Source organism: Hemicordylus capensis, chromosome 6, assembly GCF_027244095.1.
Source record: "Hemicordylus capensis ecotype Gifberg chromosome 6, rHemCap1.1.pri, whole genome shotgun sequence".
Lineage (NCBI taxonomy): Eukaryota > Metazoa > Chordata > Lepidosauria > Squamata > Cordylidae > Hemicordylus > Hemicordylus capensis.
In genome coordinates, this window is record NC_069662.1 from 144,537,504 (window position 1) to 144,609,592 (window position 72,089).

The window sequence follows — 72,089 nt, forward strand, 5'->3', positions numbered from 1 at the left end:
GCTACTTCCCTGAGCCCACTTGCCTCCCAAATGACAGATTGGGCCATGTTCAGCCAATTTCAGGCCCCTGCACATGTGTGTGCGGCTTGCGCAGATTGCCCTTAAATGGGCCAAAAATAATTGTCAGCATTGCTATTCTGAGGGCTCCCAGAAGCCTCTCTGCTTATGCTTGGGACTACAGGCTTGTAGTTCCCACTCATAACATACTCAGGAGTTTCACAGGATTGCAGGCTCCCCATTTGTTGGCATATTGGGCACAGGTCACTTAGCTGGCAGTGGGATGGTTGCCCCCAGATTCAACCAGCTGCCAAGTGAAAGGTGATTAGCCTCACACCTTTCCCTATATTGGGGAATGTCTAGGTAGACCGAGTTATCTTTTGAGTTAACTCCACACTCAAGGTCTCTCTGCCCAAAGATTGGCCTTTTACTTTCCCTTTTCTGCAGTTGCCTCAACCAAGTTAATGCTAATCACCTCAGCAGGAAAACTCAACATAAGGCAAGGTGAACGCAACTCCCTTCCCCATCACAAAAGAGCTAAGTGAGCAATAGGAAAGAGGTGCGCTTATTAAAATTACTGATTGGCTTACTGGGTCCTTCCGACCTAACAGATATCGTCCTTGTAAATCCATTTAGTCCATCTACATACAGGTTGTTCTTGACCATTCATGCCATTGTGTTTTACTCAAGCACAGTAAACAAAGACAATGGATCCCCTTGAGATCCACCAAAATTTCCCTCCTCAGGAAGAAGGAGTGGCCGGTATTTTGCCTCAGGGCCCATTTGGGGCTATAACTGGCCCTGGTTTCTTGAACCAGTGTGCTTCCTTTGGTCTCTATACCTTGGAGTCACCAGTCCTTTGGGCGATAGTCTGGACACCCGCCATACCATCAGGCTGTGCCCTGCTCTTCATGCCATTTTTGCTCACAGTCTCCAGACCAACCTTTCTTGCTGGCCCAATCGACCCAGCTCGCCTCACTGCTACAAGAAACTGGCTGCATGGAAACAGACACCTTTTGGATTCACCCTGGCTGCCTAACCCACGAGCTGCTTTTGGTCCTTCGTCACCTGGCTCCATCCCTGAGCAAAGAGGCCCCTCCGTTGCACCTGAGCTACGTGGGTCAATCACCACTAAAGGAAGGATGAGGTTGTATGATAATCACTGCACCCCTCTGGGCTCTCCCTACCCTCTTGTCTTAAATCCAAAAACCTGTTTCTCTAAAGCCTTCTTTTCTCTAGCCAGCCTGGAAGTCATTTTATTTCAGACACTAAGCTAAGTTACCTCTTTGCAAGTACCTGGTTAATGTTTGAAACATTATTTTTAGTAGTAATATTGCTTTAATCAATTCTATTATTCTGCTGTACCCCGAACCCCAAATAAAACCTTTCTTTATTTTGAACTTCAACCTCTCTGTCAGTTCATTTCCCTGGGACCAGAACTTTGCACAAAAATTACTCTGACATGGGACTGCTTCACCCCAGCTTGCTAATTCCCCCCACAAAGCCTGGACGCATTTAGGAGTGTTTGCCAATCATCGCAGAGCAGTTCCATTAGCACGGCATACCACATGATCATGGACCAAGCCTCCGACCTTGTTTTCCCCTCACAGATGATCAAATACCAGGAGCAGGCAGAGCTAACAAACTAGGGTAGGATACATCTCCTACCTCAGGAATGGCTGTAAGAACGGCTCTACTGACCTCACAGTGGAACCAAGCTGGCAGAGATTTCTTTCTAATCATCACTTCTGACTCTCTGACTTTCTGTCAGTGCTCATCTTCCTGCTTCGCACTTGACTAGTGTCTTGTAGCAATACATACCAGGCAGTACTGTCTCACAAAAAAACAAAAAGCCTTTTGAATTTATTTTTGTCCAAGTGTAATATTTATTATTATTATTATTTTGTGTTTACACGGTCAGACAGGTATTCTTGACTGGTTTGTTTTATCCAGACATTGAGTCCTTCCCAAGGACCTGGGATGGCTGAATTTTATTATCAATATCGTTGTTGTTATTATTATAGATATTGTCATAGAATATAGGCTTCAACATAGAAAATGTTGAAGAAAATGAAGATGTAAAAATATTATGGGACCTCCGACTACAAACAGACAAACATCTGCCACACAATACACCAGATATAACTGTAGTCGAGAAGAAAGAAAAACAAGTTAAAATAATCATCATAGCAATACCAGGGATAGCAGAATAGAAGAAAAAGAAATAGAAAAAAATCACAAAATACAAAGATATATAAATTGAAATTGAAAGGCTGTGGCAGAAAAAGACTAAAATAATGCCAGTGGTAATTGGCACCCTGGGTGCAGTTCCAAAAGACATTGAAGAGCACCTCAACACCATAGGGGCCACAGAAATCACCAACAGCCAATTACAAAAAGCAGCTTTACTGGGAACAGCCTATATTCTGCTACGATATCTATAACAATTGACAATAAAATTCTGGCATCCCAGGTCCTTGGGAAGGACTCGATGTCTGGATAAAACAAACCAGTCAATAACACCTGTCTGACTGTTTACACAAGAAATAATAATAATAATAATAATAATAATAATAATAATAATAATAATAATAGCCACAGAAATCACCATCAGCCAATTACAAAAAGCAGCTTTACTGGGAACAGCCTATATTCTGCTACGATATCTATAACAATTGACAATAAAATTCTGGCATCCCAGGTCCTTGGGAAGGACTCGATGTCTGGATAAAACAAACCAGTCAATAACACCTGTCTGACTGTGTACACAAGAAATATTAAAAAAAAAAAACCACATAGCAGCAGCAGTAAAAACAATACTTTCATTCAAAAGCCTGAGTGAAGAGCCACTTCTTAACTTTTGTCCTAAAAACTGTCAAGGAGACTGAGGAACAGATACCATCCGGGAGAGCATACAGAGAAGCAGAGGTGCTCATACCCCTGGACTTCGGGGCCAAAGTCCAGGGCCTCCACAGCTCCTGGGGGCCCCAAATCCTCTTTAGTCTGTACTGGGTGGTGTAGACAATCAGCCAAACATGATGATTCTTAATTTGCAGGGGAGGGGGAGGCTCCACAGGCCTTTAGGCCCACCCCCCAAAATTACCTTGGTGCACCTCTGCAGAGAAGGTACAGATAGGAAATGTACCACTGAACATACACTAAATATAAGGTGTGTAAATAATGTATCTGTGTACATAGATTGTACATGCATTGAACATAGCAGACATCCTGACTAATGGCACGCTTGCAGAAGGACATTGCCCCAGTGCAAGGACATTGCAAAGGTTTGCTACATCGGGAGCTTGTGCTAAGGCAAGCCTGCTTGTGTTTGTGCAATAGTTGTGAAAACTGCAGCACAGACACACCATCTTTTGTGAAAGAGTATAGCACAAGAGAGCAGTTTCAAAAATTCCTGGGTTTTCGTGCAATGATGCACTTTTCTTGCAGTAGCATAGTCTTGTTCATTACAGTCAGGGCACTGATCGATGGGTGAACACGGAGCAAGTGAGGAAGACAGGAGGCAGAAGATAGAAATGGCATCAACAGCAAACTGAAGGATATCTGGAAAATACCCACCACTCAGCTGAAAGAGGGAGCTGCAGGTGGACTAGCCACACCAGCAAGGAACAGAGGCGCAACTATAGGGGGGCAGGGGGGGCACGTGCCCCGGGCGCCATCTTTTCTGGTCACGTGGGGGTCGCCGCCATGACAAATATATATATATATTTTTAATTTTTTGTTAATAGAAATGTTTCCTGCTCAGTGCAGCAGCGCTGCAGCAGTCAAGGGAGCGCGCCGGCGCCCCCTCCCCCACGAGCGGTCCCTTCCGTGCCGCCCGCGCCCCCCCCCCATTGCTTTGCTGGCGCCTGGCGGCCAGTCAGTGGCCTGGCTTGGCGGCGGCGGCGGGCGCTTGTGAGGAAAAACCTAAGTATAATGTAGTATGTTGGGGGGTGGGGGGGCGCCATTTCAGTGCTTGCCCCGGGCGCCGTTTTCCCTAGTTACGCCTCTGGCAAGGAAGCTTTGCAACAACAGTAAAACTGAGCAGGTCAGGCAATACTCCCTGACCCCTATAAAACCTTCCAGGTCAGGAGTGGTCACTGCTCTGAGCAATAAGAAGACCTGGCTCTTGTTTGCTAGAGGCCGATTGCTGCCTACTTGACAGGAGTGGAGGAGGCCCTCTGCTTCCTTTAACTGGGCTGCATAGGAGCTGCTGCAGGGGGACTCTTTCCTGCACTGCTTGGGAAAGATGAGTACAGATTCATAACAGTCTCCTCCCCCTGCCAATCCCTAATATGTTTTGGGAATGAGGACCTATCGGTATCCTTTGGCTTTTTGAGGTCACCAGCTCACATACCGTGCATGTGCAGCACGCTGCTCTTTAAAAAGGTATGTGCATGCATGGCCTCTGAGAGAAGAGCCTCTCTCCACTGCTAGCACCAGCAGGAGTTGCTGTGCGCATACACAGCTGTGTACAATTGCTGCTGCACAGTGCCAGATTTAGGCACAAGAGACATAAGTTATGAGAAGCCTCTAATTTTGAATTTTAAAAATGTCTAAATTTCAAGATCTCTCTCTCTCTATATTTCTCTTAAACGTACCCAGCGCTTATCCCCTGCGTGGCAGCTCTCACGAGAATTCGGGAGTGAGCTGCCAGGGGGAAAGCACACGGGCAGAAATGGACATATGGGCGAGAGAGCAGCACAGGGAAAAGCGAGAAGGTGGTGGCAGGGGGTGAAGAAAGTGGGGTTGGGGAAAGGGCGGGAAGAAAGCGGCAGGGTGTGTGTGAAGAAAGCAGCACCTGGGGAAAGTGACATTGTGTGTGTGAAGAAAGCCATGGTGTGTGTGTGTGTGTGTGTGTGTGTGTGTGTGTGTGTGTGTGTGAAGAAAGTGGCGGCAGCCGGCAGGGGAAGAAAGCGTGGGGGGGGGGCTAGTGGCCAGAAAAAGCGGTTGGCCAGGTGGCTGACCACAGAAAAAAACATTGGAGGGGGGAGGGCTGAGAATGAGGGGCCGAGAACTAGAGGCTAGGGATGTGCGGAACCGGTCCAGCAGTCCACGGTCGGATAGTTTGGTCCAACTGAACCCCCGAACTGAACCCCCCTTGGTTCCATTTGTACTGGAACCAGACCTGGTCCGGCAGGTCCGTGAACTTTTTTTTTTTTAAAAAAATTATAATTAAAAGTAACTACCTGAAGCCCCTTCGGTGGGGCTTGCAGTAGCCACGGGGTATGTGTGTGTGGTCCATGGGGGTTCCCTCTCCCCCCGCCGGCCTCCCTCATCACCACCATGGCTGGGTAAAGGTAGTATTTTTGGCCCTTTGGGGCTTCTGTAAAGTGAGCGGCAGCCATTTTGGCCATCCCTGTGCATGCGCAAATGCCCGCTGCGAGGCCCCAAATGGCTGCCGCTTGCTTTACGGAGGCCCGAAAGGGCCAAAAAGACTACCTTTACCCGGCCACAGTGATGATGAGGGCAGCTGGCGGGGGGAGAGGGAACCCTCACGGATCCTCCCGCGGCTACAGGAAGCCCCCCGAAGGGGCTACAGGTAGTTACTTTTATTTTTTTAATTTTAAAAAAAAGTTCGTGAACCTGTGCCGGACTGGATTGGGGTGTGTGTGTTCTATGGGGTCCAGATCGAACTGGCATGGTTCCATTCGAGGCCGGTCCGGCCTTGAACCGAACTGGGCCAGACAGTTCCGTGCACACCCCTGCTAGAGGCGCAGATGCTCTGCGCCCAGCCCGGCTAGTTTACATAATTGGTTGCAAAATAAAGGAGAAAGGGAGGAAGACTCTAATTGTTTTGAGAAAATGATCTGTCTGTCTGTCTGTCTGTCTGTCTGTTTATTTGGCTGCACAGTTATTTATCATATTGAGTTTCTAAATCTGTGCAGAAATAATGGTAAGTTATACTGAAATTGCATTAGACCAGGGACCTGGTTTTTCAAAATTTGATCCATGAGCAGTTTGATTCTGGTACTTCATGATCCTGAGATATATAAAATGCACAGTATGTGAGCCACTTCGTTATGTTTAAGCCGCTTATGTTTCTGGCAGCCTGATTGGTATTTATAGCTACCAGACCTGGCTGTCTTGCATGTATATATGCATGTTAATGATAAACAAGGGACAAATGCTCTTTTGATACTGTTTCTGCCCTATTCTTGGGATCTAGTGTCAATTCTTTGCAGTGGCGGCCCGTGAAAGCGCCTCCGGGGGGCAGCAGGAGGCACCTTTAAGAATAAATTAATTTGGTGCTCACCTCCACCGCAGTGGCACTTGAACAATGTTCGGAGCCGCAATGTGCCGCCCAGCAGCCCCTACGGCGGGGAAGCGCCTCCGCCACTCACCAAATTAATGTACTCTTAAAGGTGCCTCCCGTCGCCACCCCCAGAGGCACGTTCACGGGCCGCCACTGGCTCTTTGATCCCCCCTGGAAGCCAGAACTCACCTTTTTTGAGGCCTGCAGATCCTGAGATCTGCCAGCCCTCCAGGATTGTGCTGGAGTTTTCAGCATCCATCTCCAAGTGGTTATTAAAAGCAGCCTTGGAGATTTTAATGGCTTGATTTTGGGAAAAATATTGGACTGTGTGTGTGCAGGGGGGATTCCTGGTGTCGCCATTTTCACCATCCAGCATTACCATCGTTTCCCCCATTCACCACAATGGGAGAATCTTTGGTAGCGTTGGTTGCACAGCCAACATTCTCCCCAGTGGTGCCACTGCTTCCGTGTTCACAGAAGTGGTGTGGCAATACCCTCTCATTGTCTCAGCCAGTGAGTTCAGTGGAGCTGACCTCTTAGTATGCTTAGGACTGCAATCAACAAGGCATTCTTAATATCATTCGGAAAGGTATTTGAATTCACAGCCACAGAGAGAGCCAGGCTGCTTACAGAAGAAAACCAGTCATTTCAAGCAGATAGTGTTACAAAAGCACCCCCCCCACACACACACACCATTTTAGAGACCCATAAAAGGTTACAGACTACTTGTATTGACCCAGGAGCCCAAGATCACATGAGTGGGGAGATCACTGCTCCCAGAGCTGAACCTGCAATCGCTTACATGTGAGTCAACCTTCTGCTCAGAGCTCAAGTAACAAGAACCAAAGTAGCTAACTTCTTGAATTCTTCAGTACTGAATTTCTGCAAACCAAATAAGTCAACTTAATTGACCCCATATGACACTAATGGGGAGAATATCCTTTTCCAAAACATTAGATACAATGGGGAACATTAAAAACCATTGCTTTCTACCAAAGGCTCTTAGTTACAGGAAATCAAAGAATTCTGTGTTACAACTTCAGCTTGGGCCAGGCTACGAGCAGTGCCCTAGGGAAGAAAACAATTGAAGAGCACAGAAGATGAAAGTGTATGGAGTGCCCCCTTTCAACGCAGTAAAACTGGGACCTGTGAAGAAACCAACAGCACAATCCCTCAGGGTTCTGTGATCCCCGTTCAGTGCTAGATCTTAGATCTGTCAAGGTTACTTCCAAAAGAGAGATCACCAACATAGACTTTGATGCAATTTTTAGCAGAATTTAAGAAAAAAGCATATAGCACTTCTAGCATGGTTTGCATCCTAGGCCATTCATTTCACCAACATTATTAGCCATTATCCTCACCATGATGATTCCCATTATATATTGGGATATTCAAGCTGAACGATTATTACATGGAAAGCTGCCTTTAGTCTATTTTGGAAGGATGGTATATAAATGAGCCTTTTTGGAGGGTGGTATATAAAACAGTCAATCAAATAAATAAATATTTAGTTCAGTACTTTCTACACTGACTGGCATCAGCTCTCGTTGTTGTTGTTGTTGTTGTTGTTGTTATTGTATTACCAAGTTCCACCTGGTGATGCCATGGATTCTACCTGTGACCTTCTGCAGATGTTTAGATGCTCTTCCACTGACCTATAGTTCTTCCCATAACTCAGCAATAATAATGATTCCCTCTACTCAGTTCACTGGAACCCTGGGCACTGGAGTTAGCTATAACCGAGAGTCGTTCATTGGGTTGCAACCTACATTTTGGAAAAGATTTTTAATGAACAGATGGACTGAACTGATTATGAGTATACGGTATGGCACAATGGTGAAAGTGTCTAGTCTATCCATATAGATTGATTCAAGGGGTAGACCTGTGGATGCTCCATAAGAAATATTGGATCTGATCCAGCCCAACAGAGAAATTGCTGGAAGGACCGACATGCCCCCTGTAAAACTGCTGACTTGTTGGAAATGGGTCAAAATGCTGACATTTTCCTGACAGAATTTATTTATTTAATTATTATATTTAAAATATTTCTATACCACCCCAAACTTGTATCTCTGGGCAGTTTACAATTAAATTGCAATGTTGATGATTTTCAGGGACTTCAGCTTGGAAATAGTGGGTAGGGGGATAAAGGCACACAGGGGAGGAGGAACCCACAGGACCAGAGGGTCCCCAGTGGGGAGTTGTCATGGTCCCCCCTTCCCTCGATTTCCAAGCTGCAGTCCCTTTAAATCAGCCTGGGAGCTGGTTTGGAGAGAGAGTCTCTCCAAGTTGGCTCCTGAGCTGCTTTTTGTGGACTGCAGTCCTGAAATTGTTTTTTTTTTGGGGGGGGGGGGGAGTAAAGGCAACGCCGCCACAGGGCACCTGCAGGACAAGAGCATCCCAACAGGGGCTTGCCTTTGTTTCTTCTGCCCTGATTTTGAGAGTGCAGTTCTCAAAAAGCATCCCAGTCACTCTAAGCAAGCTTCTGGGATGATTTAAAGGCCCGAATTGGGGTAGGGGGCAAAGGCATCCCCTTGGGGGGACCCCCTGGGCCGAAGGGTTCCTTGGAGCTGCCTTTGCCCCTCACCTCCCAATTTCGAGACGGCAGTCCCTTTAAATCAGGCCTGTGGGCTGGCTTGGAGAGAAAGGGATAACAGCCATAGGATTGTGCTGCATGGCTATAATCCGATGGACACTTACTCCTGAGATACACTGCTGAGTAACTTCTGAGTAAGCCTACGATCAGGCTATGTGTCTTCTCTACTATGGAGTAAATGTATGAACTTTGAGCTTATATAATGTATGCTGTATGAGCCTGTGAACACAAAATAAACATGGTATCTCTCTTGTTGCCATATCTCACAAAATCATGATTGTTCCTTTGCTAAAAATCTGATGCTTTTGCAACATGGGCTTTTGATCTAAAATCCTTAGTCCAGATGTGAGAGACGCCAACAACCAGGAAATCTGATTTTAAAAAACCACCAAACTATTTACAAACCTCCCATTCACATTTTCTCCTCCCTTGCCAGTAGCCTGGCATGTCCAGCATTTGTTTTATTTCCATCGGACATGTAAAACTTTTTAGATGCCTCAGTTTCTATCTTTCTCTCCCCCCGCCCCATTCTCCTTTTCCCTGTGTTATACATTCCATTATGATACTCATGGGCCAGCAGGTAACCATTACCCACAGAAATATCCAAATTAAATGCAGGCATGTTTCAACATCGGAACACATTCTGATTCTAAAGGTGAAAGATCAGCTTTATTAGCTAAGCCACCCACCTCCCCAAGAATATTATATGAATTAAAACCAGACTTCCTGATGTTATATATGCAGATCCTGTCAGCAGCATAAATTATCCGCCAAGAGATTTCGCTTGACTCTTTGTAAAAAGCTGAAATCTTTAAAATATTTTGGGTCAACTTGTGCTCTAAACAGCCCTTAAAGTTCGTCTAATTAATGAGGACGTGTATCCCCTGGGCTGCATGTGGACTTAATCATTTTCAGTTGAAGCTGTCCCTTAAGGGCATACAGTAGATAGCCGGGGATATTTACTGTGTTTGCTGATGAAAGCAAATGCATTGCTGTTAAACAAGTCAGACCTCACCGCTTTAAAGTTTTAAAGTGAAAATGAGAAGATTCCCCCCAGCTATTGCCATCTCTTAAACTTGCTGATAACGATAACAATTTTATTTGTTAGAGGTAAAATGTAAATTACTGTCTCTTGAAGTTTATAGGGGTCAGGCAACCCAGATGGCTTACGTGTCCTCTCCATGTCATTTGCTCAGTCTATGCAAAAGCAAATCTCTGTTGGAGCAGAATGCCAGACTGGAAAAACTGACGGTTAATTTATGGTGAGGAAGGTTGTGTTCTGCCTTGCAGAGCAGGAAAATGTAGTCTTTAATACAATTTCTTAAATAAAACAGCATTGCTTATTTCATTGGCAATAACAATTCAAAAGGGTACTCATATCTTTTAATGTATTAATTGTTTACCCTACAAGACACAAAAGTAAGAAAAAAGAAGCAGAAATAGTTAGAACATAAGAACAACCATGCTGGATCAGGCCCAAGGCCCATATAGTCCAGCCCACCAGATGCCACTAGGAGCCTATAGGCAGAAGTTGAGTGCATGCCCTCTCTCCTGCTGTTCATTTTTAAGTCAGATGATGTTTAAAACTCGGAACACATATCATTCCCAAGAGCGACAACTTGTTTTTGCAAGTTGGCATTTGTAAGTCGGGGACCTTCTTAATGTAATCTGCTCTGCAGCTTTGTTTGTAAGTACAGGTGTTTGTCAGTTGACTGTTTGTAACTTGGGGAATGCTTGTGTCTGTACAAGTAACTGTACAATGAGTACACATGCATTTATTTTAACAGTGAATTTGAGTACCGGCCCACCTCAAATGCCAATTACCGAATGCGTGAATATCTGTAGTCCTATACACACACACTATGCTGTACAAGTGTAGAGATCTCTGTACAGGCATACATGTTTCTGTGCGAATGAATGGCTGTACCTATGTTCATTTTAAAAGTGAAGCTGGATACTGTTGCAGAGAAATTACTGAGCGGGAAGCAACTTTAACTGAGAAACATGAGTTTGATATTTATTACTAACTAAAACATAGGTTAAGGGGAAAAAATCAATGAACTAACAGTGTCTTATGCAGAGAGAGGGAGAACTTCTCAGTTTGAATTAAAGGCAGCAAATAAGAAGCTTAAAAGAAACTTAGGCAGATAACAGAAGCATTCACTCGTAACATAAAACTGCAGTTAAATGGGACAGAGGTTGGAACTCTGTTACATCTGAATGTATGCAACTGCAGTTTCGTGGCAAAAGTGACCTGTGGTTTGCCTTGCCAAACTCCAATTTGAACCTTTGGTTTGTAGTGAGTTTCGCCATCCCAACCTGAGGTTTAGCAGTGGCAGTGTCACATCCTAACAGAGACAGCACCATAATACTAACATATATTCTAATGCGGATGGCACCATAAAATGTGGTTTTGTTCACTTTCTGGAGCTTCTCGCTGTCCACCTCTCTGAGCATTTGACCCACCCCACCATCTCCAATACAAGAAAGCAGTTGCCTGGCAACAGGGATGCAGCCACATCCCCGCCCAAGCTTGACGGCCTGTCAAACAGCAAAATCACACAGGGGCATTCCCTCTTCCCACTGTTGGTCCTAAGTTTCCTAGCCCTCAGTTTCATGGGATGACCTCTGGTTCTAGTGTTGTGTGAGAAAGAGAAAAATGTGTCTCTGCCCACTCTCTCTATTCCATGCATAATTTTGTAAACCTCTACCATGTCTCCCTGTAGTTGCCTCTTTCCCAATAACTAAATAATAATCTAAAAAAGGACATTGTAGAACTGGAAAAGGTGCAGAAGAGGGCAACCAAGATGATCAGGGGCCTAGAGCACCTTCCTTATATGGCAAGGCTACAACACCTGGAGCAATTTAGTTTGGAAAAATACGACTGCGAGGAGACGTGATAGAGGTCTATAAAATCATGCATGGTGCAGAGAAAGTGGATAGAGAGAAATTCTTCTCCCTCTCACATAACACTAGAACCAGGGGTCATCCCATGAAATTGATTGCCGGGAAATCTAGAACCAACAAACGGAAGTACTTTTTTACACAATGTGGAATTCTCTGCCACAAGATGTGGTGACAACCAACAACCTGGATGGCTTTAAGAGGGGTTTGGATAACTTCATAGAGGAGAGGTCTATCAGCGGCTACTAGTTGGAGGGCTATAGGCCACCTGCAGCCTCAAAGGCAGGATGCCTCTGAGTACCAGTTGCAGGGGAGTAACAGCAGGAGAGAGGACATGCACTCAACTGCTGCCTATAGGCTTCCAGCAGCATCTGGTGGGCCACTGTGTGAAACAGGATGCTGGACTAGATGGGCCTTGGGCCTGATCCAGCAGGGCTATTCTTATGTTCTGTGTTCTTATGTTCTTATAACTGAGCCTGTGTACAAATTTTCTTGGAGAGGGAAAATAGTTGTCCCATCCTTGTTGTTAGCTGCTTTGAGCTTTCTCTTGGAAATAAAAGTGGAGTATAAATAAAGAAAAGAAAGGGAATGAGATTAAATGTTTTGTCCTTCCTCGAAATGCTACATTTCTCCCCCAGAATTGAAACAGGTGAACATTATGCCGGGTCCTGAATTTATTATGGCATCATTGAAACCACATGTCCCTCCCAAGGTTGTAGTCTAAACAACAAGTACTGACACTCCTGGCTCTTTGGTGCACCCGCTGTGTAAAACCGTTGAAAACGTGAACATAAAGGCACTGTTATGAGAACTCTGGCATTGTGTCCAAGTCAAGCCCTCAGGCTCTGTTTATGGTATAGCTGAAGTCGTCTTCCTGCCACCCACACAACTCGTACTGGCACCACACTGTCCCCCAAGAAGACGATGTCGGCTTTAATGAGGAATTCGGGGAGTTATCTGATAAGTGAGCAATTATTTGAGACAATATCATCATTTGTGGGAAAGGCAGCCGTCCTCCTTCATATCCGCCATGTGAACAAATAAAGCTCTTGTTTGACTTGAGTCCCAGTGTTTCTCTTTCTTCTTGACTGCGGCTGGCTTCTTTTTACAATCATGCCATTTTCAACTCTTTCATAACCTGACTTTTTATTTGATTTTCTAAGAAAATATATCTCTTCAAAGTTCATGCTAGGTCAGCAACTGGCAGCAGGTCTTGCATTCATGCATAAGAGAGGTGCTTGTTCATAGTTGACTTTAGCAGGAGCTACTCAGGTTTCATCCCCCTGCAAGACATGCAGGACACCAGTCAGAGGCAGTGGGGTTGCCCTAGAGTCCCATTCAAGCCAACAAGATTCTTAGGGATCAGAGTGAAATGTTTGGTTTTGTCACCTGCTTTTTGTTACACTGGCCACCTTTGGACGTAATGTGGAATCGTGGGTCCAATGAACCCGAAGTTCCACACTCTCCTCCCCGCTCTCCTGTCCACATCTGGACGATCTGAAGAGCATCCTCTCTGGAGTGGGTCCCTGGCCCAGAAGGACCCCCTCACCCCTGAGTCTCCAAGCCGAGCTCCAGCTTCAGAGATGGGGCACATGTTCAACCACTGGAGGTTTTTGCTGTGATTTTCCGGAGGACTTCCCCATGATTTTCTCCTTGCGAAGAGAGGGAAGCCAACTTGGAGGTCTCCTTGGGGCTTCCCTAGGAAAAGCAGGAAAGGCAAGGTCCCTGCAAGTTACAAAACTCAGCTTGTCTGTCGCTGGTTCTTCAGCAGCTCCTCCTTTGAGCATATGCCCCAACTGCCTTAGGGCTGCCTTGCTGTAATTGAGCCAAGCATGCCGGTCATTCACCAGGGAGATGGGAAGCCCCCAACCCTTGTCACTCACTCATTTGGGGATTTTTCTGTCTGTCTGGACCAATAGTCAGCCTACACAGCTCAATGAGAGCTGGGGCAAGGCCGGAAGAATGAGAGAATAGCTGCTGTGGATCATTTTCCACACTCCAGCTCATTCGCATGGCTCCTACTGACTGGAACATGTCGTTCTGGTTCCAATGAATCCAGGGTGCCAGTGGAAGTTGGGGCTGCCATTTTGGTGGCACCCTGTATTCACTGGGAACATGTAGGTCAGCCTTCAGAGTGGTTCAGTCAGTGGTTCAGTCAGCAGGGTGGAGAGAAAATATGGGCCAAACAGTGCCACAGGCTGTATAAATGCAAGTGCCAGACCCACGAGCAAGGAGACCAATTGTTCCATGTCACTAGCCTAAAGGCTCATGTGCCAAATTCTATGAGCCTTTGTTTGAGTTCTGAGTGGGCCACAAGATCAAAAGATCCCAGACCTCTCATTGTTCTTAACGTGCCAAAGTCCTCTGACATCCTTTAACTCAAAGCAGGCTTTACTAACTACTATACTCACATCTTTACAAGCTGCTGCGATGTTGGGATTTTCAAAATCAAAGCGATACACTGAACTGAATTAAGAGAAGAAAAATATTGCTCTCTGTATTAAATAAGCATAGGATCACTGTTGTGAATCCTGAACACACACTAGAGCTTTGACAGAGATTTTTTTGAATTATGTATACAGAGAGAACCCGTTTATGTTTCATTTTATTGGGGTAGAAAAGCTTTCTGCATTTAGGAAAGCAACCACTGCATAAAATCTGAATGGGGATGCCTGAGATGGTTAGCTGTCAACCCAGAAAGGTGAAAATGTTCCTCTCAGATTTGAATGTTTATTTATTAAGGAAACTTCAATGCAATGGCTTGACGTTGGTCCCTTTTGAAGTCTGGGTCATTTAGTTTTTCCCCCAAACAGCTACTCCATATTAGCATTTCTTACTTTGAACTCGAGTTTGATGGATAAAGTGCTGTCCAGCTTCAACTTCCAGCCCTTTGCTGGATCTACATCAACTTGAATTCTCCTTAAAGTGCATAACTATGGGTAACTGCACCACCTCACCTAGCATAATAGTGGCACAGAAAGAGTTGTAGGTGTTTTATTATTAAAACAAAAAGGGCAATCATGCATGTTATATGTACAGAAGGAAATATTGCTTTATTTATATGTATTTCATGTATTTGGATTTTGTGTGTGTGTGTGTGTGTGCAACTTTATCACAAATACTTTGGCTCATGGCAGGTTCTACTAATTCAAAACAAACTGAGCAAGAAAATGTTCACTGATGAAAGAACTCTTTGTACATCTCTGTTTTTGCAGAATGTTTGCCTGAGTACAAATACACTTACATTGCCTTCTCAACATATGACATTTTCTGGGCACAATCCAAGATGCTGGTCTTGACCTTTAAGGTCCTAAATGGTTTAGGACCAGGGATCTTAAAAGATGACCCATATGAACCTGCACAAACACTAAGATCTCCAGGAGGGTCCCTGCTCTAGGGCCCCCTGCCGTCAGAATTGCAATTGGTAGGAACCTGTGACAGGGCCTTTTTTGTTGTGGCACCTAGACTGTGGAACTTGCTTCCCCAAGAAGATCACCCGGCTCTCTCGTTAGTTATCTTCCACTGACTTGGAAATATGCATCTTTTAAGACAAGCTTTTGGTGGTGGTGGATTCCCATGGTCTGCTGCTGCATTATTTTAACAGTGCCTGCTCTGTGATTGGTCTGCTGTTTTAGTTTTGATGCTTTTATCTTTTTGTTGGTGTCATTTTATCATTTTATAAATGCTTCTTACTGTAGGCTTGTTCCCACGATCAAAAGCCTCCAGCCAGGGTTTCATACCATGTACACTCCCGAGAGTTTATATGCGCCAGCAAATTTCAAGATAGGAGGACAGGAATGTGATTGAGACCATTAACACAACCACCTGCTTTCCCCCACATGTTTGGAGCCCAATCAGGGCTCTGCCACTTATATGCCCACATGAGTGGCACTGTGGCAAGCCAAGTGGTGACTGGAACGGGGGCGGGGGGGGGGAGCTGTGCTGCCAGGTATCCCACAATGCCGCTTTTCATTAAAATAACCCCAAAGCCAGCAGCACAGTGCATTGGGGAAGCTATGTGCTGCCCGACTGCCCTTTATGACCACCTTTATGACTGCCCCTCTATGACCAAGATGGCTGCCAGCAGTGCAACAGCACGCATATTCAGAGAGCGAGGAGGAAGGCATGCGCTAGTCCTCTTACCACTCTTTAAGCCTGGATTGGGAGCAGCGGGACCAGGAATGACCCTAGGGCTCAGGGGAGTAGCAAGGTTGGAGTGGGCCTAGGGACTAAAAATGAAGATGGCCCCCTGGCTCCCCATCTTCTTTGTTTCCCTCCTCCCCCATATATTTTTTTGCAGAACAACTGTAAGGCCATGATGAAAACAAGATTCTCAGCATGCCCTTTCTTTCCCTCCTATGCATATAATATCACACCCTCTTCATATATGCATACACTTTCACACACATATTCCCCTAGCTCAGAAACATTTTAACATATATGCCTACTACTGTGACCTGATATATGCATGCATACGACGCCTAGCGATATTCTTAACCCTGTTTGCTCATTTGTGTGCTCTCTCGCTCTCTTTCACACACAAACACACCAGATTAAGGCTACAAGCAGTCTTCAAGCCCAACAACCAGCACTTAATAAACCAAAAGGCAGGGGAAAAACAGAAAAAGATCGATGTTGTTAAAGCATTTTTCTTCCCTCTCATTATTTTCAAAGCTTGTAATGCTTTTCGTAGTGACTAATTTCCTCACAAGAAGGTATACTATTGGGGTGGGGAGGGTTTATTACAAGTTTGTATTAGAATAATTTTGGCTTACATTTGACACCTTGTTGTGCTGCTTTGAGGGGGAAAATTAAAGTATGAAAATCTCTCTCTCTCTGCTATGTGTACCATTCTGAGAACTTGTTTGGTTGAAAAACAATTGAATATGTATTTAACAACCACCACCACCACAGACCAGCCAATCAACTCCACCCTCCTCGCTCTCTCTCTTGCTTTCTGCTTTCCTTTCCACAAAGAGGAAACAATTCATTGCAAGTTCCAAGGGGAAGAGCACATGGGTCAGGACTTATTGGGAAGAACTCAATCATTTTTTAAAAGTTAAAAATCTCTCACTCAAGCACAAACAAGGGCTTAGGGATAAGGAAGAGACACACTAAGGGAGTCTTTCAGTTGGTGATGGGATCTCTCTCTCTCTCTCTCTCTCTCTTTCTCACACACATGGTTCATGAATGTGGGAAGGAGAAAAACACACATTGGCTTCTGAGGGAAGAAATCACATTCACAGAAAAAACAGATAAGGGTTGCTTGTTTGTGGGACTTTCCTTTCCAGCTCTCCATGTGGCGATCAAGCTTCCTTCCTGCTCTCTCGCCAACTCTGCATTGAATTGCTGAGTGTGGGAGCAGCGTAATTAAAGGAAGAGGGACCAATCCCTGGGCTGGTTTAACCCTTTCCTTTCTCAGCAGCCATCATCATCCTGCCTGAAAAAAGAGAAATAGCTTGCTGGCTATGATTGGGAGTCACGCAGCTTGAGCGGGGGGAAGAGAAATGTTTGGGGGGCAATTTCGCACCCTGGCAATGGGTCTGTAGAGCCTTGTGGGACCCCTTTGACCCTCTGGGCCTGGGTGCATATGCACCCCCTTGTCCAACAGACCCTACGCCCCTGCCAGGGCTTCACACGACCAGCCCTACATGGGCTAGCCCTGTCCTGCCCAGGTAGGACTGGTCATGAGAACACCCTTACTGTTTGCTAGCCGTGATGGCTAGTCCCACCCACATTAGATAAAATGCTGGGTAAACCATGTCAGTTGGTTGTGTCATCCTACCCAGATTGTGGCTAGCAGCCTGTCACACAATCTCTTTCCCATCCTCCTACCTGGGTTCTTGCCAACACATGACCAGTTCATGGGAGGAGATCTGCTCTTGTGGTAGTAAGCATGAACGGTCCCCTTTGCTAAGCAGGGTCCACCCTGTTGTGAATTTGAATGGGAGACAACATATGTGAGCACTGTGAGCCATTCCCTTCTGGGAAGAGCACCTGCATGTCTGCATGCAGAAGATTCCAAGTTCCCTCCCTGGCATCTCCAAGATAGGGCTGAGAGATAGACTCCTGCCTGAAACCTTGGGGAGCTGTTGCCAGTCTGTGTAGACAGTACTGAGCTAGATAGACCAAGGGTCTGACTCAGTATATGGCAGCTTCGTATGGGAGTGCTTGTAGGCCTTGGAGCCGTCAACCAAAGTTCTCAAAGTAGTTTACATAGAAAAATAAATAATATATAAATAAGATGGTCCCCTGTCCCCAAAGGGCTCACAATCTAAAAAGAAACATAAGGTTGACACCAGCAACACCGCTGGAGAGATGCTGTGCTGGGGTTGGAAAATCTAGTTCATTATACTCTAGTTGACAATAAGGGTCCATCAGTGTGAGCCAATCTCTCCCCTACACAGCCTTCACATACACCTAGAACCACACAGGAGCTGCTTCCTTGTGGTGAAGCCCAACACAGCAGAGTTTCATTGCGAATACCACTATGGTGTAGTGGGTCTTTCCCGTTGGATCATTACCCCGACCCCATGGAGTGCAATGATAGAGTGGGAGTCCCATGTGATGAGCTCTGACAGGCTAGTTGTTCACACTCATTCTGGTGCCACCACTGAGTATATGTGCCAAAATGTCCCCAGTCTGTGCACATTCCAGTTGGTAGTATGAGAACAAGAGAGATGTGTTCAGATGACCAATCGCTGTCAGTGGTGGAGAGTAATGATAGATGGGTATATTTACATATTTCCAGTTACATGCTGGGGAAAGGTATAGAATCCTCCGGACAGAAGAGAATGATTGAGGATGGGGCTGCAGCTCAGTGACAGAACATCTGCTTTGCAGGCAGAAAATCCCAGCAGGTTCAGCCCTGCCTGAAACCCTGAAGAGATTCTGCCAGTCAGTGAAGATGTTGCTAAGCTAGATGAACCAATGACCTGATTCAGTATAAAGCAGACTTCAGTATGGAACCTATTAGCAATGTGGCTAGAGTGGTCATCCTGGATCATAGATATTACAAGCTAGAGTGTCTGTTTTTGACTTTTTCTCATGCTTTCCACAGTGACAACATGTAAAACATTCAACATCCTGTGAATCTCAGCTTTAATTTGGAAGAAAGCAATCCTCTAGGGATGTGCACGAACCGGTTCGGAGCCTCCTTAGGGAAGCAGCAAACTGGTTCAGGCACTGGCATTCGAACTGGTTCAGTGGGGCAGGAATCAGGTCCTTTAAAAAGCAGGTAAGCAGGACCTTAACTGCTCCTCTGCTGCCCCACCTCTTTTCTGGGTGTTCACCCGCTGTTCAAAAGGCTGCATGTGGCTGCAGTGTTGCTCCCAGCAGGCTGTGCGTAGAGTTGGCATGCAGATGGCTGCCGTGCATGTACAGTGGCCATTTGTGGGGTCAGCAACGCCATGGCTGCCTGAGCCATTCGTGCACATCCATCCAATCCTCTAGCCCTTATGGTTGCAAAGCTAGACTTGAAAACAGTATCTATGAAATTCCCAGTGCAAGAGAAGAAGCCAGTTGGACCTCCATTGGGCTGGGAGACCAAGACTGAACATCCACCCTAGTTCCTTGTGCCTCCTCATGACCAGCTGAACCAGGGACAGTTGTGCAACATAAGCCAATATATGAAAAAATCTCTTATTTTGCCTACTTTCTACTAGTGACAGAATTAAGCTTTTCAGCATTCGAGAATCAAGCTAAGAATCTAGAGAAAGTCATTACATAATTGCAATAACAGTGAATCAAAAACTGACAACCAGCATTAAGAACAGTACTTAGCCCCTCTTCAAATTGGTGGGATGAGGAATGGAATAAACAATGTCAGAGTAATCTAATTTGGAAGGAGAAATTAAATTAGAATCCTTTCTTGTACACAATGTCAATTTCTTTTTTTAAAAAAATCCACCAGAAGAAAGAAGCCCATATGGTAAAGAGATGTTTCCAACAAAATCCATTTCATACCAAGCTCTTTTACAAATGCATCTGCTGTGGTCCTTTAGACAGAACTGCTGCTTTTCTAACAAAGGTCCTTGGAGGCTTCCTGTGATACCTTCTTTGTGTGTTTGCAATAATATCTTGAGATGAAGCAGTCCCCTTCAGTCAAGTGCCAGCGATCTAATTATGCTCTTGAGAATTAGTGTGGGAGACACGGATAAATGAATAATCCCTTTTGTATCATCATGCTCCCTAAAGATGAGGGCATGTACTATTTCACTTTTTAGAGTGATGTTGGCCGATGTGAACATCTACAGAAATGCATGTCCTAAATCAGAGGTGTTGTTAGAGTGTCACATTTTCTGGATTTTCTGGATGGGCAAATGTGGTCTGACAGGTACCCCGGCCCCAAGCTGTGTAGGGTTTTAAAAATTAAGACCATCACCTTGAATCTAGCCTGCAAGCAGACTGGTAACCAGCTTCACTGGCTACCAGTCTGCTTGTAAGATGCACGAGGGTAAGAAGAGGCTATTGGCAGGGTCAGTACTGGCAATGACCAGTTTTGAAAGGGGACTAGTCTTCACTAGGGATGAGAGACAAAGAGCATTTGGCCCCTTGCCTCAGGTGCCACAATACACTGGGTTCCCCCTGCTCCCCATAAAAGTCCCCCCAGGGCTTCTCAAACCTGGGTCCCCAGATGTTGTTGGACTGCAGCTCCCAAGGCTATGGTGGCTGGGGATGATGTGAGTTGGCTCTGGGGACCCAGGTTTGAGAACCTGTTCTTCTAGCCACTATCCTTGTTTCACTCACTACACTGCAATTCCACCACTATTTTCTCTTTATCCTTAAGTCAATGATTTGGAGCGTGTCCTAGACACTAGCTTCCAGCATCAGTGAGGTCGTCAGGGGATTTGGTGCTGGGTGTTATCAATATGTTGATGACACCCAAATCTATTTCTCCTTGTCTTCAATGTCAGGAAATAGCATTAGCCCCTTAAATGTCTGCTTACAGGGAGTAATGGGCTGGATAGGGATAATAAACTAAAGCTCAACCCAAACAAGATGGAAGTGCTCGTTGTTGGGCATCATAACCTGCAAGACAGGATAGAACCTCCTGTTCTGGATGCCTTTCTATCCAGAAAGGATAGGTTCGTAGCTTGGGAGTACTCTTGTACCTGGGTATCACCCTAGTGCCTCAGGTTGAGGCTGTGGCCAGGAGTGCTTTTTACTAGTTGCAATTGATTCGACAACTCTGCCCATTCCTTGAGGAGAATGACCTGAAAACAGTGGTACATCCAAATTTGGAACTGCAGGCTACGTCCCCTGGAACCAGAGTTGAGGGAGGAAGTTCCTCCCTTAACACCAGTGTGATTGGCTGTGTGTGCACACAAGTCACGTTGCACACAAAAAATGAATGAACATCTGGGGAGAAGGTACGTTCAACCCTGCCTTCCCCCACCCCACCGTAGTAATGGTCGTGAAAATGACCTTAGAGTCCTGTTAGATTAAGCCAAAGCTTTCAGTCTGCTTTCCACGCTAGTTTTCTCTTCCTGTCCAATAATATATGGAAGGAAAGACTGGAGTGGGGAGAGAGGTCTGAAAAATGACCTCCCACTCCCCGCTGCACACATGGTCTCACTCAGCCCAGTTCCTGGCCAGGAAGGAAGTGAAGGGGTTGGTCTGGCTCCTGGGAGGCTGAAGGAATCTCCTACCTACCTGACTGCACTAGCTTCTGATGCTTGTTCTGGAGTAGAGGAGTCAGTGAATGAGACTTATTTCAACAACAGAGGCCTTTGAAAATAATTCAAGGAATAGGGCCATAATATAGGCGGACTGTATTGTCTGACACTTTGCTGTAGAGTTGCAGTCTGGTGGATGGGGAAGTGAGAAATGTTTTGGGGGGAGTGCCTGCTTCCCCTTGGAGTCATCACTGTTAGCAGTCTACATTCAAACAGATCACATAAGAATTGACCAATGTGGACATAACCCTTGTACCCGCCCACCCCTCCCAAGATGGCAATACATTCTCTGTTGTCATACAGATTTTAATGCAGTCCAATCCACAGGCACACAACACTCCCCAAGACAGCCCCAGTGTTGCTAATGGACTGCCCTTTGTTTTTCTATTTCCCTAATATCTTAAGTACGCAGTCCCAGGCTGCATTACATTCTTGGTGAACCCTGTGGTTACAAGCCAAAGGAAGCCCACATGATATTTAGTGCTCTTGTCTGGAAGCTGATAAGAGAGTCTGGATTGTCTAAACTCTTTAAGTGCTAAATGTCAGATTGGAATTTGGGTAACCATAGCTGAACAATGTGTGTGATTTAAAAATGCCTACTTAGCCCACTTAGGAGCCTCTTAGATCTAATGCTGGGGTATTTGAACAGGGTAATAGGTTGCTTTTAGAAATCATCTCTTGCCGTTTCATAATCTCCATCCTATTCAAAGTCTATTTGCATTAGATTATATCTACTAGGTGGAGAGATAAAATGGTACAGGGTCTGAGAACAAACTTAAAATAAGGCTTTCCCATGTTACCTCTCTTGAAATTCCAAAACAGAACAAAACTGTATTTTTGTACAGTGCCTGTCTTCTGAACTCATATCCAAGAATGTCATTGAAAGGCACTACTTTGCATCTAACAGGGAAATGCCCCATGCCATTTAGCAGACCCAGGACTGGCCATAGGATAAACAGGGCCCTGGATGAGGAGTGTGCTCACTGTCCCTCCATGGCTTACTCAACAAATAGTGAGCCACCAAACTCATCAAGCTTGCCCAGACCTAAGTAGTCTCCAGGCATTGTGGCTGGAGATGATGGGAGTCGTTGTCCAACAAACATCTGGGGACTCTAGGTTGGGAACCCCTGTGCAATCTGATCCGGGGGAAATTTCTTTCTGATTCTATGAAAACCCAGTTCAACATCAGTTGGCCAGTATGCACACATGGCAAACCGTCCTCTTGTCTTTGACGTTGGTTGGGACTTCCAGTGGACTCAAGGAATGGAACCATCCGAACTTGTAGGGAAAAAAATATATTGCCCAGCTTTTCTCTGTAATAAATTCTAGATTCAAAATTCACATGTGAAAGAAACAATCAGTGGCACTCTACCGTGCCTCTGTCATTTGTGTTGAAGATACAGCTCCAGGAGCATTGACTCTTTACACCTTCTGCCTATTGACCACTAGGAATAGAAACAGTAAACAAGGGTCTTCCTCATTGTTTCCTACTCGTTGAGGCTGTTCTCACACTCGTTGAGGATGCACCAGGCAGGATTAGGCTGGTCACGAGAAGTGCCTAACCTGCTTAACGAACCCGGCTTTCAGCTGAGGTCAGCTAAACCTTAACCTAGCTACCAGGTATTGTGTGACTCCTTGGGCTGTGTGCAGCCCAAGGAGTCACAGAGATGGGTGCATAGAGCACCCATCTGAGGGGAGAATCCCCAATACAACACCACATTGCATTGAGGGATGGCCAGGGGCCAGAACAACAGGTTCTGGGCCTGGATCTCTCCACCTTACTCCATGCTTCACAGAGCTGCGTGGAGCAGGGTTGCCTGTGTGGGTGTGTGGGAGGCACACCGAAGAGGACCTGCTTGGTCATCGGGGTGGGGGGGGAAGGCAAGCTGAAAACAGCCTTCCCTCCATGTCCTCCCCACCCGCCTGGGGCAATCGTGTGAATCACCCTATTGTCTCTCTCTTTCTGCTCTGGCTTCAGATCGGTGGATTGATACTCTCAGGTCTCCCCCTCCTTGTCATACCTGCGTGTTGCATTTTACCATCCTTCTTCCTTGTTCTGCTCTCGCACTATGAAGACATAAAGCTCAGGGACACAGGCTTTCTATCCAGGTATGCAACTTCCTTAATCAACCTGTGCAGGTTTTTGGATCTTAAATTTGTCTCAAAATTTTCTTAGTGGGCTTGGTTCTTCTCACACACACTTACTCTGTTATAACTGGGATCACGGAAATCCCTTCCCTACAATTTTCATAGCCATACTTTTAAAAACGGAGAAGGAGTAATACACACCAGCTGTAAAGCCTGGAAAGATAAATGGCTGCAGAGTATTGGCCAAAACGGCCATCAACAATTCCAGGAGAGTGAGCTAATTATCCTGGCATTGATGGCACATTCATTAACACGATTGTCAGAAAGAAAGAAAAAACACTCAACACATTCAGATTAAAACCTGAACAACTGCAGCATTATATAAATTATTTCCGTTTTCTTTCTCTCATATGAGCACAAATGATTCATTTGAGAGCATGACCCAGAAGACAGTGTGTCAGATTTGGACCTGTATTTGAGTACAGGTTAGGCTTGGACAAATCATGTACTCACCACACCACTTGTATTGTAGATAACTGCTAAATAATTATAGTGAGATGCCCACCAGAGGATGGGGATGTGCAATTGGCTCCCAGCATGGTAAGGTTTTCCCTCCTTGTAATATGTGACCTGCCTCCAGTTGTCCCTTCGGCAACAATTGTGCTTACTAGGCATGGATTTGAAACCCTGGCCCAGCTTACCACTGTGATCTCAGAATGTTCAAGCATGCAAATAGGAGAGAGGATTGGCCAACTGGCTGCTGATGTCACAGCAACTTTGAGTAAGCATTGAGAGAACCATTTCCTTACTTGTTGTTCCTTGAGGGGAAGGGCATTTGGTGTGCTTGCTCCCAGATGAAAGTTCACAGACCCCTCGAACACAGTCGATTACCTTCCCATCTCTTTCAGCCTGTGTTGGTGAGGTGGTTCACAGAAGGAGGACAGGTTCACTCCCACATATGTTCACATCTGGGAACATAGAGAGGAGAGCTGGTTGTGTGGTAGCAAGCATGATTTGTCCCCTTAGCTAAGCAGGGTCCACCCTGGTTGCATATGAATGGGAGACTTCAAGTGTGAACACTGTAAGATATTCCCCTTAGAGGATGGAGCCGCTCTGTGAAGAGCATCTGCATGGTTCCAAGTTCCCTCCCTGGCTTCTCCAAGATAGGGCTGAGAGAGATTCCTGCCTACAACCTTGGAGAAGCCGCTGACAGTCTGTGTAGACAATACTGAGCTAGATGGACCAAAGGTCTGACTCAGTATATGGCAGCTTCCTGTGTCCCTATGTTCCATCTGGAACATGTTTATATGTGGTAATAAGGTTTTAGCTAGTAATTCAGAGTGGCGGGATGGTCTGGGAGCTGGACTACCCTGGCCAAGTCAATTGGGGGCCAACCCAGCCATGGGTGTGACATCATCATTGTAGCAACTGGGAAAGAGCCGCATAAAAGGCCTCAGGGTGGAAGGATCAGAGTCCTTGGTGTAGAGGAGGCAAATGCTGCCTGCAATGTCCTCTTCTGCCGTTTCCCCCTAGTTCAGGCTGAGTGGCTTGTAAGCATACTGGGGAGCATTCTCTTGCTTCGTGGTGCCTTGAAATTCACAGTGGCACTGCTCCTGACTGGTGCATATATTGAGCATATGGTCGGTACATATATTGATGACCTCACTGCATATATTAGTGCAGTCAGTAATGGGGTTTATAATACCCTGCCTTCCAGGAAGGAAAAGAGATTTCATTTGGGATTCTGTTGAGTCAAGTAACTAACAGCCCTCTTTGGCTTACTGTTGGTGTACCATCTTAGCTTTGGTCTACCATATTAGCAAGGATTAAACTCAGACCAAAACCCATTAAGAGTTAAGGATGTAGAATTGCTTATTGGTTGACTTATGTTATGATATGAATGTCATTTTGATGCAGCATGTTGTTATAAACGTGACATTCTTACATTTGGAAGTCTTCTTTCCTTTTTGAGCTATCCTAATACTTCAAGAATCTCTCTCTCTCTAATCATAGAGACGTATCTTGTATTTTGTGTGTGTGTCTAAAATCATGTATACATATTTTAGATATAGATATCCAAAATATATTATTGTCTTCCAGTTTTATTTTTCTGGTCTTAAACTGGCTGGTTTTTTTGACCATCAGATATGATTGTCTTCCAGTTTTATTGGGAAATGCTATTGCTGTTGGCCAAACAGACTAGAGTTCATTTTCTGAATTGTCACAAGAGCTGATCAGTAACACAGCCCTGGCTCACATTTATCTATCGACTGACTCCAATAGCCACAACACTGTTTATCAGAAACGACAGTGGTTTATAGTCTTCTATTCCCCCAAATCAAGAAACATCCATAAAACCAGCAGAGTTTAGACTCAGGTCAATGAGAATCCAGAGCATCTTTGACCTCTGTCTCAGATGTATTTGAAAGGGCATGCTCTTGGCTTATTTACTGCAATGAAGTCATTCATATTGATACATAAGCTAAAACGTGGCAGCTATTTATTATAGGGGATGTAATTGAAAGGAATGGCCAGTTGGGTGTTACTTGCTTCTCTAAATCACACTGACATTCTGGCAGGGGTGTGGGTGGGTGGATATGTATGTGTGCGTTTGAGAACTAGAAAAGAGGTTATGAAGCAAAACATATTCTACATGGCAGCTTTTGTCTCCCAGAAGAGAAGGGATAATATTTTTTGGCATCGAAATAACAGATAAAAATTCCATTTCATCAACAGCATTTTTACATTGTTAATATAACCAAACTTGGGGCCCTGATTCTAATTGTATTATAAATGGTCAGAATGAAGGCATTTGATAGTCCCCCTCTGGTCTCTCTCTATACCACCCTGTAGATTTTGCAGTCATTCTATGGAGCTTAAGTATGATGCTTGTGTAATATAATATCATTCATATATATATATATATATATATATATATATATATATATATATATATATATATAATATCACACATAAATAGCATATATATATATATAGAGAGAGAGAGAGAATCACACATACATAGCTAAACATACATAGCTAAAGGAGAGGAGCTAAAGGACATACATAACTAAAGGACATAGCTATAGGACATACACACACACACAAACACACACACACTAACATAAACACACACACATATACACACATAGCTAAAGGAGAGGAGAGCTGGTCTTGTGGTAGCAAGCATGACTTGCCCCCCTTAGCTAAGCAGGGTCTGCCCTGGTTGCATATGAAAGGGAGACTAGAAGTGTGAGCACTGGAAGTTATTCCCCTCAGGGGGTTGAGCCGCTCTGGGAAGAGCAGAAGGTTTCAAGTTTCCTCCCTGGCAGCATCTCCAAGATAGGGCAGCGAGAGATTCCTGCCTGCAACCTTGGAGAAGCTGCTGCCAGTCTGTGAAGACAATACTGAGCTAGATAGACCACTGGCCTGATTCAGTATATGGCAGTTTCCTATGTTCCTAAACAGCAGGGCCATGCTATCCTGGTGAATTTGCTACACACCTGTCTCCCGACCCTGGTGCCACTTCTTCCAGTGCAGCCACTTCTGCATGGTTCCATATGTTTGGCACCAGGCAGGGCCTCTTCTATGGGAACCGGAGCACACATGGCCAGTTGGAAAAGTGGGTGGGGACATCTGAGAAGTGTATCTCCTCCCAGCATTTCCTCCTGGGAAACTGCTCTGTACATATGTATAGATTTCTGTACATATGCTTGCAGGTGTTTGTGTGTGAATGATTTTGATTTTAAATGGAAAGCTGGCAACAGGCCCCTTCAAATGCAGAGTACAAACAGGAAGTGCCCTGAACATACTGTATTTACCCAAACAGAAGACAGCTCTGAATTTAAGATGACTCCCCAAACTGTACAGGTTAAATAAGGTGGTGTCTGTATTTACCCCAAAGGAAGAAGACTCTGGCTTTAAGACCACACCTCCCCACCCCCAATTCCTTAACATCAAAAATTTGGGTGGGGGGGACTAGTCATGTATTCAGGTAAATATGGTAATGTGTGAATAACCAAACTTGCATTCAGATCTGCACATGCATACAGATTACACAGATTATACACTGAGCATGATGTGCAAACAGGGCTTATGTTGTTTGAAGGACATTTATCTTGATTTTCCTCCTCTACATTCATTTTAACTGGCAGACATGTGTTTAGGAAACCCATGGTATTTGGTATAATGTGTACGTCTGCTCTGAACGTCTCCTCTCCATGTTTCTCCCTCAGGGTTCTGTATTTTCTCTGAAGTTGTTTAACATCCACATGAAACCACGGGGAGAGATCATCAAGAGATTTGGTGCAGGGTGTTATCAATATGCTGACAACACCCAAATCTATTTCTTCATGTCAGCATCATCAGGAGAAGGAATAACTGCCCTAAAGAGAGAACTGGTCTTGTGAGCAAGCATGACTTCTCCCCTTGGCTAAGCAGGGTCCTCCCTGGTTGCATATGAATGGGAGACTAGAAGTGTGAGCACTGTAAGATATTCCCCTCAGAGGATGGAGCCGCTCTGGGAAGAGCAGAAGGTTCCAAGTTCCCTCTCTGGCCTCTCCAAGATGGGGCTGAGACTGAGAGATTCCTGCCTGCGGCTTTGTAGGAGCAGCTGAAATCTGTGAAGACAATATTGAGCTAGATAGACCAATGGTCTGACTCACTATATGGCAGCTTCCTATGTTCCTAAATGCCTGTCTGGAGGAAGTAATGGGATGGATGAGAGATAACAAACTGAGGCTGAATCCAGATAATATGGAGGTACTTATTGTGCGGGGTCGGAACTTGGGAGACGAGTTTGATCAGCTGGTTCTGGATGAGGTCACGCTCCCCCGGAAGGAACTGGTATGCAGTCTGGGGGTGCTTCTGGATCTGAACCTCTCCATGGTGTCCCAGGTTAAGGCAGTGGCCAGAGGTGCTTTCTGTCAGCTTCGGTTGATATGACAGTTGTGTCCATTTCTTGAGATGAATGACCTCAAAACGGTGGAACATCTGCTGGTAACCTCTAGGCTAGATTACTGCAATGTGCTCTAGGTGGGGCTGCCTTTGTAAGTAGTCTGGAAACTGCAATTGGTCCAGAATGCGGCAGCCAGGTTGGTCTCTGGGTCATCTAGGAGAGACCATATTACCCCTGTGTTGAAAGAAAACTACACTGGCTGCTGATATGTTTCCGGGCAAAATACAAGGTGCTGGTTATTACCTATAAAGCCCTAAACAGCTTAGGCCCTGGGTATTTGAGAACATCTTCTTCACCATGATCCCCACAGCCTGTTAAGAATATCCAGAGAGGTTTGTCTACGGTTACCACCATCTGGCGGCTACTCGGGACGGGCCTTCTCCGTTGCTGCCCCTGGACTTTGGAATGCGCTCCCTGTTGAAATAAGAGCCTCCCCATCTCTGGCAACATTTAAAAAGGCACTGAAGACACATTTATTCACCCAGCATTTCAATTAGATTTACAGTTTTAATATTTTTAATGTTGGGTTTAAACTGATTTTAAAGTTAATGATTTAAATTGTTTAATTGACTTAATGTTTAAATGATTTTAATTGTAAACCACCCAGAGATGCAAGTTCTGAGCGGTATAGAAATATGTTAAATGAATGAATGAACGAACGAATGAATGAATAAATGTCCTGACACATGGAATTCCTCCATCAGAGACAGCTTGTACCTAAAACTGACAATGCATACAATATATAGGGACCCAAATATTGACAGAGTACTATAGAGTGGGCTTATTCTCATGATCGACAGCTGGGTAGGAGGCGTGCCTAGCCAGGCTCCAAATCCCATGTGGACTCCCTTGATATGGTTGTGTGGCAGTGAAAATCAAGGGAGAAGAAGGGGAACATGATTGTGTGCTAGCCCTGATCTGGGTAGGAAGGCTCAGGTCATGCTTCCCCCCCCATCCCCCAGTACAGCCCTAGGAACAGGAGGTGGGTTGGCCACTGACATGCTGCCCAGATTGGAGCTAGCGCATGAGCACTCCCCTCTCCTCCTACCTCAATTTTTGCTGACACATGACCATTTTTCAGGAGCGCACATGGGCTAGGGGAGTGCACACCACTTCAAACTGAACCGGTACCTGAACTGGGTGGCTCAGTTCATGTCCAGTTCAGACTTGAACCGAACCGCCTGGAGTGGTTCATTGCATGTCCCTAACATGGGCCCTGGAGCCTGGCTGGATACTCCTTCTACCTCGCTGTCAGGCATGAGAACAAGCCTGGTATTAAACATTTTAACAGCAATTGTACAGAATTAGGTGCACACTCTAGTTTTTCAATGGGATTAAGTGCATCCATGTGCTGGATGGAAGCCATAGATTTCCACATGCTATTTTCAATTTGTTCCCCATTATTTGCTGTTATTCCATTATTTAAATGGCAGAAACTTGGAGAAGAAGATGTTCCTCCTCTAACCTCAATGGCTCTCCAAGTACCGCAAGGTTTTGCTGTTCCCACTGTTCCCAAACTCTTAACCTTCCTGCCCCACCCCCCGCCTTTGAAACACGCACCTTGAATACAGACAGCATGTCAATAATAATTTGTAGTAATCCTACTAATAGTACACATGGCTGGAGAGAGAGAGCATTTAAAGGGAAGGCTTATCAGGACTTTCGATCAGGCCTGCTTGAAAGAGAGTGGCATTGGCCTGGGGGTGCTGCAGGAAACGGAAGCTTTATAGCTCTTGCTGTTTTTAATGAATCAAGACAATGACCAGCCTCGATGGCATCTGTTTATAGGCCTGGGATTTGGGTGCAGCTTTTACGACAGGTAAGTGTAAATTAATCACAGATCACATGAGGCCTCATAAGTCTTCTTGGATGGAGTTGTTTCTTTATCTTTAAATGGTAGTGAAAATTCTGTCTGCATTTGTCTATTTGTGTGAATTTGAAGGAGAGCTGGTCTTGCGATAGCTAGCAGAAGTTGTCCCCCTTGCTAAGCAAGCTCTGCCCTGGTTTGTATTTGGATGGGTGACTACATGTGGGCACTGTCTGTTGTAAGCTATTCCCCTTAGGGGACAGGGCCATAGCTCACTGGCAGAGTATCTGCTTTGCATGCAGAAGGTCCCAGGTTCAATCTCTGGCATCTCCAGGGAGAGACTCCTGCCTGAAACTTTGGAAAGTCATGGCTAGTCAGGGTCAACAATTCTGAGCTAGATGGACCAATGGTCTGACATGACATAAGGCAGCTTACTATGTTCATGCGAAGCCTCTAGAGCACTGGTTCCCAACTTGGGTTCCTCCAGATGTTGCTGAACTACAACTCCCAGCATCCCCAGCCACAATAAATTATAGCTGGGGATGATGGGAGTTGTAGTTCAGCAACATCTCGAGGAACCCAAGTTGGGGACCACTGCTCTAGAGGCTTCCGACCGAACATACCAGATCAGAGTTAAGGAACCCAACAAGAGTTTAGTGGATGTCTTTGGGCTGGTGGCAGACTGGACTCAAGCCCCAGTGCATGGCAGGGACATTTGCCACCTATCTACAGAGTATCTAAGAGCTATGTAGAACTGCCAGACTCTCCAGAGTACATGAGACAGATAAGAGGAGGCAGAATCAGTGACTGACATCCAAAGCAATGGAGTGCTTGTGGACAGACACTGAGCAAGTGCAAAACTATTGCGCTAGCTAATTGCAACCTGTGCGCTTGTGCTGCGCTCCTGCAAGCCTGCTTCTGGTTGTGCAACATTTGTGGCGTGATTCATTTGTTTCAAAGGAATCTTTTGTGCAAGAACACTACAGTGGTCCCTCGACTTACGAAGTTAATCCGTTCCGAATGCACGTTCGGAGGTCGAAAATTTCGTAAGTCGAAAAGCGCACCCACGGAGGTTTAAAAAAATTCGTAAGTCGAGTAAGCCGCATCTAAAAATTCGTAAGTCGAGGAAACTGCATCTAAACCGCCAATGGTTTCCGTTCGTAGCTCGAAAAATTCGTAAGCGTGCGGCCATTTTTGTCGTTCGTAAGTCGAAAACATCGGATGTCGAGTAGTTCATAAATCGAGGGTCCACTGTATAGCAGAAGATTGCAAAGGTGTGATTCCCTGGTTTTTAGCACAACTACTCAGTCTTCTTGCACTCGTGCAACGTTGCTTTTTCTGCACATACTCCATTGCTTCGGGTGTCAGCTGTAGACTTCCATAGACATATACATGAATATAGTAACCAACATACATCTTCTGCTACTTCCACAAGGTTGGATTCGGCATAACGTATCCTTGGACAACCACTGGAGAAACTGTATTGTGACATCTTAGAGGGCTGCCATTCCTTCACCATGTTTTTAATCAAAATACTTCTTACAGCGATGTAAAGCAGTAACACCACCGGATGACTTTTAACAAAAATAGCAACACAGTGCATCTCTATGCACTTTTATGACAAACTGTTGACTCTAGTGCACTTACTTTGAATAAAGTCTCTTTAACTTCATTGATGAGTTAAAGGCTCTGGAGCAGGACTGTCCTTAGAGAGCCGTGGTGGAGTGTGAGGCCCAAGACAAATCAGCCAATGTGGAACCCCCTTCCTGTTAACTTCAGTGGTGGCCTTCATAGCTGCTACTCAGAGATCAGAATGTCAGGACTAGAAAGCCATCCTCCTTTGGAAGTTGAGTATGCATTGTGAGGAATCATTTACATATGAGGTTTGTACTAGATAGACTGTAGAATACAATCTCCCCTCTTTACACTTCAAGGTCATAAGAACAGCCCTGCTGGATCAGGCCCAAGGCCTATCTAGTCCAGCATCCTGTTTCCCACTGTGGCCCACCAGATGCCTCTGTGAAGCCCACAGGCAAGAGGTTTATGCGGCTTCTCTCATGCTGCAAATGGTATTTAGAGGCATCTTGGAGGCATCTATAACCACCAGACTAGTAGCCTTTGATAGACCTGTCCTATCAAGTCTAAGTCACACACTGATTTTCAAACCGGTAACATCACCATAAACCAATAATTGGTCTTTACTATATGAGTCCTTCCAGACCACCCAGAGATGAAAATTTGGGGTGGTATACAAATTTGAGAAACAAGCAAGCAAACAAACTGTGTGATGTTGAAAGCTTCTGTCTAAGTTCAAAGTTCAAACTTACTGATTGTACATACGCTTCTGTAGGCTTTTGTGCTCTTTTCTATCAGGATCTTTTTTTGTGGTCACACAGTGACCAGAGACCTTGTGCAAGTTTTACTGCGCCACCTGCTGGCCTTTGCTTGTATTCTGAGAAGAACCAGCTGTCACCACACAAGTAGTATTGAGTAGGCAATGGGCTCTTCTCAGATTGCAATTGCTGGCCAGCAGGCAACACTATGAAAATCATGCAAAGTCTCTGATCAGTGTGTAGACAGAGAGTAAGCTCTTGATAGGATCTAACAGCCTATCAGGATCATATGTACGTAAAGTCATTAAAAGAGCACTTTTACCTTGTGCAATGTATTGTCATCTGGAAGGACCAGATGTCCTGGAGAACTCAGTTACTTTCTAGGATGTGGGAAACACCAGATCTCACTGCTGATATTTGGACTGAGTATACCCAGAGAACACCACATTGTACAAATGACAAGAAAATGTCATTTCATGATAAAAACGAGGTGCAGCTTTGATTTTTAGACTTATTCTGGATATCTACGTAGCCATCAATTTTAGCACAAAACAGGAAAATGGGGGCGGGCAGGGGGGAGATATTTCTAGGCAGGGGCATCCGCAGGACTTTTTTCTAGTGGTGGCCAAGCCTGCAGTCCTCTACCCAATTACTGGGAATAAATCTCATTAAATTCAATGCCCCCCTTGGATGCCCATGTTTTCATTAACACTTACTTTTTTGTGTGGTTGGCCTTATTGCCAGGGGGTGGGCACAGTTTGTGGGGATGGGCAAATCTGTGGACTAGCTAGATCCTGTCCATTAAAAGCACCCCTCTTCTAAAGCACCTCTAGAGGGAATGACATACAGAAGGTCCCCCTTATAGCCAAGCACGCCTTCCCCCTCATGTTCTTTCTGACAACCATGCCAATAGCAATTCTTATGGGGGAAACGGACAAGGAGTTTCTAATGGCGGCCTCCAGCTCTGGAATCCATTTCCACTGGAAATGCATCAGAGTCCAAGTCTAGCCCTGATTGGAGCCAGATGTCAGAAGCATCTCTCTGCTCAGCCCTCTTTATTAACTGCACATTTAACCATCCCTTGGCATTTAATTTATTGGGAGGTATAGGCCATGCTGAGCCTGTGGCCTGCATGTTTCCTGTTTAGAACCAGGTGTCGGCTGGTGCTGTCTTAACCAAGTATGGCAGAGCCGGAGTCATTCGGGCTGCATCTAAATTTGGAATTCCAGCAGGGAAAGTCACACCGGAGTATCAAAGCATTGTTTCCTGTCTTTTGAATCCTCGCGACAACAAAACGAAACCAAACCCTCAAGCCCCACTAAAATGGAACTGGGAATGATTGTGAGCCCATTTAGGGAGTTGATCTCATTTACAGACCTGGAATTGCTAAATGCTTTTGAAAAGACACACTTTGGTCCAGCCTTGTTTAGTGTGCCTGGGATCTCCCACTGTGTGTGAGGAGCTCCCATCTGTGTATGAAGCTCTCTTGTGTGTCACAACTGGCCTATTAATTTGAATGGAGGGAAGCAGCTTCATTCATGGAGCTCCCCTGAGCTTGTGAAGTTGTCCTTTCTCTAAAATGAATGAGACAGCCACAGGCACTGCTGCTGCTCCTGAATACAAGGCACCACATTTGGTACCACCATTATAACTACAGTTTAAACAATGCAATCCACTCTGTAATCCAATGCATATTTACTTAGGAGTAAGCATCACTGAACACAGTAGGACTAGCTTCCAAATAAATATGCACAGGATTGGGCTGTCAATAAATGTCACATTTCCATAAATTGTCATGAGTGCCAACATTTGCATTTTCTCAGTGCTGATTTTTTTAAAAAAAATTATAATTTATATTTAATTTCATGTATATACTAGTATAAAAATCCCAAGGAGGTGTACAGAATTAAAACACAATTAAACAGAATTAAAGCATAATATAATATAAAATATTTAAAGTTAAAAAAATCATAATAGATAAAAAACACATTAAAATTTAAGAGTTTAGTCCCAGTTGAAGAATTTTGATCTTTATTGGGGCTGCAAAGTACACCAAATTATGAGCAGCTGCTTTCTATATGAAATAACTGAAGAATACTATGAGGCGCTTCACATGATTGCTGTGAAGCACCTCAGTGTGGTCTGCAGGGCGAGTGGGCTTAGCCGTGACGGAGCTGGCAGCCGTGTGGATGGCCGATTCAGCTGCGCAGCTAAGAGTGGCTGCTCATCTGCGGACTTAGCCTGCTCTCCCTGCAGACAAGCAGCCGCTCGTAGCTGGGCAGCTGGATTGGCCGCCCACACAGCTGCCAGCTCCGTCACGGAGCCGGCGGGGGCTGAGGGGATCGAAGGCCACATGACCCCTGGAAGGGTTCCAGGATGCCCCACTCGAGTGCATGGGGACTTGAACTGGCAACGTCTGGCTTGGTAGTCAAGTCATTCCCTGCTGTGACATAATTTGGAGTGCAAATGCCAGATGTAGCACAACCAGCTAGGCCAACAGTTTTGCACTGGCACCATATCCTTCTGCAAGCGGTTCATCGCTCTGGATGTCAGCCAGTGTGTTTCACATTAATGCTCCCATCCTAAACATGGAACTGAGCCCATGGGGAACGGTGCTTTACATATAAAGAAAAGGACTCTGAATGGTTTCCATTAATCAAAAGATCTCAACAGTGTTGGGAAAGACCTCTGCTTAAAAGCAATGGACCTTTGCTGAGTTACCCCTGCTAACTGAGCAAAGAGGCGCCTTTCAAAAGTGGCAATTCTCTTCTGTTTAGCAGGGGGAAAGTGACTGGCCCTGTCTCAGTGATCTGACTCAGCAGATAATGCACATTTATATGTAATGTTCCCAGGCTCCTTCAAATACACCAGTGACTTAAAAGGATTTGTCACTGTCCATCGAAAGGATGCCCACTCATTCCACCCAGTGCTGGCAATGGCTTAAGAATGGTTACTTGAAGAAAGAAACAGAGGGTTTAATACTGGCTGCACAAGAACAGGCACTAAGAACAAATGCAATAAGAGCAAAAGTCGAAAAATCCACAACAAACAGCAAGTGTCGCCTTTGTAAAGAAGCAGATGAAACAGTGGACCACCTCATCAGCTGTTGTAAAATGATCACACAGACTGACTACAAACAAAGGCATGACAAGGTAGCAGGGATGATACACTGGAACATCTGCAAAAAATACAAGCTACCTGTAGCCAAAAATTGGTGGGACCATAAAATTGAAAAAGTTGTCGAAAATGAAGATGTAAAAATATTATGGGACTTCCGACTACAAACAGACAAACATCTGCCACACAATACACCAGATATAACTGTAGTCGAGAAGAAAGAAAAAGAAGTCAAAATAATCGACATAGCAATACCAGGGGATAGCAGAATAGAAGAAAAAGAAATAGAAAAAATCACCAAATACAAAGATCTACAAATGGAAATTGAAAGGCTGTGGCAGAAAAAGACCCAAATAATCCCAGTGGTCATTGGCGCCCTGGGTGCAGTTCCAAAAGACCTTGAAGAGCACCTCAACACCATAGGGGCCACAGAAATCACCATCAGCCAATTACAAAAAGCAGCTTTACTGGGAACAGCCTATATTCTGCGATGATATCTATAACAGCAGCAACAACATTGACAATAAAATTCTGGCATCCCAGGTCCTTGGGAAGGACTCGATGTCTGGATAAAACAAACCAGTCAATAACACCTGTCTGACTGTGTAAAAAAATAATATAATAATAATAATAATCCCCGCACCTTCCCCACTGAAAGCCTCACTGAAAGGCATTTTTATCTGCCAGAAGTGATGAGTCGGTTAGCAGGAGTCTGTCAGTCTACTTACATTTGATAAATGAACAATTAGCAACTTGCCAGATGTAAATAAAACCAGGCAACTGCTCCTGCAAGTTTGCAAAGCAGCTAGGGCTTATTTTGTGAACTTTGTTGTTTCTTTTACATTATAATATGGACTTCACCCAGACTTCAAAGGGCTCAATGCAAAGGAATTGAGGGATGAGGGAGAGCCCCAGGTTCTGCCAATAATAATGGGGAAAACAGCATCCCGTTTGGGACAAGAGATTTTTGCCTCCGATATGGGACTTCCCATATAATACGGGGCTGTTACATAGGAACATAGGAAGCTGCCATATACCGAGTCAGACCATAGGTGCATCTAGCTCAATATTGTCTACACAGACTGGCAGTGACGTCTCCAATTTGCAGGCAGGAATCTCTCTCAGTTGGAAAAACAGACTTGGGAAGAACTAACCTTGGGTTTGAGCGATAGAACCTCTTTTTGAGGTCCCAGAAAGAAACCTTCAAGGAAACGGGATGGAACGGGTGCCCTCATACGAGGGAACTGGAACGTTCCCCTTCTCATAATCAGGTTATTAAACCTGTATGTCATTTATGCAATGCTCTTGCATAGAAATAGGGAGGGAAGACGCGACCAAGAGGTTCACTTGGATGAGACAATAAATCTCTTCTAGAAAAGTGTGTATGATTATGTGCAAAAAGACAAGAGTATCTCTTCTAAACAGCAATGGGACAAATTATGGAAATTGATGTTGGACGTAATCCCCGCGCCCCCCCCCCATTTACCTGATGTGCCTTGTAATTCCCCATCCCTGAGTTACAGTACTGCCTGCATATACTTTATAACCCTGTGGATTTCCAAATCCTTGTGTGTAAATCTTTGTAGATATATGATGTACAAACAACCACTTTGTATATAATTGTGCTTTGGCAACATACTGTATGCTTTGGTTGTTTGTTGGTTCCCAGAGTGGCTCCATCCCCTCAGGGAAATATCTTCCAGTGCTTACACTTCTAGTCTCCCATTCATATGCAACCAGGGTGAACCCTGCTTAGCTGAGGGGACAAGTCATGCTTGCTACCACAAGACCAGCTCTCCTCTGTTGGGAATGCTAACTGGATACCCACAATGCACCTGAAGAATGGAGGCATTTGGGTGGGGTGGTGCTGGTGGATAGTATCTGCCAGTAACCAGATCCAACTCTTCCATGCAGAACCTGGGCAAGCATTGTGATGAGCCATGCTGGGGCACAGGGGCCCTAGCCATTGTCCAAGGATAACACGTGTTGATGCCCGGCCTGAAAGAAGCATTGAAAAGTGGATGTGCAAGTGATTTTCTACTGTTCTGGAGCATGAACCGGATGGCCAGGATCACTGCCACTGGGGTTTCCCCTGATGTTGCTCTCGAAAGTTCACCAATAGGAAACAGAAATGAATGCAAGTTCTGAAAACGTCTTTGCAGTTGAGGGGACTTGACTTTGTCTCCTCCACTTGACTCCGCATGTGAGGAGATGCCTGCCTTGCCCATTTGCACGTTACACCGAAAGCACAAACAGCAGAACTGCAAGGAGGCACGTCCTGTAACGTGTTAAGCGGCGCTGAGAAATGAGCCTTTTGTTATTGCTCTGCTGAAGCCGGCAAGTACACCTCTGGAAAATCCCTTCAGTCTCTTCCTGGTTAGACACACCTTGGAAATTATAGGCTTTCAGCTGCGAGCGTAATTGTGTACATGAAATTAATGTTCATTATCTTTTATAACATGTTCCCCGTAGCCCCTGGCCATTTCTCTTCTCGCTTCCCATCTCTGCTTGCTGTGTCAAGAAAGAAACCCGCCCCCAAAGAACGGCCGGTGACAAGCTTTCTTACTGCCAGTGCACGTGACTTGTTACAGCAGGTTCTCCAGCCTCCCTGGCAGTCTGGATCTTGTTACACTACACTGCATTTGTCACTTGGGATTGAATGACAGCATTGTAAGAGATGTTCCGAAGAGAAAAGAGAGCGAGATCCCTAGATGCTTCCTCTTGTCTCCCAGTCTGCAAGAGTGATGCTTTGACATCGCAAATCCTTCTGCACTATAGTGGGGAGGAAACAGAATCCCTCTCTGAAATTAAAAAGAAAGAGTGTGCATACTCGGAAGGAATCAAAGGAGTGCCTATCAAACGGACTATTCCTCCTCCTCCATCATCAGCTTCTGCTGTCTCTGTAATCCCCCAACACTGGAATGGCCTTGAAATTTTGCGGACCTTTCATGAGATTTTCGGTATCGTCCTCCAGCTTTTGAAGTGCAGGTTGCTGGCATCTTATTACTGACAAAGATCAAAACCCCGAGATTAAGATGGTCTGGGGGTCTGCTCATCTCCCAGACTTGTGGCCTAGGCGGGCTGTTATCTGAGTCCAGAACAGTGCTTGCGTGTTGCTTTCCCAGGCCTCAGTTCTGCTGGCTGAGTTTATCTTGCCGTACTCCTCCCCACCAAACACACGTACGCATTGGTTATTTGGTGGCTTCTTTCACAGGCTTCAATTATCTCTGGGAAATGTAGGGTGAAACTTGACTTCGCTTAGAAAACTGTGGTTTGATCCTAGAAACTTATTTTGGCTGCAAAAAAAAAAAAAAAGGAAAGAAAGAAAAAGTGATGCAACCCATTGCTAAGTGTGTTTTTCAGAGAGTTTCCAAGTGGCATCCAACAGCAGTTTCCAACATAGAGTGCGCGTGCGTGCGCGCGCGCACACACACACACAGCTGAACCACAGTGGGAGTGCAGAGGGACATTTGAGTGTGCTGCCTCTGCTTGTGATATCTATTGTTTTGGAGAGGCAACAGTAGTGGAGTTAGACCAGGAAGACACAGACTCTCATCCCTACTCAGTCACAAAGTGCACTTTGGCCTGGTTCAAACCATCCAGTGAGTCTGTGGGCATCTTCCTCCCCTTCATCTAACCCCCACCCCCCGCTTGTATACCCAGCTAAATAGGAACATAGGAACATGCCATATATTGAGTGAGACCATTGGTCCACCTAGCTCAGTATTGTCTACCCAGACTGGCAGTGGCTTCTCCGAGGTTGCAGGCAGGAGTCTCTCTCAGCCCTATCTTGGAGATGCCAGGGAAGGGGTTTCAAATCCAAGCTCTGGGAAGAGTATCTGCATGCTTGGATATCTTCTTCATAACTAGGATATCTTCCCAGAGCAGCCACATCCATCCCCTGAGGAGAATATCTTACAGTGCTCACACATGTCTCCCATTCAAATGCAACCAGGGTGGACCCTTCTTTGCAAAGGGGACAAGTTATGCTTGCTACCACAAGACCAACTCTCCTGACAATGCAAAAGCTTACTACTACTACTACTACTACTACTACTACTACTATTATTATTATTATTATTAGCAGGAACATCCTGCTCCTCAACAAAAGTTCTTAAAGCAGTTTACACAGAAAAATAATTAATAAATAAGATGGCCCCTTGTCCCCAAAGGGCTCACAATCTAAAAGGAAATATAAGGTAGACACCAGCAACCACCACTGGAAGGATGTAAGGATGTGCCCAGAACTGGTTTCATGCACGCCCAGGAGGGTGTGTGTGTGTGCGGGGGGGGGGTTCTTTAAGGGGCAGGAGAGGCACTGCCTACCCGCCAGCCCACCCTGCTGCTTCCTCCCCACCAGCGCTCACACAAAAAGTGGGCACATGGGGCTGCAGCATACCTCCCTGCAGCCCTGGTCAGCATCACCACATAAATGGCCGATAGGTCTGTGCACGACACACACATGCGTTGGCCATTTGCATGGCAAAGCTGACCAGGGCTGCAGGAAGGCATGCTGCAGCCCAGCGCGCCCACTTTTTGTGAGAGTGCTGGTGGGGGGAAAGCGGTGGGGTAGGGGCTGGCAGTGGCAGGTATGCAGTGCCTCCCCTGCCTCTTAAAGAAACTCCTGCCCTCCAAACTGGCTTGAACACCAGCTGACGGAACCAGTTTGGCGCTTCTAGAATGGAATGCCAAATGGTTCCGTGCACATTCCTAGAGGGATGCTGTGCTGGGGCTGGATAAGGTCAGTTGCTCTCCGCTTGCTAAACATAAGAGAACTGCCACTTTAAGAAGTGCCCCTTTGCTCAATCAGCAGGGATACGTTTGTTCAGGACCCATAACAAATACAAGTGATCTGGACATTGCTTCCTGCAATGTCCAGATTGGGAAACTGGTGTAAGTGATCCCAACAAACTAGGATATCAAGCAGGGCCGGCCCTACTGTGAAGCAGGGTGATGTGGGTTGTTTCAGGTGGCAGATTGTGGGTGAGTTCTCAGGGGTGGCACGGCAGCTCACCCAACAGCCTGCCCAAGGGTGCCCTGCAGGAAGGTGAAATGGCAGCATATTGCTTTTTCTCTTCACTTCCTAATAGGATGGGAAAGGAAGGGGAGAGATTTGAAAGATGAAAGGAACTGGGAGTGTGATTTAACCGGGAGGGGGGAGGAAGAGGAGGGAAGAGGGGGTGTTTTCTAGTGCTCTGCTTCAGGTCGTAATATCTCCTGGGACAGCAGTAATATCAGAGATCCTGTTTTGTTTGAATCACTGGTTCACAGGGGCGACTGCTTCATGAGGTAAGAGGAGCCAATTGCCTCAGGTGGCAGATTATCGAGATTACAGATGGCAGGTTACAGCGGCACCAGCAGGGCGTTTTTCACACAGGGCTTTTAGCTTGCATCTCCTCTGGAAAGGAAGGTGTGCGTTCACATATCGGCCAGATTTACCCCACAATCCCTGCAAGCGATCGGGGAGCACTTCACACACAACTTGGGTTTTTCATTGCACATTAAAGTGTAGCCTGGTTTATATCTGGGGTTAAAAAAAAAATCCCTTTTTTTGCATTGTTTTTTGGGGGGGCAACTTGAAACTCGCAGTAAAGCCTTGCGGTAAAGCCTTCTGTGTGAAAAACATCCAGGACAGGGAAATACACCACCATCACCACCACTGCCACTGCCACAGCTCTTTGAGACCTACTTGATCATTGGAAGCATTGCAAGGAGCACCTCTCCTCACACGCCTTGCAAAGCATGCAAGAAGCACAAGGAGAGCTGAGGGGGCTGCTGGCAACCTTCCCTCCTCCCTCTCCTGTGCACCACTCCCAGGTTGGTTCTGAAAGGCGCCTGACCCCCAGTTCATGGGCCACAGCAATGTTTTGTGCCTCGCCTCAGGTGTCACTGTGGCTTAACAAATCAGGAGGCTTTAGAGAGAGCTGGACACAAGAGCAGAGAAGGAAGGAGGAGGGGGAGGCCTGGGCCAGTCCAAGAACCTCTGATTTGTTGGGTTGTCTGAACTAGGTCCCGATCTCCTGCCGCTCTGAGCTCACAGGGCTATTGTGAGAGTGAAAGAGCAGAGAGGCTGTGCACGTCACCCTGAGCTCCTTGGAGGAGAGGCGGGATTTAAGAAGAAAAGCAAATCAACAGATTGACAGACTGATGCTCATTTCAATATTGCATAATGCACCATCCATTATGTGCTTGCATAGAGTTGGTGTGGTATGCATTTGCAATGGCCTATGGCTAGAACAATAAATCTAAATATAAACTATTCTGCCTGGAAGCCCTGGCAGCTTGGCTAAAAGGGTCAACCGAGAATATTTTTCATGATTCCCTGATCTTTGAACAACAGGCATGTGACAGGGGATATCTGGTCAAGACCAGCCATGCAGATGAATCTTTGGGGAATCTCAGACTTTGCACTGCCCAGACCAGGGCCGGCACGTCCATTAAGGCGAACTAGGCAGTTGCCTAGAGCGCCAAAATGGAGGGGGCGCTGGCGCCAAAAAGTCCCCCCGCCGGGACAAAGCCTCCTTCCCACGCTCCGAAATGCTCGTTGCCCCTTCAGCGGCGCACGCCCTCCCCCATACCCCTGGGCCCTCTGCACGTGCTCAGAGGCACCCCTTCGCCCCGAAGGAGCCTTGCCCTCGGGATCTGGATCCGGGCACAAGAAGAGGCTGGCTGGGCCTCCCGTCCCGTCAGCCCAGCGCTGGGCGGGGGTGTGTCCTGTCGGGCGGGACGGGGAGGGCGCCACCTCTCCGCCTTGAAAAGCCCCTCCCAGTCCCTGGCCCCGCCGCTGCCAGAGCAGCTGCCGCGCGATGAAGCCGGGCCCGAGGAGCAAGGGGGTGCGCGGAGGCGGCGGCGGCAGGAGACGCCTGGGACAGCCCCGCCAAGAGCGCCCCGCGGCGCAGTGAGCGGCAAGCCGAGGTGAGCGGGCTGGGAGGAGGCTGCTTGGCGAGAAGAGGGCGCGCCGGGGGAGCCCCATCGCGGAGCCCCCGGCCCACCGTGGTCCGCTCCCGGTCCAGGAGGCGGATCCGCCGCCGCGCGCTCTAAACTTCTTGGCATTGGGGAGTCGTTCCGACTTCCCAGCGTGTGCAGAGGGCCTTCCCCGGCTCGGCTCGGCTCGGCTCGGCTCAGCTCCACTGCAGGCAGGCAGCCCTGCGCAGATAATAATAATTTTTAATTATTTTTAAAGCAGATAATAACCAAGCACTTCTGATATGAGAGCTGTGTTGCACTAGAAAAGCTTTAAAGAAAAATTAATAATATGGTACTAAAATCAGTCCACTTGGATATAATTCATGACCTTTATTTAGTGTTTGATAGTCATTGATTGATGACTCTCTCCCTCACTTCCTATCATCTATCTATCTCTTTCCTTCCTTCCTTCTCTCTCTCTCTCACTCGCTCTCCCTTACTCCTTCACTTCTTGTCTAGCTATCTGTCTATGTGTCTATCTCTTTCCTTCCCCCTTCCTTCCTTCCTTCCTTTCTCTCTCTCTCTCCCTCACTCTCCCTCACTCCTTCTCTCTCTTTCCTTCCCTCTTCTCTGCCTTTCTTTTTCTCTCTCTCTCTCCCTCACTTCCTATCTATCTATCTATCTATCTATCTATCTATCTATCTATCTATCTATCTATCTATCTCTTTCCTTCCTTCCCTCTTTCCTTCCTTCTCTCTCTCTCTCAAGCACTCGCTCTCCCTTACTTGTCGTCTATTTATCTGTCTATGTATCTATCTCTTTCCTTCCCCCTTCCTTCCTTCCTTCCTGGCTATAAATGTTTGCTTTAAGTGAAATGCAATTTGATGTTTCTTTACCTGACTTGGCTGCTGGCTTGTTGGAACACTGAGAAGGGGGTACAGAGGCTTATTGGAAAGTTGGTAGCCCTGGTGTGGTTTCTTGTGCTATCAAGTTGGTTTTGACTCCTGGCAACCACAGAACCCTGTGGTTTTCTTTGGTAGAATACAGGAGCGGTTTACCATTGCCTCCTTCCACGTAGTAAGAAATGTTGCCTTTCAGCATCTTCCTATATCACTGCTGCCCGATATAGGTGTTTCCATTCGAACCAGCAACCTTTTGCTCCCTAGGCAAGTTACTTCCCTGCTGTGCCATTAGGTGTGGCTTGTATTCCTTGTCAATCTAGGAGTAGGCAGTTGTGGGTGTGTGTGTAGGATCTTGATTATGGAAGTTGGCTGAGTGTCAGGATGGGACAGGTGTCTTGTGTGTGTGCTGCAGTAGTATTTAGGAACATAGGAAGCTGCCATATACTGAGTCACACCATTGGTCCATCTAGCTCAGTATTGTCTACCCAGTCTGGCAGCGGCTTCTCCAAGGTTGCAGGCAGGAGTCTCTTGCAGCCCTATCTTGGAGATGCTGCCATGGAGGGAACTTGGGACCTAGATGCTCTTCCCAGAGTGGCTCCATCTCCTGAGGGGAATATCTTCCAATGCTCACACTTCTAGTCTCCCATTCAAATGCAAACCAGGGTGGACCCTGCTTAGCTAAGGGGACCAGTCATGCTTGCTACCACAAGACCAGCTCTCCTCCTCCACAACATAGGAGTATATACTGCATGTTGGCATCTGATGTAGGAATCTGCTTATAGTGGGCAAACATGTGTTATGTATGCACAGTATGTTGGGGGTGTGGCGGGGGGGGGGGCGCCAGAAGGTGATCTCGCCTAGGGCGCAAAAAACCCTAGCACCGGCCCTGGCCCAGACTCACCAGATCGCAAGCCTTTGGGCTTTTCCCATCAGATCATGTCAAATTTCATTTTCAAGAGCATGTCCCAGAGGCCCAAACCAAAATCTTTATGTGTGCACTTTAAATATATGCAATTAACATAACTACACCATGTGTTAAGCTTCCCAAAGATAGAAACAAAAGTGACTTAGAGAGGTTTGAGAGAGGCCTAATTCTTGTGTGCCACGGAGGAAAAGACAAAGGCAAGCTGTGTCCAGAGAGACAAGGGGAAAGGAGAAGCCAAATCAGAAGCTACCCAGCTCCAACAACCACAGAGACGGTCTCTGAAGGGTTGCCAGTGAAGTCGAGTGAGGAATTTGCCGGGGAGTTCTCCTGAAATACAGCCACAGGCCTTGCCACGGCAGCAAACGCAACGCCCCATCTTGGCACCAGGAACCCCGCCACACTTACTTTTGGAGTGGCCACAGTTACTGATTTTATTGCAGGAGTCAGAGAGATGAAAGGGCCCAGCAGAAAGAGCAGCACCATAAATGCAGTGTTGACTTTATAATTATCAGTTTCCCCAGCAGTAAAAATGCTTTGTAGATTAAAAAAAAAACACTTTTTGCTTGTAGTCAAGAACGCACACATGATGCTGCATATTGTAACCAAAGCACAGAAGAGGTTTCATAAACTATCTACAGACTGTACTCACATCTGCAGAATTTCCATACACCTTCAAACTTTGGACTCTGAGTTGATGATCTAGGCATTCAGCAGGATCACATGATGCAGCTCTTCCTGGACAGCACCAGCCTACACAGTGTGTGTGTGTTGGGGGTGTCTCCTGTATGAATTCTGCCTTCGGGCTTACCAGAAGCATGTGGCTGAGCACTATGAGAAACAGAGTGTTGGCCTAGATCTGGTCTGATCCTTATGTTCTCCTTACGTTATGTTCCCCTTATGATCCTTATGTTATGTTCCCCTTATGTTCTTAATGTTTCCACCCATGAAAAAGAATGCCTTGCCCATAAAAAACTAGCATGTTTGTGAGAAAGGTCGCTAGACTAGTCTTCTCACTGAGGTGTTAGTTTTCTATATGCAAGGATCTTTTTCATAGGGGAATAAAAATGCACACCCCTGCCTGCACCCTGAAGTGGTACAATCCAGGAAAAACTGTATCATGTGATTCTGCTGCACATGTAAGTTGGCTCTTAAGTCCAAAGGTCAGTTCCCTCTTAATATTTGTTACTTGGGAAAGCTAAACCTTAAGTTCTCCTTTCCCTTAAACTCTAAGATGGTACCCAGCAACCAGCAGCATTGGCTATGAGAGAGGTACAAGCATTCGATCACATCAGGGAGATGGACAGAGTTTTAACAGAGAAAGAAACAGCAATAGCCAAACAGTAGCAAAAGTTGGATTCCAGATGATCGACTCCACATGTATTTTCCTGCGACTGTAGAAAATCCTTAGTAAGTATTTTCACTTGCAGTCAATGCACTATTGTTACAAAAAGTCACCTTTACTGTACTCTTCATTTTATTCACACAGTTTGAGTAGTTAAAGCACAATGTATTATTTGTATTATTAGATGTATTATTACATTATTAGATGTATTAATACATTATTAAATTAATGTATTATTTCCCATTTTCCAGAAAGCGTTTAAAAGCTTCACAGTTCATCTTTAGAAATGATCGGAACAGCCTATTTTAAAGAATCCAGAATAAAAATCAAGAGCAAACAAAAAGTTGTGAGAAACTTCCTGTACACATGCTTTCAAAGGATAAAACTCCACCCATTCCCCACGATTTATTCCTATTCACAAGTAAGCACAGCAGTGTGGGAGCTACTACTCCAGGATCCAATCCCATGGTCTGCAAGTGAATTATGCAACCATGTGGGTGGGTCTTTCTCACATGATCAACACTCTCCTTTCCAGCTAGGGATGTGTTTTCCACACCATCTTTCATGAGATGATTTGTATCACCCTCTAGCTCTGAAGTACCAGTTGCTGGAATCTTGTTACTGAAGGAGATCAAACCCTCTAGATTAACATGATGTGGGGGTCGTTTGGACTTCAGGTTCCTGTCCCGGATGTGCGAAGTGATTCAAGTGCAGAACAAAACTTTTGTGTTACCTTCTCAGTTCTAAATTCACCTGACTGCTCATGTGCAGGAGACCTTTCACCACCCACATTCTGAAGAAGGGAGAAGGTGGTTGAAGCATGCCTGATGAAGCCATCTTGAGATCAAACGTGGCTCAAGCTATTGTGGTGCCTGAAGGGAGGCACCTCAGAATGCTGCTTTGCCCCATGCACCGGGCTGATCACTTTTCAAAACCAACCCTTGCAAGCGTTGAAAGTGCACTGGAAGCAGAGAAGGTTGCTGGCAGCTTCCACTTCTCTCTTCAAGCTTCTTCTGAGCTTTGAAAAGAGACTTCAAGAGTCTGATTGGTTCCGAAGAGCTGCTAGCATCTTGCCACCATGCTGGCACCCCAATAATTTGTCGGTTGAGGAGACTACTTCACTTTGCCTCATTGACAGGGATGCAACTTTTTAACCTTTTCTCAAAATCTCCATAGGCTCCTATGGGTTTGAGGGGAAAGGTTAACAATTTGTTAAAAACTGCCTGCTTGCCTATTACTTTTGTGGGTTGGGTGGTAGGTAGCACCCATCATGCCCTACCAAACAACCCCCTTTGGTGTCTCTAGAAGCTACTCATGGGGAACAATGGGGTGGGGTGTTTTGAATTTTCCTATTGTTCCCTATGGCCAAAACACTCAAAACGTTTCGAGGTTTGTTCTGTCGAAACAACTGGTTCGACCACTTGTTTCGATGAAATGTTTTGGCCATCTGTGTTTTGTTTCAAGCTTGAAACAAAACACAAAATCAATTTCATGCAATTCCCTAATGGCAGTAGTAGTACTGAAGGGATCCCTGAAATGTAAAAGCTTGAAATGTAAAATCTTGGGGAAAGCGCTCACACATGCCTTTCCAGCACATTCCTTAGGCGTGGGTTTTTATTAATTTCCAGTTCATGTGGAAGCTGACATTTTGCCAACTTCAGAAGTGAGGGAAACCAAGGATTTTAATTAATAAACATAAATTGCCCATGTATAGGTTATTACAGTTGTCCTAATTAACAGCCAATCCTTTGATGTTTAGAAATCCCCACTTGTATTGCTACAAGCTTCAGGGAGTTTAATTGAAAGTACCTTGTTTAATATAAAAAAAGACTTCTAAAGTGACTCAGGACATGCCACTATAAAAGCTCCCTCCCACTTTTTATTCTCCCTTGTTTCCCACAGTGGATAGACATTTCCAAGGCGGTTTTATCATCAAGACGGTCTGCATCATAAATTATTCGCTTCAGGGACACTCAGACATGAAAGCATCATCAGTGAACCAGTCCATCTGCAAGGATCAGAACATGTTTTAGGGATGTGGAGTAATCTACACTGAGACAATTCTCAAATGCTTCTCCTTGGGAGGGACCTGAAATATGCTTTTAAATTTCAGTTTTTCCTTGGGAAGTCTCCTGAAATTCTCTTTCAGATTTTGATTGGGAGAAATATTGGGTCCGAGTCTGTCCCTAGTGGTGTGGTTGCCTGTCCGAGCACAATGATGCTTAATTTGCAGGGGAGGGGAGCCTCCAAAGACCTTTAGGTCCAGGCTCCAAAATTACCTAGGTGCACCTCTGGATGTACTGCTTCAGTGAGAGAGCAGCCTAACAGGACTTCCCAATTAACAGCACCAGTGTAGTGGGGAAGTGTTAATTTTTGATGCCCTCCTCTTCCCTAGGAAGAACCAGCATGGTGTAGTGGTTAAAGTGCTGGACTAGGACTGAGGAGACCCGGGTTCAAATCCCCATTCAGCCATGATACTTGCTGGGTGACTCTGGGCCAGTCACTTCTCTCTCAGCCTAACTTACTTCACAGGGTTGTTGTGAGGAGAAACTCAAGTATGTAGTACACCGCTCTGGGCTCCTTGAAGGAAGAGCGGGATAATGAGCCCCTGGTGGCGCAGTGGTAAAACTGCCGCCCTGTAACCAGAAGGTTACAAGTTCGATCCTGACCAGGGGCTCAAGGTTGACTCAGCCTTCCATCCTTCCGAGGTCGGTAAAATGAGTACCCAGAATGTTGAGGGCAATATGCTAAATCATTGTAAACCGCTTAGAGAGCTCCGGCTATAGAGCGGTATATAAATGTAAGTGCTATTGCTATTGCTATATAAAATATAAATAATAATAATAAAATAAAATAAATAGGAAGCCCTCTTTGTGACCCGAAAATATGACCCCGAGGGATATATTTTCAGGCAGCACAGAGGGTTTCCTGCAGAAGGTGAGAGTGTTCAAAATGGTCATTTCTCTGCTGTACTGGTGTTACTAAGAATTTCTGTTAGGCTGCTCTCTCGCTGCACCAGTATGCTCTGTATGCCAGCCTGTACATGTGCCTGCATTCATATGTCTGTACCATACGTCCAGGTTTTTATGTGAATGGCTGTACTTGCATTCATTTTAAAAGTGAACCTGGGTAGACCCCCCCTGAAATGCAAGCTGCAGATAGGGAGTATACTGCTATACATACACTGAACATGTGAAAAACTGTATCCGCATAAACATCTCTACCTGTGTGCAGAACTGTATGCAGGTATCCTCCTGCTAACTAGGCAAGGAGGCACCTTTCAATGTGGTGATTCTCTGACATAGAGCAGGGGGAGAGCAATGGGCCCTATTGAACCCCAGCACAGCATCCCTCCAGTGGCTGTTGCTGGTCTCTCCCTTGTGTTTCTTCATGGACTTTGAGGAGAGCTGGTCTTGGGGTCGCCCCCTTTGCTAAAAAGGGTCAGCCCTGGTTGCATTTGAATGGGAGACTAGAAGTGTGAGCACTGTAGGATCTTCCTCTTAGGGGATGGGGCTGTTCTGGGAAGAGTACCTGCACGCTTGCATGCAGAAGGTTCTGAGTCCCCTCCCTGGCATCTTCAAGATAGGGCTGAGAGAGACTCCTGCCTGCAACTTTGGAGAAGCCACTGCCAGTCTGTGTAGACAGTACTGAGCTAGATGGACCAATGGCCTGACTCAGTATATGGCATCTTCCTATGAGCCTTCTGGGAACTGGAAACCAGATGATGATGATGATGAAGAAGAAGAAGAAGAAGAAGAAGAAGAAGAAGATGGTGGTGGTGATGATGATGGTGATGGTTTCTTTGTAAGCTGCTTTGAGAACATTTTTTTTAAAAAACAGAGTATTATTATTATTATTAGTAGTAGTAGTAGTAGTAGTAGTGGTAGTGGTGGTGGTGGTGTACACTGTACCCAGATTGTATGACTGCTGAAGAAACCTATGTGTGAATAGGGCTATACTGGTTGACCAGGTACCATGCAAACTATGTAGGAACTGATCAGTTTTGTGAATGTTACTGAACCCTTTCTTTAGCTTCCCTAGAAATTCCTCAGATGTTTCACTTGAACTAGGACATTTACATTTGCCCAACATGTTTCTTTTCAAGGAAGCTCTTTGGTTTTTGCTTCTCCATTACATTTAAGCTGCGGTGGGGGGGAGGTATTTTCCCCCAAATAAGCATTTTGGGCACATGTAAATGTCCTAGTTCAAGTGAAACATCTGCGGAATTTCTAGGGAACAAGGATGAACTCCTCTCAGCTGAATTCAGAATCCGCTTGGTAATTTCTTTCTCAAAAAGAAAAAAGAAAAAGGTCTCTGTGTTGACAGCTCTCTCTTGGCTCTCAGTGTTGGCACACAGTAATGCATACATGTGCCTTTCTGTATTGCCCCCTGGGAAAAGTAGTTCCTATAACCAGAATTCCTTGGAAATTCAACCACTGACTCCTCCTCTGCCAGAAAGCCAAACATATCTGGGAACAAGAGAAGGGTTTAGCAATGGGTGTGGAACAAGAACTGCATCTGGATACATTTGCAAGAAATAACTGAGGGAACTGAAACAAATAGAAAAGATACTTGTCAGATAAAAGGCTGCTGGGTCAGGTGGCTCAGTCATGTCGTCTGCAGCAATCGGTGGAAGCTTCATTAAGAGTTTGGGGTGAAGATCCACTAGTGTTTGAGTATGCCCTGACAAAGCAGCTGCTGTTGCAATGTTAGTAGGTTCCCAGGAATCAACACAAGCTTTAAAGAAAATAAAGGGTTGAATATAAAGCATTTCTGCATGAGTGTCTACAAAGCTTTGAGTACCTGGTCTGCAGAATGCTGAGTGCACCTGCATGGAATACACACACACACACACACACACACACTCCTTTAACTGATTATCATTTTATATTCTGAGAAATATATTCAATATATATTTCTTTATATTGAAAGAAATCTTGCTCAGTTTACAAGACTGAAGCCAAGCATTACAAACTGGACAAATTCATATTTTGAACCAAGTAATTATGAATTTCGGTGGCATCACTGCTTAAAATGGTACATTTCAGGAAATGCCGTACAGAAGCTCCTGTGACGTTTCTACCCCTCTACTATCACCTGCTCAGGCTGCTGATCAATTGGTCAGAAACATGGAATTCTGGGAATTCAGCACAAATGTTCAGTTAGGCTTCAACCATTTAGTATCAATGGCCGTCAAATGTGGGTTAACCTAGTTACTGTGAATGCAAACAGGTCAGTATGTAGGTTAGGGGCTTGGTATTTTCCCTGCAATGGAGCCATTCTGTCTCCTTTTTTTGGTAGCAAAATCATCATCAGCCAAGAAACCTTGGGGGGCTGAAACCATGGTTCCATTGAAGTCAGTGGGAGTCTTGCCACCAGTGTTAGTGGAGCCAAGATGTTCCCCCTGAAGTTGAATCCCATGCCTGGCACTCCTGTCTCTGTCCAAAAGCGAATTGCTCAGATTATGCACCTTGGTAACCATCGTTCATAAACTAGCTCTAATAACCCCTTGGAGGAATATTGGGAAGCCTGAAGAACATTTGACTGCAGAGCCCTTTGAAGCTATCAAGTGCTCCCTGCCTCCTCCATTCAGCTTGGAATCATTGTTCAGGATCTTTTGATTTCTCACTGTCATTAACTTTATCTTCCCTCCATTCAGCAGTGGTGAATTAGCTTGGGAGCCAGCCCAGTAAACTTGGGAATTGTTATTTCTCCCCCAAGTGTTTGGAGCCGTTCCCAAGCTTGCTCTGACTCATGCAAGCAGCCGACCTATTCCTTCACAAGCTAAATTTGACACAGTCCTGCTGAGCGTCGATGGAAAATACCCTTGCTGGTCTCCTATTCTGAGGTGGACACCAAATGATTCAGGCTTGGATGCCTTGAGGAAAACCACAGAAGGCCACACCTGTCCTTTGTCTGGAAATGGAACCTAGCAAACAGCACAACTCCAGAAACATCACACAACCGCAATGCATATGCAGCCCCCCACCAAAATGGAGGAAGCTTTTGGTCTAGGAATGACCCTCCTCACCTTTCTTCCTCATCTCCTCCTAAGTCAAGGATTCTCAGTTTTGAGTCCCCAATGTGGCTGGGTATGATGGGACTCGTAGTCCCCAACAACAGCTGGGGACCCAAGGTTGAGAGGTTTTAAAATTCTGTAAAAGCTTCTTCTTTTACTTATTATTATTATTATTAGTAGTAGTAGTATTAACACTTTATATCCCGCTCTACCTTCAAGAAGCCCAGAGTGGTGTACTAAATACTTACGTTTCTCCTCACAACAACCCTGTGAAGTAGGTTAGGCTGAGAGAGAAGTGACTGGCCCAGAGTCACCCAGCTAGTATCAAGGCTGAATGGGAATTTGAACTCGGGTCTCCCCGGTCCTAGTCCAGCACTCTAACCACTACACCACACTGGCTCCTCATGACATCACACTGGCTGGTGTACAAATTATGCAATTCACCATCTAAGTAAGTATGCTAAGAATGAAAGTACCACAGATTGAGCACTGGTAATGTATAGGGATTTTTTAGAAAGGCTGAAGAGAGCCCGAAGGACGTCACATTGTATGAAACCTCCAGCAGATTGCTGGAGCTACTAATCTACTAAAGTTGTTTAGTACTTTATCTAGACCTGGATGCTCTCCAGATAAGGAGATGGAGGATTCAGACTGGTCATGTAAAGCATAGCCTTTAAATTGTATAACCCTGTGGTGAAAATTGGGATCAAAAGCATATGCAGATGGGGCTGTAGCTCAGTGATAGAGCACATAGGAACCTAGGAAGCTGTCATATACTGAGTCAGACCATTGGTCCATCTAGCTCAGTATTGTCTGCACAGACTTGCAGCGGCTTCTCCAAGGTTGCAGGCAGGAGTCTCTCTCAGCCCTATCTTGGAGAAGCCAGGGAGGGAACTTGGAACCTTCTGCTCATCCCAGAGCGGCTCCGTCCCCTGAGGGGAATATCTTAAAGTGCTCACACTTCTAGTCTCCCTTTCATATGCAACCAGGGCAGACCCTGCTTAGCTAAGGGGACCAGTCGTGCTTGCTACCACAAGACCAGCTCTCTTCCTCTCATGCTTTGCATACAGAAGGTCCCAGGTCCAGGTCCTGGCATATCCAGGCAGGGCTGGGGAAGCCCACTGTCTGAAACCCCGGAGAGGTCCTGTCAGTCAATGCAGTCAATCCTGAATGAGACCAGTAGTTTCACACAGCCGAAAGCAGATTCATATTTACTCTCTCCTCCTGGGGACAGACTCCCTACCTGTAACTTCAATTTTAACCAGCCCTCTCTCTGGTTTTGCTGGCATTGGTTCCTGTGGTTGGATTGATTCAGTCCACCTCTTGGAAACCTTGGCCTCTGACCTCAGCAAGGCTGAACAGAAACCAGTGCATAGACAAGTGCTTGATATCCGGAAGGAGGCAAACCCCCATACAGGTCAAACTGCTGTGTCATGCAAAGCTGAGCTGATGCAAAGCTACCTAGAAATTGCTGATGCATCCATCCGAAATTCCTTCCATACATAGTGAAGCCAGAGTTCCAAGAAAAGCAAGCCAGAGGTCTTAAACAAAATTGTGTCGCTAGGAACTTGAACAGCCCTACCCTACCATGTAATTAAGACAAGCTTCTAGGCAGCTAATGAGATTTGGCGCAATAGAATATGAATACGACAAATGTTTATATACCACCTTTCAACAAAAGGTTCCCAAAGCGAGATAGATAGATAGATAGATAGATAGATAGATAGATAGATAGATAGATAGATAGATAGAGGTTCCCTGTCCCCAAAGGGCAACATAAGATAGATACCAGCAACAGTCACTGGAGAGATACTGTCTCTAGCAATCTCTGTCTTCTCCTGCTCAGAAGCCTGTCAGCTGAATATCCTGTTGGAGATGGAGTTCACCAATAAACCTATTTAGTTGAGATTATACAACAACCTCCATGCAAGTTCTTCAAATAACTGCAACAACTAAACTCTGCACTCTACTCTGTAATTGGAGTGGGTAGCTTCCTTTGTTGGAATTTTGCTAAATAATTACGAACCCCAACAGGATTACGGGCCCAGCAGCCCAAAGGTCTGCAGCAGAGGTCCTCTTAGCTAGTTAGTCCAGCATGGATCCAGAGATGAGCATCAGTGCTCTCTGCAAGCTGGATGGGAGAAATTACGAACTATGGACTATTTATTGTCCATACTATGAAGATGCCAGTGTTTCTAAAGGCAAAAGGATTACACAAAGTTCTCACAGAGAGCAGGTCACAAGATGGTGCCACCGCGCAAAAGGCATAGGATACGAATAACGACAGAACCATTGGTTTGATTCTCTTGAACATAAGTGAACATAAGTGACAAGTGATGATTTAATAATGCATTTCAAAGATATTATGACTGTGTCGGAGGCCTGGGAGAAAATTAAAAATCTATTTGGGAGAGTATCTCTAAGTGCAGCTGTCCTTCTAATTCAAAGATTTGCAAACTGCAGCTACAAGAGGGAGGAGACCTTTCTGCTCATATAAATCAAATGCTGGAGATTCACAGATTACTTAAACAATATGATGCTGCTTTGCACAACAAAGTGTTAATTGGGCTGATTCTGAGTGAGGCGATGAGGTCTCTGTCCACGCCCTACTGGTCGGGGCCCTGTGGGGCTGGGACCCCACCAATGAGCCAGTACTGAGAGCTTGTGGTGTGTGCAAATGCTATGCCAAGCTCATGCGCAAACTGATGGTGTCTGACGCCATCCGGTGGTCCCGAGACATCTACATAGAACACATCTCGGGACACCGCCAGTACCAGGAGCCAGCTCCCCCCCCCCAATGCCCAAGCGGGAGAGCCGAACCAGCCCGCTCCCCTAACCCAAGAGGGGAGGGGCCACTGAGTGCACAAAGGAACAGCTTGCCCTTCTAAACCCAGAGGAGGGGAGCCACCGCTATGCCCACAGGGAGCAAGCCACCACATCCCACAGGGAAATGGCTCACCCTCCTAAAACCCCCAGAGGATACCCCAGATGATGTGCCACCTCCCACCCACAAATTGAGACCAGGTTCCCCTGCTCTCCTGCCTTGGACTCTACCCTGGACTCTGTCGAGTTTCACATACACGTGGAACTGAAGGAGGACTTACATACATTGGCGATGCCTTGCAGCTCGTGTCCAACTCAGATGGACACTTGTTTTCTTATGGCTGTTTTGACCCGCATGTATGTATGTAACTTTGAACGAGCTAAGCCCGCTCTCCCCGCACACAAGCAGAGCGGGAGCCCTGGGCAACCAGATCCGCCACCCACATGATTGCCGGCTCTGTGATGGAGCCATGGGGGATGGGGGGAGAGGGGGGCCGATTGGCCCCCGGAAGCTCTAGACTGCCCTGCGCAAGCACTCAGGGCATGCTGCTGATACTCCCGGAGAAGGAAGGCAGCTTTTCACCTCCTCTCCGGGATCTCCTCGTGAGTAGCTGTGGCACGGATCTGTGCCACTGCTATTTCATGATAAAAAACCCCAGGTTTGCGGAGTGCTTGCTCTGCAAACCCAGTTTTAGGGGAGGGGTACTTAGGTGGCTCCCACAATCAGGCAAAATCGGGCTAGGCTCCCCTAGCCCAATTTTGCCTGATCATGGGACTAGCCCCTGTGCGATGCAAGTGGGTCTTCAAAGTCAAGCAAGATGCAGAAGGCGATGTACAGCATTACAAAGCCAGACTAATAGCCAAAGGATATTCCCATATCTATGGTGAGGACTATGATGAGCCCTTTGCAATAGTTGTGGAACACACTTCAATTAGCGCACTGTTCAGCATGGCAGCAGCCAGAAAAATGCAAGTTGACCACTTGGATGTAAAAACTGCCTGCCTTCATAGGGAAATCAAGGAAGGCATCTACATGCAACAGCCACCAGGCTTTGAGGTACCTGGAAAGAAGGGGCTAGTGTGCACGCTACAAAAGAGCATCTATGGGTTAAAGCAGGCAGCCAGAGCATGGAATGAGAAGCTGAATCAACTACTACTTAAAGAGGGGTTCACGCAAGGAACGGCTGACCCCTGCCTGTATTCAAGATTCAGAGACAATAAAGGGACTGGCAACCTGACTTATGTTGATGACCTGAACACTGCATATGAAGAAAAATGAGACAGCCATGAGATTGTACAGCACCTGAACAAGGAAATAGAAGTGAAGGAACTCAGAAGCATTGCCTATTACCTTGGCATCCAAATAGAAAGAGAAGGGGATGGGACATTCCTTCTCAACCAGAAGCAGAAGAGAAAAGATCTTATAGAATGCCTGGGACTAACTGAGGCCAATCAAGTCAGTACATCAATGGATGTAAATTTCTGGAAGCAAGATGGAGACAGAGAGCTTTTACCAGCCAACAATCAATACAGAAAGACAATTGGGAAGCTTCCTTATATAGCCACAGTAACGAGGCCAGATATTGCTTCAGCAGTGGGAATCCTGAGCAGAAAAGTAAGTGCACCAACCAACAGTGATTGGATTGTAGTCAAAAGACTGGGAAGAGATCTAAAATGGAATAGGACTCCGGTTCTAATTTGTTGGTTTTCGGAACTGGAGCCATGATTAAGAGGGACGGCCAGAGGTATTCGTATTGTGCCACTAGAGGTGAAATTCTTGGACTGGCACAAGATAAACCAAAGCGGAAGCATTTGCCAACGCACACTATGCATTGGAGATTCCAGCAAGCAGCAATCCCAGACTAGTGGGATACATGGATGCAGACTGGGGCAAAGACAGAACAGACCACATGTCCACAAGTGGACATCTGTTCTTGTATGGAGATGGAGGCAAAACTTGGGCTAGCTGCAAGCAGTCACTTGTTGTGCTCTCATCCACAGAGGCGAATACATTTCCGCAGCTGAAGTGTGCCAGGAAGTGGTGTGTATACACCAACTCTATTGGACTTTGGGACTGAGGAACCAAAGCCCACAACGTTCGTGGATAACCAGAATTGTATCCAGAACCACCAGATGGAAAAGATGAAGTCTCGAACTAAGCACATTCCCACAAAGTATCACTATGTTCGAGGCATTCAAGTATCACTATGTTCGAGGCATGTTCAAGGGGTAGTCCATTTGGAGTATTGCCCAACAGAAGAGATATTGGCAGATGGATTGACTAAGCCACTGCCCAGAGACAGATTCCAGATACTTTGTGAGAGGATGCGAGTCATGACCTGGTGTGACAGGCAATGAGAAGAGGTGTTGGAGATTGAGTTCCAGTGCATCAACCTTTTGCACCAACTACCCTAATGACCACTAGGGGCATTGGGAGTAGAGATAGTTAGTGAAAGTCCCCTTACCTGTCCCTGCTTTGCCTCTACTCTATGTCCCCTGTCTGGACTCCTCAGGTATTTCCTATAGTGAGTCAGTCGTTTTCCTTTCCTCTTGGAGAGCAGATGGGAATATTTCTCTCCCTCCCTATCTATTCATTATGTAGCTGACAGATAGGCTAGGCCTTTCTATCTCAAATGTACTTCACCAATAAATCAACTTAGTTTTTAGATTGCACAACAATCTCCACGTGTTTTCTTTAAATAGCTGCAACAACCAAACTCTGCACTCTACTCTGTAACTGGAGTGGGCTGCTTCCTTTGTTGGCGCTTTGCTAAATAATTACAAACCCCAACATATCCATGGTGTCCTCAAACCCTTTCCCCTTAAGCTGAATCACTGGACGGCTGAGCCTTTATCTTTAAGCTGTAATGCTGGACTGCAGGGTGCAGAACCAGTAAGCTGGGTAATGGTTGCATGGGCTTGCTGCAAGGAGACCTGCACAAGCCCACCCTGGGCATTCTTGGAACAAAGAGGCCTTGGGCCGTTCTCGGTGTGGGCTTGCTACGGGTTAATCCCTGTACTTAACTCCCTGAGAAACCCCTGGGCCATAACTTGCTTGTTTGGGAACCCTTGATTAATTTTAACATCTGAAAAGGTTGTCATTTATTCCCGAGATCAGGGTTTGAACTGTAGGTTGTTCTGTTGTTCCATATACTTATGGTTATTGCTTTTGTACCCAGGCTGGTAGATGATGTAAATTCTCTTTTTTTTCTTTTGTATTTCCTGATTTGCCTGAATAGTTTTTACTTGGTCTTATGCTTCAAGAGTTGTAACAATATTTTGTCTCGTTCATTTTAAAAAAAATACTTTAATAAACTTTATAAACTTTAAAAAGAGAAAGAGAGAGAGAAAAACCCCTGGGCCCTGGAGTGGAGCCCTTGAACTCTGGAATGGAACCACTGAGGCCAGTCCTTGTGTGGGCTTGCTGTGGGCTAATCCCGACTGCCTGGGAAAACCTCGCGCTCCCTTCCACTAGCTGTGGGCACATGTAGTGCTGTCACCTTTGGAACTTGGTGCTGGCACTCTGCCACCCTGGCATAACTTCTGCAGATAGGACCCTTGAATCTCCCCGGACAAGATGCACCCCCTTTGGCTTCACTCACTCAAAACCGCTGATCAAGGGCAGATATTTAAAAAGTTCTCTTCACTCCCTTTTACAGGATTCTTCTTTCCCTTTTATTTCTTTCTACCTACATTCCAACACCTACCAATTGCCAGGCTATTAGAGGCTTCACTCTCTCCTCCACTCCCCTTATCACTCCTTGGTAGTCGCCTTCACTCCTGGTCCTGATTACACAAAGGTTTTCTACGACTACATTTTCCATCGTGCCTCCGCTTTATACTTGCCCCTGAGTAAGTCTGCTCCTCTGGGGTATCCCAACATTGCTTTGTCTTTATGCAGACTGTGATCCATTTGATATTCACCTCCCCGCCCCGCCATGTTTGGTTTTGAGTAAGAACATAAGAAGAGCCCTGCTGGCTCAGGACAAAGCCCATCTAGTCCAGCATCCTGCCTCATGCAGCAGCCAAACAGGTGCCCTTGGGAAGCCTGTGAGCATAAACTGGGGAAGCATGAAAAGTACATTTCCCCAGCTTCGTCTAAAGCAGGCCTGCTCATGTTAGGCCCCCCAGCTGTTTTTGAACTACAACTCCCATAATCCCCAGCCACAGTGACCAATAGCCAGGGGTTATGGGAACTGTAGGCCTACATCTGCAGGAAGGCCAAAGTTGAGCAGCCCTGGTCTAAAGGCATAGTTACACACGTGAGTAGCATACATGTGTGCGAGCAAGTGTGGTAGCACCTTGGCTCTTGGCTATGATGCTCTCATCCTGACCACTGGCCTTGTGTCCTACTAGTGTGGCACTCCTGTAGAGATTTGTTGGAGGTATGGATTTAACATGACATTACCACTGAAAAAAGCAGTCAACTAGAAAGATGTGGCATCTGAAGTGGGTGTGTATAGTATTCAATAATCTGCATCACATTAAATCCACGCTATTGCAGTTATGGATTGCTTTGCTCCAGTTATAATAAACAAGCTGCTTTTGCATGCAACAAAAGAGAGGAGAGTTGGTCTTGTGGTAGCAAGCATGAATTGCCCCCTTTGCTAAGCAGGGTCTGCCCTGGTTTGCATTTGAATGGGAGACACATGAGCACAGTAAGATGGGAACACAGGGACATAGGAAGCTGCCATATACTGAGTCAGACCATCAGTCAATCTAGCTCAGTATTTTCTACACAGACTGGCAGTGGCTTCTCCAAGGTTGCAGGCAGGAATCTCTCTCAGCCCTATCTTGAAGGAGCCAGGGATAGAACTTGGAACCTTCTGCTCTTCCCAGAGCAGCTCCATCCCCTCAGGGGTATATCTTGCAGTGCTCACATGTGGTCTCCCATTGAAATGCAACCAGGGTGGACCCGGGCCGGACTGGGGCACTGAGAGGGCGATGGAATGGATGGGGGGGGGGACACCAGTTTTTGAACAGAATGGGTGCTTAAGGGTGGGAGTATTCATTGCTGCTGAGCGCAGTGGGGCACAGGGGCGCACTGCAGGTGGGGTGCACTGGGAATATGCCCTGTGGGCCAGTCCGAGCCTGGGGTGGACCCTGCTTAGCTAAGGGGACAAGGCATACTTGCTCTCATGCACTCAGGTAATGGTGCAAATAGGTGTAGAACAAGACCAGCTCTCCTCGAAAATATTCCCCTCAGGGCAGGGGATGGGGCCACTCTGGGAAGAACATCTGTACGTTTGTATGCAGAAGGTTCCAAGTTCCCTCCCTGGTATCTCCAAGATTGGGCTGAGAGAGACTCCTGCCTGCAACCTTAGAAAGGCCGCTGCCAGTCTGTGTAGGCAATACTGAGCTAGATGGACCAATGGTCTGACTCAGTATATGGCACCTTCCTATATTCCTATGTTCCAATCACTTAAGAATCACCCCTGGTAGAGAAGGTCACTTTTTCTTCAAAGAAACCTGCACCAAGGCAGTGGGTGGGAGACCTTCACAGACTCTTTTATTTCTACCCTCTCAAACACTAGCATAGGGATGATTTCCACCAGCATTTGTCTAATGAGCTACTTAAAAGATTTATTTCAGCTGCTTATAAGCAGATGCTCCCTCAAGTGGGACAGATACATCACTGCACTGTAAGATCTATGTGTGATTAACGGTAAAGTGTGCCGTTGATTCGGTGTTGACACCTGGCAACCACAGAGTCCTGTTGGTTTTCTTTGACAGAATACAGATGGGGCTTACCATTGCCTCCTCCCACGCAGTATGAGATGATGCCTTTCAGCATCTTCCTATATAGCTGCTGCCCAATATAGGTGTTTCCCACAGTCTGGGAAACATAGGCACTGTTTCACACAGGTGGGAGTTGAGCAGAAGTTCCGTACAGAACTTATGGATGATAGAATCTTGAGACACCGGAATGTGCACAGTCTCTGGGTTGAACATAAATACATGCCCCGCGGCTCCGTTCGGGAGTTGGGAGTCAGGCCAGAGCTGCATTCACAGCACCAGCCATTTAACTCCCGAAGGGGCTGCATGGCCCCTTCGGGAGCTAGACTGGGGCTGTGCTGAGTTCGCAGTGCAGCCAGGAGCAGCTCTTCCCTGCCTTTAGGCGCCGGCCATTTAAATCCCGAAGGGGCTGTGTGGGCTGGGGCTGCGTTCTTAAAGGCAGGGAAGAGCTGCTCCTGGCCGCGCCACGAACGCAGTGGCCATTTAACTCCCGAACGGGGGCTGCACGGCCCCTGCTCGGGAGCTAAACCAGCACCCCCTGATTGGGCGAGGCCCGGGTTCTTTGAACCTGTTCGCCCAGTGGTGGCTCCGCCCCTGCCCCTGCCCCTGCCTGCCCCCTGCTCTGCTACGGCTGTGGCTTCCCAGGCAGGAGCCTCTGTCCTGGTTTTTCGAGTGCTCAGACCCCAAACAGGAAGTCAGTGTTGCACGCAACCCAGGAAATGAGCAGCCTTTGTCACTCAGCCTACAGCCGGAGCTACACTTCTCAGCTCAGGTGTGGGGCGCCAAACTCCAACTCTGCCTGGGATGCCAAAATCCCTAAGACTAGCCCTGCTTCTGTTTCTTTGACTCTTGCGTTTCAGGGCCAGGGTGAGGACGAAACAGAGTGATGAAGAGCAGTGCATGTGTCTGCCCCATTCACATATAAAAAGGGCAGGGGAGTTCAACCCACCCCTTCTTCTCTGAGCTTCATCCCACCTTCCTGCTTTAAGCAGCTTTCTCCCAACATGACTCCAAAACTAGACAGGGACTGAGAAATTTGCTTTAAGTAACAAAGTGCAGAGAAGTAAGGCCAGGGAAAGGATTGTGGTTTTTTACTATCCTCCTCCAGGTGCTCTTTTTCATTTACAAAGTCCCCCCCACCATGCTTTATTTGTGAATGAAGCAGATTTGTGAAGAAAATTAACGTGGCTGTCCTGTCACATTTAGGCTGGCCCTCAGATACATCTTATGAACCTCAGTGGCTACTTTTAGAAGAAGAGTGATTTAGAAGCAGCAGCAGCAGGAGGAGGGAGGGAGGGAAAGGGGGTGCTTAACCCTTTCCTTAGCTGAGGCTTTCCTCCCCCAAATCCCTCCTGCTTCCTTCACCCTGTGCAAGGTCCCAAATGTGTGTTTGTGAGGATAAATGTGCATTTGGAACTGTTAAGGAGCCTGGCGTAGGGGCAATTTGGAGTGGAAAAACAGCAGGTGGGGAAAGGGTTAGGCACACCACTCCCTATAATTTCTTTATATAAAATAGCCCAACCTGCAATTTCCCTGTATCTGGATACAATGAACTCTGTTGGAAACCACCTGAACAGGGCAACTGTTGACAGCTGGCTTGCCAGTAGTCTTTTAAAGGGGAGTAAATAAAAAATATTTGTGGGAAGTCAGCTAAGATTACTTTTGTGGTTCTTTATGGCTTTACGTGTAAGATGGTTAGGCCCCTAAACTAGCCATGTTGTCCCAGTCATTTGGGACTCTGTTATTCAAAACCATAAACCACAGTTCGAAAAGATCACGCCGACCTGTGCAAGCTGCATAGTGGTGGTGTTAATAGTCTCACAGTAGGAAACCCCCAATTAGCAAGTGATTCACCAACCCTTCTGCACCAGCTTTCCGTGCTAATATGGGAGGGAGCTCTCAATCACCATATTTTCACACTTCATGAAACTAGCTCCCCAGTGGCTCAGAATGAAGTTTATTACGGGACACATGAGATCAGTGAGATAGATGGATGCTGATCGGATGGCTGAAGGGTGGATGTGTGCACTTTAGGAAAAGTTGGGAGCAGACTTGGTTCTAAGAGTACACATCACCACGGGGTATTCTAAAATGGGGTCTTAAGGTGAAAGGCAGTGTACAATATGTATGTATGTATGAGTAAATAAATGCCATAATTCAATTGTGCCTCAAATGCTAGATGCAAATTTCAAAACTAAGGAACACTACATAGAGATCTGCCAGAAGATAAAAGTTGATTTAGAATTCCTGGAGCTAGTTGCTTATCTGTCCTGGGTTATTTGCAGGGGTCAGTTTATATGCTAGTTTCCCTGCACCCAGTGCACAGGTCATGATGCAATATGATGCTACATAAAACATGAGAAGACATAGCAAAAACAAAACATAACTTATGCCTAAAACCACAGCTTACCCAACTATTGAACTATAACATCACAGCACAGCACCTCACTGAAATATCATAGCTGCCAATCAGCTAAATGCTATCTGAAATTTTCCTTAGTCCTTAAGGAAAGTCAGCAAAGAAGAGGGACCTGTCTGACTTCTACAGACTTGGGGCCACTGCCATAAAGGCCCTGCTTCTAAAGAAAGGATAAGGACAAAAGAAGACCTGCTAGAGCAGATCAAAGGCCCATCTCTTTGAGCATCCTGTTTGTCACAGTGGCCAACCAAATGACGCATCTATTTGTGGGCTTTCTGGAAAAGGGCTTGAAGATAATAGCTTGGTTTAGATAGTCATCGTGCCTAAAAGCCACTGATAGGCTTATTTGGCATGAGGGTGTCTAATCCTCTTTTAAAGACATCTAAGACAGTGGCCACCATCATACCTCTAGGAAGCAAATTCCACGAATTCATTATGCATTGTGTGAAAAAGTACTTTTGTCTGTCCTTCTTCTATTCCCATTTCCCAGTCAACTTCACCGAATGACTCTGTCACATCTCCCATCTTTACTTATCCTCTTTCTAAACTACAACAGCTCCAAATACTTCAACCTTTCTTCATAGGAAAGATATTCCATCCTCTCGATCATGTCCATATCTTAACTTGGCACACTGAAGGCATATGGACCAGGGCTTAATGCCCACAAGCATATATGCCGAGAACTGAACAAGGGTTGGGTTCTTGTTTACTTGCACTACACGCTGGATGGAAAAGCACTGTCCCTGCATGCCCCAAGGACCACTCTTTATGCTCGGAGGCCAGAACCATGCCACCGCTGAGTGGGCGGCCTGTTTAAAGAGCAATCTGGGGGTGACTGGGCTGTACTGGGGAGCGGTGAGTAGCAGGGAGTGATGAACGGGAGCGAGCAGCAAGCCATTAAGAACCTTAGACAACCTTTCTCCCCACTGCCAGCTTGAAGTCCCTTCAGTGTCGAACCAGTCTGCTGGTACTGGGCTTGGCTTGGTTCGATCACAAACCAAACAATCAGGCTTGGTTTAATTCAACCAAGCTGCCAAACTGGCCCCGTTCGATGCAAACCAGTTCAACATCAAATGGTCCATGCACATCCCTACCTCCAGATCTCTCCGACAATGTTCACGTGGCACAGCAGGATTCCTGGGGAAGGGGAGGGCATCACAAATGGCTCTTTTCCCACTGTAGTGGCACAGTTAGTTGGGAAGTTCTGTTAGGCTGCTTTCTTGCTGCACCTGCGCATCCTTGCTCTGCATGCCAGCCATAATGTTCTAGGAATCTCTTAAGCTGGGCAGTCAAGAATTGATCGACAAGATTATGGATAGAAGCCCTCAGGACGTTCTGCTGCACAAGTCTCCTTGAAATGAATGGAACTGTGACAGAGCACTACTTTGGTCTGACACAGCTCCCCTATATTGGCAGGAGAACATCCTGGAAGATTGTGCCCATTTCTTTTTATTACACACCCTGGAATCAAGACAGCAACAACATTCCAGCTGACCTGGGAACTTCTTGCGCCTGTTTGGTTCATGCATCAGAAGGGAGCACCAGGTGCTTGGCCCTTATTTCACCTTTGCAGAAAATGAAAATGCACGAGAGTGCAGCAGAGTCAGTATCCAAATGAGCGCAAAGGTTTGACTGCAAGGTGATCTGCCTCCCAAGTCAGTGAAACAGAATGAATGGATAGTGAGTAAATGAATGCATTGCAGAGCAAATGTAATTGCATTTAAGTACCGCTCAACATAATGTAACAGCAAGGCATCCACCCAATAATTAGACTTGTCACATCCAAGTTTTATTCAGAGCTTGAATTAGGTCCATGTTTAGGCTTGTCAGTTTGCCTTGAAGCTCACGGGGTGAACTCAGAAGGCAAAATATTGTGGGAACATGGCTTTTGGATACTGTAAAGAGGAACAAACCCCTTTGTACTTGGTTACTTTTTCTTGTATTATTTACTGCCCAGTAGATAAAGATTAGCGCCACCTAATGACACAGCGGGGAAATGACTTGATTAGCAAGCCAGAAGTTGCCCATTTGAATCCCTGCTGGGAAACACCTATATCAGGCAGCAGCAATATAGAAGAAGCTGAAAGGCATCATCTCATACTGCACAGGAGATGGCAATGGTAAACCCTCCTGTATTCTACCAAAGAAAACCACAGGGCTCTGTGGTCGCCGGGAGTCAACACTGACTTGATGGCACACTTTATTTTACCTTTAGATAAAGATCATATCAGGGTTATCAGCCTATATGTAAGTTAGTTGAAATGAATGTAGTTGAAGTCAATGGTTTTTCAAAGTCATGTGTTTAGGACTGAAGTGCCAGCTGAGTAGCCTTTTGCTCAGAATTCAAGTCTGGGTGGGATGAGTTTCATCCAGTGAATTTTCATCCAGTACTTCGACTTTGTCATCAATTGGGAAAAGTGGTGGACAATTCATTTGCTTAGATTCTCTTCTGTTTGGGACAGTGGCTTTTGTTATCAGCCCTGGTCCTTCATGATGGGTCAGGCGATAAAATAAAAAACAGCCCTGAAATTAATCAGATCTTTCCTCCTCCTCCTCCTCCTCCTCCTCCTCCTCCTCCTCCTCCACCCCCCTCCCCAGTTCAGGAGTGACATAAATCCCTCAGTAACCCTCTAGCAAAGTTGCCAATACCTTCACACGTAAATCTTATAGTTGTGTTCAAAGGACACCACCTTTCCTTGTCAGCTACCTGCCTCAGAGGATGGGCATGAGAAAGAGAGAGGGGAGGGGAGCAAAAAGCCTAAAGATTTTTTTCTTTATGAATGAACACATTTGACAAAGATTGATTCAGTTTTGTCTGTGGGAAACTTTCATCTGGCAGGTAGGGAAGGGGGTTAAGGAAGGGTGTGTCCCCCTTTAGAGGCCTGCTTGAGCTGAATACTTCTTACCACGGCTGTAACAACATTTTACAGACCAGGCAGTGTGTGTTTTAGAAAGCAGGCCTCCTCATATCTGTGATTCCAGTAATGTTTATACGGCTAACTATGAACACAAAATTCCAAAGCTCCTCTTCTTCAGTTATTACAAGTGTAATGATGCTATAACTCTCTTGGTAAGAAGGTGAGAACTTTATAGGATCCAGGGGAGGCCACCTCCTAGTTCCCGCCTGGGCAAACTTCAAAACAACAGGAAAGGAAAGAGAAGCCAGTCAGACCCAAACTTCTTTTCCCATAAAGCAGGAGTTCTCAGACATGGATCCCCAGATGCTGTTGGACTACAACTCCTTTTGTGGCCAGGGATGATGGGAGTTGTAGTCCAACAACAAGACCCATGTCTGAGGACCCCTGCCTAAAGGGGCTGCCTCAGAACTCACATACAGAACTCACAACAGGAAACATCACCACTTTCTCAAAACTGATTTACAGGTATCTACACAATATAATAACAACAACATGATTGTGCAAGGAACTCCTTTTCTTGAACGTGTTATTTCTCATGCTCAAGCAGGTTCTTTGTTTGTTTGTTTTACATGGAGAAGCATTTGGACATTCAGTTCTCCACCTGTGGACTGAAGTGGTAAGGGCTCTGGCTGGGGGACAAGTGGTTGACAAGCATAGGCATGCACATCTCCCTCCGACCTCTCAGCTATCTGGTACATTATCATCTGATCACAGAGAAGGCACTTAATCCAAATCAGCCCACAGCGTGCTATTTTAATACTAGTATTGATGTCATGCATTGAGAATTGAGGTTTTAATGTTAACTGAATCCTGGTGTGATTAAGTGGTAGTGGGGTGGTGCACTGGGTGGCGAGGGGAGCGGGGTGAGATATGTGCACCCTTGCTGCTCCCTCATGTATTGGGGAAGATCTACTATTGAGTGACTATGTACAGAGAACACGGGCCACCCAATGGGGCCAGGGCCACTACGCACACACCCCTGTGGTGATTTCATTAGCTCACATGCCAGCTCTTTACCACCAGTAGCAATGAGGATGAAGATGAGCAGGTGACTGTGGAGGGAGGGAAGTAAACAGGTGAGTGGGCAGGTGGGCAGGCAGGTGGAGGCTAGTGGCGGTGGTGGCCATGGGGGAAGTCACCCAAAAAATCTAGCCATGGACTGCCACCCAAGTCACTACACTAGTGATTTAAATGAGTGGGTTGGAGTATCATCCACAATGGTCCACTATCTTAAGAAGTCTATGCCATGAATCTTCTTCTGCATCTGTAGATCAGCTCTGCAGTGCGGGTTGAGCCACCGGATGATTGGTTATGCTTTCACTACGTTCCACTGTATTCATAAGAAGTCAGCTCACTCACAGCATCACATCACATTACTACCAGAACAAAGGGGTTGTGTGAACAGCCTTCTGAGAGAAAGTCTTCTGTGGGTCCTTCTTTGAAAGACATGGTGAAAGAAACATTGAAGAAACCAGAGAGGGGGTCAACAAAGAAGAACCTTTCTGGAAACTAGGAATCTTTGGGTGGAACCAGTCTCCATCACTCCCAGAGATGACATTACTGTGCTGTTGGCATTTGTTGATTTGTGTTTCCCTGCACGTCTTCAGTTCAGCTAATGAAAAGGCTTTTCACAAAGGAACAGTGTGGGTTGATCTGCGGAAAGGAAGGCTTCCCACACAGCTAATTATGTGTAATCTCAGGGGCACAACCGACTGTTTCTGAGACTCGAACTGTTTCAGCCCACTTAGAGACATTTTCAGCCCAAGGTCTGGAGTTGCTGAACCTAAGCTGGAGGTTACTTTCCCGGTTCTCTGGTTTTCAGAACTCGCTCAGCTCATATTTGGCCTCCCTTATATTTAGCTCCTCTTTCTGTGGTGCCAAATCATCTCCCTCTTCTCTGGCACACTGTTTATCTTTGTTTTGGATGCCTGCTCCAAACTCAGCCACAAACAAAACAACGCACATTAGCCACCAGCTTTTCTCAAGATAGAACGGAAGGATGGAATACTGCTGCATCTCCCTTATCTCTTGCATAAAACAAAGCTGCACCTTGAGGGAGAAGGAGTTTGGCATTCTTCTTGGATTTCCAGAGGACATTTTCAAGTTCCCTATAGTAACTGTGCAACTCAATATTCATTTGCGAGTGTGTCGACAACACTGCTGTTCTGATGGTTTTTATTTTATGAAGGCTGCAATCCTAAGCACACTTAACTGGCAGGAACCCCCACTGAATGCAGCGGGACATGTTTCCAAATAAACATTTGCAAGCTTCATTCTCTGATTCAATGCCAGCTCTAGGTTTTTGCCACTTTTCTTCGGAATGTACAGGAGCAGCTCTCCCCTGAGGCTACATGGGGTGATGGCCTCAGGTGGCAAGTGTCTCATGGGACAGCGAGTAGGGCACCCCACCCCCTACTGAAAATGTCGCCCACCTATCTGCTGCCACAGCTATCACCCTTCACTGCCACTGCCTGTCTCTTAGCTCCCCCTCACACACACACACACACTTGGTGGCCCTACTGCATAGGATGCAGCCAGCACGGATGCCATTTGACCTTCTACCCCGAATCCACCCCTCTTCCCCCTCACTAACTTCACCCACTCCCCAGACATGCTCTGCCCTCCATCCTCCCAAAGGGAGGGAACAAAATGGACAGGTTTGGTGCTGGAGAGACAAAGCAAGCAAGCTGGTTAGCAGGGGGAGAGTAACTGGCCCTCTCCACCCCCAGCACAGTACCTCTGGTGACTGTTGCGGGTGTCTTATCTTATGTTTCTTTTTAGATTGTGAGCCCTTTGGGGACAGGGAGCCATCTGATTTATTATTTATCTATGTAAACCACTTTGGAAACTTTTATTGAAAAGCGGCACATGAATTGATGGGGGTGGTGGTCCTAAGCAGCCATGGCAGCAAGGAACGGCCAGCAGCAGTGCTCCTTGTAACATGGATCCCCAGAAGTTGTTGACTACAACTCACATCATTCCAAAGGCCATTGCAATGGTGGATGATGGGAGTTGTAGTCAACAACATCTGGGAATCCCTGTTACAAGGAACACTGGTTGGTGGGCAAGGCTGCTGCTGGATGTATGCTGCCTGCCTGGGTGACCTGCAAGCGGTGTCGGAGGACAGAGCATGGCCTGGAAGGTGAGGCCAGCAAGGGAGATGAGGGACGGCACTGGAGCTGGCGAGGCAGGGCAGAGTGGCACGCATTCACCTCAAGTGGTGAACAGCAATAAATTGGACCTACGGCTATACCTCCTGAAGTTCAAACAGGGATTCCTCTGGTTAGCACCCAGACCCTGCTCTTCTCCATCTGTTTGTTTCACACAGGTGAACACGTGGACAGTCCTACAAAATCTGATGAAGTAGGCTCTAACTCATGAAAGCTTAGGCTACAATATATGTGTTTGTCTTTATGGGGCAGTAAGACGAGAGTTATTCTTACATGCAGCTGGACGTGTTTTGTGCAATGGGAAGCACGTTTTCCATTCCCTAGGGCCTATGGCATTTAATGATCATGTAGGTTATTTATGAAAAAGTGACAGAGGATGGAAATAAACGAGAGGAAAAAAGAACAGAAGGCTTGTTCTCCCAGCTGACAGCTGGGTAAGAAGAGCATCCAGCCAGCCTCCAAGCCCTATGCATGTTCCCAATGTGGCTAGGTTTTGCTACATTGCTTGGATTATACGCTCTAGTCTTATGTGATGTTTTTTGTTGTTCAGTCTGATCTACGATCATAATAAAGTTGATCTATCGTGTTCTCAAGAAATGGTAGTGTTAGCAAAAACGGAGGTAGGAGAAGGGGAAGGGATTGTGTGCGAGCCCCGATCCGGGTAAGATGGTGGCAGGCAACCCATATTGTGTACCCAGCACTGTCTTGAAGGTGGAGGGTAAGCACATCCCCCGCCATCTTCCCAGATTGGGGCTAACACACGACCACTTTCCCCTCCCCCTCCTCCCTCAATATTTCCTGACACGTGGCCATTTCTAAGGAACGCACATGGGACTTGGAGCCTGGCTAGACTCCAGCCCAGCTGTCAGTCACAAGTACCAGCTCAGAAAGTAAAGATGAATACTGCTTCCTTTCCATCTTTACCACCTCATTCACACAATCAAAAACTGTGTTCTACCCAGGTTTTGGAGCTCTATGTGCTCCCAATTTTTGGTTGTGTGGAAGCAAGGTAAGAGGAAAATGTGGGTAGAAATGATTGTGTGGAAGCAAGGTACTGCTTCCACACCATCACATCTACCCAGGTTTTTCTCTTACCTTGCTTCTACACAACCAAAAATTGGGAGCAAACAGAGCTTCCATACCCGAGTTACACACAATTTTTGATTGCGTGAATGACCTCCAAGTGTATTAGATCCTTGCCTTATTCTCTCTCATTCTTTGCAAGGCACCTCCCAGGCACGGAGCCAGCCGAACAGAGGTCTATGTCTGGCCCTGCCTGGCGGCCCCTCCAGTGACATCCTGTGTGTGTGATGTCACGCGCACAGGGGCGTTGCTTGGGCTCCGGAGAGCCCCAAGCGAGTTCTTCCCCTGTCATTTCAGGCAGTGCTCGCTGCCTGACAGTGTTTATTTCTCTTTCTCTCCCTTGCTAGAGGGAGAGATAGGGAAATATACGCTGTTAGGCAGCAAGTGTTGCCTGAAATGACAGAGGAAGAGCTCGCTTGGGGCTCTCTGGAGCCTGAGCTATGTATGTGATGTCACACATGCAGGGGCTTTCAGAAAACATTTTCATTGGTGGTCCGCGTTCTCTGAATCCATTTGGTCAGTGGTGGCTCCACCCATGGCACCTCCATTTTTCTTGTCTCCCCTTTGTGGTGCTCATTTCCCCCCTTCCTTCATTCCCCCTTCCCCCCATCCATCTCTTTCTTTTTCTATTCATTTTCATTTCCCCTTCCAACTTTCTTCCTCTCTCTTTTTTTTGTTAGAAAATTCTGGAATAAGGGGATACTTGTGGGCTGAGGTGGGTGGAGGAAACAAAGCTTAGAATAAACCTTGCCACAAGATTCTCTTGGTTTCACTGAACAAAGTAGACAAACATGGATACCCACGGCTCTGAAAATATCTTGTGTTTCCCATTTTGGAATCCAGAGCAAGCACCTCTTTCAAGAACCCCTGCTCACTCATTTCAACACCAATTTTCTTATTTTCTGTTCAGAAGGCATTTCAAATTGCTTCCCAGACAGGTTTTTTGTTTTACCATTTGCTGGATGAATTCCAGACCAGGAAGAGGGTAGAGAGAGGTAGAGCAAATACATGGCTTTCAGCAGATGAATTCAGACATCCCTCATGGGAGACACACGGGAAGACTGTCTCTCAGCTGTCTGCATGTTTACAAACAGAGAAGAGCTGGTTTGAACTCCGAAATAGCAATGGAAAGTTTGAGTCCAACCCACACTTTAAAAACCTGTCCATATTATGAAAAGAAGCCTGTTGCACAAAATGATCACAAACATGGGCTACAAGAGGCTCATCCAGAACAAAACTCAATGTCAGTTTGGGCTGTGCTGAAATAAATTCCATCCAGGACTTGATGATGGGGCTGCAGCCCAGTGGTAGAGTATTTGCGTTGTATGCAGATGGTCCCAGTTCCTGTCATCTCTGGGTAGGACTGAAACCTTGGAGAGCTGCTGCCAATCAGTGTAGACAATACAGAAATAGGTGGGCCAGTGGTCTGACTTGGTATAAGGCAGCTTCCTATGCTGATCTTGGATGAATGCACTGACTGGGCTTGCAGAAAATGGGAGGTGGGAGCTTACCTCAGGTGTGTCCTCCAGCTAGGTACTTGGTACAACACCATAGGAACATAGGAAGCTGCTTTATTCTGAGACAGACCATTGGTCCATCTAGCTCAGTATTGTCTATACTTGCTGGCAGCAGCTCTCCTTCCTAGAGATGCCTGGGAGTGAAACTGGGACCTTCTGCAGGCAAAGCAGATGGTTTGCCACCAAGCTACTAGCCCATCTCTTACAGAATACATAACCTTTATATTCTGTATAAGACACAGAATATCTTACAGAAGATAGAACTCTCCTGTAGTCACCCATCCAAATGCACACCATGAAAGACCCTAGAGCCGTTCGACTTTGATCCATGAAGTTCGTTTTTCTCCATTAGGGCATGCAGTGGGCTTTATCTTTGATTCATGACATCTAATTTATGGAAGCCATGCTCGATGGATTCTCTGCAATCTGCATGTTTGTTATTTGAAACCTGCACTCCTGTGTGGATGGTATTGAGCGTCTCTCATATAAGCCAGCACCCTCCTTTCTTTTGCCCTGTTCAGCCACATCCTTATATGTTCAGTTTGCATTCTCCTAAAGGGCATAAGGGGGTTAATTCATTGACTGATGACGTCCACACCT

General features: G+C 46.0%; 1 long non-coding RNA gene across 1 annotated transcript; it reads left to right on the forward strand.

Annotated features, from left to right (window-relative positions):
• Window positions 1–5,425: 5,425 nt before the first annotated feature.
• Window positions 5,426–46,146, forward strand: LOC128332167 (uncharacterized). The gene is made up of 3 exons (XR_008310592.1): window positions 5,426–5,536; window positions 45,694–45,869; window positions 46,056–46,146. It is a non-coding gene; the product is annotated as an uncharacterized LOC128332167 (long non-coding RNA).
• The last annotated feature ends 25,943 nt before the right edge of the window (window positions 46,147–72,089 follow it).